Source organism: Arachis ipaensis, chromosome B10 (genome assembly GCF_059453495.1).
Source record: "Arachis ipaensis isolate K30076 ecotype BB chromosome B10, ASM5945349v1, whole genome shotgun sequence".
Lineage (NCBI taxonomy): Eukaryota > Viridiplantae > Streptophyta > Magnoliopsida > Fabales > Fabaceae > Arachis > Arachis ipaensis.
In genome coordinates, this window is record NC_142435.1 from 77,252,161 (window position 1) to 77,315,708 (window position 63,548).

At 38.0% G+C, this 63,548-nt stretch overlaps 1 protein-coding gene and 1 non-coding gene across 2 annotated transcripts; one reads left to right on the forward strand and one right to left on the reverse strand.

Annotated features, from left to right (window-relative positions):
- The first annotated feature begins 3,355 nt into the window (after positions 1–3,355).
- LOC148580507 (small nucleolar RNA R71) lies at positions 3,356–3,463 on the forward strand. Its single transcript, XR_015896172.1, has one exon. It is a non-coding gene; the product is annotated as a small nucleolar RNA R71 (small nucleolar RNA).
- A 34,816-nt stretch (positions 3,464–38,279) lies between these two features.
- LOC148580508 (uncharacterized) lies at positions 38,280–57,278 on the reverse strand. The gene is made up of 3 exons (XM_088492253.1): positions 57,077–57,278; positions 38,517–39,604; positions 38,280–38,396 (listed from the first exon to the last, which is right to left on the reverse strand). Exons 1-3 carry the CDS (start codon positions 57,276–57,278, stop codon positions 38,280–38,282), a joined length of 1,407 nt encoding a protein of 468 aa, XP_088348379.1.
- Between the last annotated feature and the right edge of the window lie 6,270 nt (positions 57,279–63,548).

Sequence of the window (63,548 nt, forward strand, 5' to 3'; positions counted from 1 at the left end):
ATTTCTAAATCAAATTCTTGTAACAGCAGTATCCAACGTATAAGTCTTGGTTTGGATTCCTTTTTAGCTAATAAATATTTTAGAGCTGCATGGTCCGAATACACTACCACTCTAGTACCAAGTAAATAAGCTCGGAATTTATCCAGAGCGAAAACAATAGCAAGTAGCTCTTTCTCAGTAGTAGTATAATTGGATTGGGCAGTGTCTAAAGTCTTAGACGCATAGGCAATAACAAAAGGATCCTTACCTTCACGCTGAGCCAGCGCTGCTCCTACTGCATGGTTGGAAGCGTCGCACATGATTTCAAACGGCTGGCTCCAGTCGGGTCCTCTCACAATTGGGGCTTGAGTTAGAGCAGTCTTCAGCTTATCAAATGCTTGTTTGCAATCTTCACTGAACTCGAACTCAATGTCCTTCTGCAGTAATCTGGATAAGGGAAGTGCCACCTTACTAAAGTCCTTAATAAATCTCCTGTAGAAACCTGCATGGCTAAGGAACGAACGGACTTCCCTCACAGAAGAGGGGTAAGGTAAACTAGAAATAACATTCACCTTTGCTGAGTCTACAGAAATGCCATTATTAGATACCACATGTCCCAATACAATCCCTTGCTTTACTATAAAGTGGCATTTTTCGAAATTCAATACAAGGTTTGTATTAATACATCTATATAATACTCTAGATAATCCATCTAAGCAAAGGTTAAAAGAATCACCATAAACGCTAAAATCGTCCATAAAAACTTCCATACAGTCCTCAATAAGATCAGAGAAAAGGCTCATCATGCACCCTTGGAAAGTAGCTGGTGCATTGCACAAGCCAAAGGGCATTCTCTTATAAGCATAGGTCCCAAAAGGACATGTAAAAGTAGTCTTTTCCTGATCCTCAGGAGCTATATGAATTTGGAAATAACCTGTGTAACCATCTAAAAAGCAATAATGTGATTTACCTGACAGGCGATCCAGCATTTGATCAATGAATGGAAGTGGGTAGTGATCCTTACGGGTAGCTTGGTTGAGACGCCTGTAATCAATGCAGACTCTCCAAGCATTCTGAACTCTAGTTGCTATGAGCTCTCCATGCTCATTCTTCACGGTAGTGACTCCGGACTTCTTGGGCACCACTTGTACTGGGCTTACCCATTCACTGTCTGAAATGGGATATATGATACCGGCTTCAAATAATCTGGTTACTTCCTTTTTGATAACTTCCAAGATGGTGGGATTCAATCTTCTCTGGGGTTGACGGACAGGTCTTGCTCCCTCTTCTAAAAATATTCTGTGCTCGCATACTTGAGGGACGATTCCCACTATGTCTGCCAAACTCCACCCAATTGCTTTCTTATGCTTCCTCAGCACATCAAGTAACTGCTCTTCTTGTTGAGAAGTCAGTTCTCTTGCAATAATAACCGGAAGCTTCTGCTCATCCTCAAGGTAAGTATATTTGAGATGTGGAGGTAGAGGTTTCAATTCTAACTTTTGATCATGGGTAGGCTCTGGATTATCTGGGGCTTGCGAAAATGGCGAAGTGTCCTCATTGTCAGTTAAGAGGGTCCCCACACTTGGATCTTGTCTAGTGTGCCTCTCTTCAAACTCTTCTTTTTGAACTTCAGCCACACTCTCGTCTATGACATCACACTGGAAGATAGAACGATCTTCTGGGGGGTTGTCAATGACTCCATTCAGATTGAAGATCACTATGCGGCCATCTATTTCAAAGGAGTATGTTCCTGAAAAAGCATCCAATTTGAATTTTGATGTCTTCAGGAATGGTCTTCCAAGTAGGATTGATGATGGCTTATCTGAATCATTATGGGGCATCTCCAAGATATAAAAATCAGTGGGAAATGTGAGCCCTTTAATGTTCACCAAAACATCTTCAGCAACTCCAGCCACTGTAATAATGCTTTTATCTGCTAACACAAAACGAGCTGCCGACCTTTTTAAGGGAGGGAGCCTTAAAACATCATATATATACAAAGGCATTATACTGACACATGCTCCTAAATCACACATGCAATTATAAGTTACTACACCACCAATAGTACAACTAACTATGCAAGGACCTAGATCACTACATTTTTCAGGTAATCCTCCCATTAAAGCAGATATAGAATTACCTAAAGGAATAGTTTCTAATTCATTAATTTTGTCTTTATGGATACATAAGTCTTTTAGAAACTTTGCATATTTAGGTACCTGCTGAATAACATCAAAAAGGGGAACAGTTACCTCAACCTTTTTGAATATTTCTACCATTTTAGGATCAGGTTCCAGCTGCTTCCTGAGCTTCCTTGCAAGTTGTGGAAATGGAATGAGGGTAGTGTTTTCTGTGGTGCCTGTGCCTTTTGGTGCTTCTTCCTGTGGTTGAGCTATCTCTTCTTCATCCATGTCCTGTATACCCTCTTCCTCTTCGACATCTTCGATTTCCACCACTTCTTCAGCTGAGGCGTATTCTGGTGAGCTTAGTTCCTCCTGATTTCTCTCCTGCAGTGTGGTTCCGGACCTCAGGGTAATGGCATTAATGCCTCCCTTCTGATTGGGTAATGGTTGAGAGGGGATTCCAGTGGTGACAATAAAGCTTGTAGAATAGAGGTGACAGCATTCAGACTGGCGTTAATATTGTTCACGATGGTATTTTCCATGGCCAGTTGTCTTTTCTCAAAAGCTTGTAATAAATCTTCATTAGAAGATACAGAAGAATGAGTAAACTGAGAGGTTTGCTGCGGATTGTTCGGTGGTCCTTGGTTTTGCCTCAGGTGAGGTGCTCGGTAAGGTTGATTTTGCTGCCTGTTGTTGTTATTATTCCACCTCTGATTTCCCTGATTATCTCTGCCTCCCCTATTATTGTTGTCCCTCCAATTCTGGTTTGAATTGTCCTGCCATCCATGGTTATTATTTCCACTTTAATTGTACCCTTGGTTGGGGCGGTCATAGAAGTTGTGAGTGGATGCCACCATGTTGTCTTCTTGTTGGAGCTGCAGGCATTCATCAGTGTAGTGGCTGTAATCAGCACAAATTCCGCAAATTCTTTGTGGAACTAGTTGTTGGTTTTGCTGCGGTTGAGTTTGCTGAGCTTGTTGACTCAACTGCATTTGCTTCAGTAGGTTGGTCATCTCACAGATGCTTCGATTTAGAGCAGCAGTCTCTATGCCAGAAGATACTTCTGCAACGGCTTTTGAACGACCTTGTTTCTGTCTGTGGTTCTGAGTAGATTCAGCTAAATCACTGATCAATTGCCAAGCTTCATCAGTGGTCTTGTACTTCTTCATAGACCCATTGCTGGCACTTTCCAACGTGGTCTTATCTTGGGGCCTCATACCTTGTGTGATATAGCTGAGTAGCACGATCTTGTCAATCATGTGGTGGGGGCATACTTCCAAAAGATTATTGAAGCGCTCCCAGTATTCAAAGAGAGTCTCATTGTCATCCTGAACAATTGTAGAGATATCCTTCCTCAGTTTATCAGTAACTTCGGATGGAAAGAATTTCTCCAGAAACTCCTTTCTGAGTGTATCCCAGTTGGATACATTTGCTAGAGGTTGAGTGTAGTACCACTCTCTTGCTTTTCCCTCAAGAGAGAATGGAAAAGCTTTCAGCAGAATTGAAGTTTCATCAGTGCCATCACGCCTGACAGTAGAATAGGCTGCCTGAAAATCTCTCAAGTGCTTGATAGGCTCTTGAGCAGGTAGGCCATGAAACTTGGGCATCAAATTCAGCAGTGCGGTCATTATTTCAAAATCGGTAGCTACCGCTGGATGATGCGCTTGAAACGGTTGCATTGTAAAATCAGGAGCTGCTTCCTCCTGAATGGTAACTCTTCTAGCTGCCATGTTTTCTGCGCGTAAAACAACCGAATCAGTAGAACGGGGGTAGGTTTCTTCCTCAAATTCACTTTCAGATCCGCCCTCAGAGTGGGCTAACCTACGCTGTTCTCGCCTTATTCGTGAAATAGTCCTTTCAATTTCAGGATCGAATATTAGCAAGCGCGGATCAGGAAGTGAACGCGTCATTTGACGGAAGAAACATGCAGCTCATAGTAGCAAAATTAAATAAAATGCAAATAAATAAATTCTAATTAATAAAATTAGCACTCTATTGCAACTCCCCGGCAACGACGCCAAAAATTCAAAATCGCCCCCATCGAATTCTGCAGATTATGCAGACCGTACATGTCACGCGATCGCGTCGCTTGCGCTTTTTCCTCTCCACGCGTTCGCGTCGTCGACGCTACCGCGTCGCTTGCGCTTTCCAATCCGCGCGGTCGTGCAAGCCATGCGGCCACGTCGCTGCGATTTGCACTCCTTCACGCGGTCACGTGAGCCATGCGACCGCGTCACTTCTCGCTGGTTATCTCCTCAAATTCTTGTTTTCCTTCCATTTTTGCTAGCTTCCTCTCTAATTTCCATCTCATTCATGCCCTATAAGGCCTGAAACACTTGACACACAGATCACGGCATCGAATGGAATAAAGGAGAATTAAAAGTAAATAATTAAAGTCTCTAGGAAGCAATTTTCAAACATGTACTGAATTTAGGAAGGAAATCTAAATGCATGCTAAATTGATGAATAAGTGGGCAAGGATCATGACAAAACCACACAATTAAACACAATATAAACCATAAAATAGTGGTTTATCAAGCCCCCACAATCAAACTTTAAGTTTGGTGTTGGGAGGCCTCAGCCAAACTCTAAGTTTGGTCTTGAATCCCCACATCCAAACTCTAAGTTTGGTGTTGGGAGTCTACAACATTGACCTAATCACCTGTGTGGCTCCGTGAGAGCCCACTGTCAAGCTATTGACATTAAAGAAGCGCTTGTTGGGAGGCAACCCAATTTTTATTTATTTAATTTTATTTTTATTTTTATTGTTCTTTCATGTTTTATTAGGTTCATGATCATGTGGAGTCACAAAATAAATAAAAAAAATAAAAAACAAAATCAAAAATAGCAGAAGAAAAATCACACCCTGGAGGAAGGACTCACTGGCGTTTAAACGCCAGTAAGGAGCATCTGGCTGGCGTTCAACGCCAGAACAAAGCATGGAGCTGGCGCTGAACGCCAGAAACAAGTATAGAGCTAGCGTTCAACGCCAGAAATATGCTGCATATGGGCGTTGAACGCCCAGAACAAGCATCACTTCGGCGTCTAAACGCCAGAAATGCATGCAAAGGCATTTTACATGCCTAATTGGTGCAGGGATGTAAATCCTTGACACCTCAGAATCTGTGGACCCCACATGATCCCCACCTAACCCTATTCTCTCCTTTTCACACCTTTTCATAGCTCTCTTCCCCAAATGCCCTTCACCAATCACTTCAATCACTCTTTCCGATCACCCCTCACCACTCACATCCATCTTCTCTTCCCCATAAACACCACCTACCTTCAAATTCAAAATATTTTCCCTCCCAAACCCAACCCTAAATGGCCGAACCCTAAACCCCTCCCCACTTCTATATAAACCCCTCATTCCTTCTTCTATTTCACACAACACAACCCTCTCTTCTTCCACTTGGCCGAAACCTACTCTCTCTCCCTCTCATCCATTTCTCTTCTTCTTCTACTTATTTCTTTCTTCTTTTGCTTGGGGATGAGCAAACATTCTAAGTTTGGTGTGGTAAAAGCATAGCTTTTTGTTTTTCCATAACCATTAATGGCACATAAGGCCAGAGAAACCTCAAGAAAGAGGAAAGAGAAGGCAATTGCTTTCACCTCTGAGTCATGAGAGATGGAGAGATTCATCTCAAAAGCTCATCACTAAGAAAAGAATAGAGCAAATAAGAGATCATGGACCTCAACAAGAGCATGAGGAAATCCCCCATCATGAAATCCCTGAAATGCCTCAAGGGATGCACCTTCCTCCACAAAACTATTGGGAGCAAATCAACACCTCCCTAGGAGAATTAAGTTCCAATATGGGACAACTAAGGATGGAGCACCAAGAGCACTCCATCATCCTCCATGAGATTAGAGAAGATCAAAGAGCAATGAGGGAGGAGCAACAAAGACAAGGAAGAGACATAGAAGAGCTCAAGGACATCATTGGTTCCTCAAGGAGGAAACGCCACCATCACTAAGGTGGACTCATTCCCTGTTCTTAAATTTTCTATTTTTCGTTTTCTTATGTTAAATGTTTATCTATGTTTGTGTCTTTATTACATGATCATTAGTGTCTAAGTATCTATGCCTTAAAGTAGTGAATATGAATCCATCACCTCTCTTAAATGAAAAATATTTTAAAAACAAAAGAACAAGAAGTACATGGTTTCGAATTCATCCTTGAAACTAGTTTAATTATCTTGATGTGGTGACAATACTTTTTGTTTTTTGAATGAATGCTTGAACCGTGCATATGTCTTTTGAAGTTGTTGTTTATGAATGTTAAATATGTTGGCTCTTGAAAGAATGATGACAAGAAGAAATGTTATTTGATAATCTGAAAAATCATAAAAATGGTTCTTGAAGCAAGAAAAAGCAGTGAATACAAAACTTGCAGAAAAAAAATAGCGAAAAAAAAAGAAAAAGAAAAAGAAAAAGCAAGCAGAAAAAGCCAAAAGCTCTTTAAACCAAAAGGCAAGAGAAAAAAGCCAATAGCCCTTAAAACCAAAAGGCAAGGGTAAATAAAAAGGATCCCAAGGCTTTGAGCATCAGTGGATAGGAGGGCCTAAAGGAATAAAATCCTGGCCTAAGCGGCTAAACCAAGCTGTCCCTAACCATGTGCTTGTGGCGTGAAGGTGTCAAGTGAAAACTTGAGACTGAGCGGTTAAAGTCAAGGTCCAAAGCAAAAACAAGAGTGTGCTTAAGAACCCTGGACACCTCTAATTGGGGACTTTAGCAAAGCTGAGTCACAATCTGAAAAGGTTCACCCAGTTATGTGTCTGTGGCATTTATATATCCGGTGGTAATAATGGAAAACAAAGTGCTTAGGGCCACGGCCAAGACTCATAAAGTAGCTGTGTTCAAGAATCAACATACTGAACTAGGAGAATCAATAACACTATCTGAACTCTGAGTTCCTATAGATGTCAATCATTCTGAACTTCAATGGATAAAGTGAGATGCCAAAACTATTCAAGAGGCAAAAAGCTACTAGTCCCGCTCATCTGATTGGAGCTAAGTTTCATTGATATTTTGGAATTCATAGTATATTCTCTTCTTTTTATCCTATTTTATTTTTAGTTGCTTCGGGACAAGCAACAATTTAAGTTTGGTGTTGTTATGAGCGGATAATTTATACGCTTTTTTGCATTGTTTTTAGTATGTTTTTAGTAGGATCTAGTTACTTTTAGGGATGTTTTTATTAGTTTTTATGTTAAATTCACATTTCTGGACTTTACTATGAGTTTGTGTGTTTTTCTATGATTTCAGGTATTTTCTGGCTGAAATTGAGGGACTTGAGCAAAAATCAGATTCAGAGGTTGAAGAAGGACTGCTGATGCTGTTGAATTCTGACATTCCTGCACTCAAAGTGGATTTTCTGGAGCTACAGAACTCCAAATGGCGCGCTCTCAACGGCGTTAGAAAATGTCGACATCCAGGGCTTTCCAGAAATATATAATAGTCCATACTTTGCCCAAGTTTAGACGACCCAAAAGGGCGTTGAATGCCAGTTCTACGCTGCAGTCTGGAGTTAAACGCCAGAAACACGTCACAAACCAGAGTTGAATGCCAAAAACACGTTACAACTTGGCGTTCAACTACAAAAGAAGCCTCTGCACGTGTAAACTTCAAGCTCAGCCCAAGCACACACCAAGTGGGCCCCGGAAGTGGATTTATGCATCAATTACTTACTTTTGTAAACCCTAGTAGCTAGTCTAGTATATATAGAACTTTTTATCATTGTATTCATGGTCTTGGTTACTCCGGTTCCCCTCTGGGGCCGAGACCAATGAACTCCATTATCACTTATGTATTTTCAATGGTAGAGTTTCTGCACTCCATAGATTATGGTGTGGAGCTCTGCTGTTCCTCATGATTTAATGCAAAGTACTACTATTTTTCTATTCAATTCAAATTATTCCACTTCTAAGATGTCCATTCGCACCGAAGAACATGATGAATGTGATGATTATGTGACGCTCATCATCATTCTCACTTATGAACGCGTGCCTGACAAACACTTCCGTTCTACATGCAAACAAGCTAGAATGAGTATCTCTTAGATATCTAATACAGAGGACCGAGTCCGAGATATTAGAATCTTCGTGGTATAAGTTAGAACCCATGGATGGCTATTCCTGAGATTCGGAAAGTCTAAACCTTGTCTGTGGCATTCAGAGTAGGATCTGGGAAGGGATGGCTGTGACGAACTTCAAACTCGCGAGTGCTGGGCGTAGTGACAGACGCAAAAGGAGGGTGAATCCTATTCCAGTATGATCGATAACCTCCAGATGATTAGCCGTGCAATGACAGCGCATTGGACCATTTTCACAGAGAGGATGGGATGTAGGCATTGACAACGGTGATGCCCTACATAAAGCTTGCCATGGAAAGGAGTAGGAATGGTTGGATGAAGACAGCAGGAAAGCAGAGGTTAAGAGGAACGAAAGCATCTCTATACGCTTATCTGAAATTCTCACTAATGAATTACATAAGTATCTCTATCCTAGTTTATGTTTTATTTATCTTTTAATTATTAAAACTCTATAACCTTTTGAATCCGCCTGATTGAGATTTACAAGATGACCATAGCTTGCTTCAAGCCGACAATCTCCGTGGGATCGACCCTTACTCACGTAAGGTTTATTACTTGGACGACCCAGTGCACTTGCTGGTTAGTTGTGCGAAGTTGTGACAAAGAACTAAGATCATGAACGTGCGTATAAAGTTTTCAGCGCCATTACCAAGGAATGAAACAATCACGATTTCTGCGCACTAGTACCATTCTGGGCGTTTAACGCCATACTTGCAGCGTCCTGGGCGTTCAGGAAAAATGCCCAGTGAGAAAGGAATTCTGGCATTTAACGCTAGCCAGAAGCAGCAGCTGGGCGTTAAATGCCCAAAAGAAGCTACAGAGGGGTGTTAAACGCCCAAAACATGCAGCAGTTGGGCGTTTAACGCCAGGATTGTGGAGGGGAGGAAGTTTTTGTTCCCTACTTGGATTTTTTTCAAAATTTCATGTCCATCCATTTTTCTTGCATAAACATTTTCCCATATTTTCATTTCTCAAACTTTTTTCCAAAAAAAAAAAATTTAATATCTTAATCCTAAAATTAAATCTTTCTCAATTTTTCTTCAACCTCTTCTCTATTTTTTTCAAAACAAATCTATCTTTTTCAAAAAATTTTCCAAACTCATTAATATCTTTTTCAAATCTTCACAATTTTTTTAGAACAAATCTATCTTTTTAAAATATCTTTCATATCTTTTCAATTTTAAATTACATCTATTCCTATCATACTTATCTTTTCCAAATCACATCTTCTATCATATCTTTTTCAAAAATTTCGAAAACCCACCCCCCTTCCCTTTAAATCCTCGTTCGGCCTCCCCCTCTCTTCCACAATTTGAACTTGGCTCTCCCTCTATCCCTCTCCTTTCTTTTCTTTTGCTTGAGGACAAGCAAACCTCTAAGTTTGGTGTGTTTATCCGTGATCACTAAGCCAATACCCACCAAGATCATGGCTCCTAAGGAAAAATAAACCAACTCAAGAGGCAAGAAAGAGAATATTCCAAAACCACTTTGGAATCAAGGGAAGTTCTTAACCAAAGAACATTTAGACCATTACTACAAAATAATGGGTCTAAGGTTAGTGATCCCGGAAGTTAAATTTGATCTGAAAGAAAGGTGGGAAGAAACATGGTTCAGGAATTCTACTCTAATCTGTGGCAAACAGACAGGCAGAGAATAGCTGGAACCGCATTCTTTGACTATCGAACTCTGGTCAGAGGAAAGATTGTTCACACTCACCCTGACAAAATAAGGGAGATCTTCAAGCTGCCTCAATTACAAGATGACCCAGACTCCTTTAATAGGAGAATGATGAGACCAAATCAAAGCTTGGACAAAATCCTAGAGGACATATGCCTCCCTGGAGCCAAATGGACAACCAACACAAAGGGTGTCCCAAACTAACTCAAAAGATGAGATCTCAAACCAGTTGCCAGAGGCTGGCTGGACTTTATTGGGCGCTCTATACTGCCCACTAGCAACTGCTCTGAAGTCACCATCAAAAGAGCAGTGATGATTCATTGCATTATGCTGGAAAAAGAAGTGGAAGTTCATCAGCTGATTTCTTGTGAGCTTTACAAAATTGCAAACAAGAACTCCAAAGATGCCAAATTGGCTTACCCAAGCTTGATCTCTCTGTTATGTAATAATGCTGGGGTAAAAATGGGAGTAGATGAGTATATCTCAGTTGAGCAACCAATCACCAAAAAGTCAATGGAAGGACAAGTGCAGGACGACCCCATCAAGAGGGGAGCACAGGAGTTTCTCCCGGAAATTCCTCAATTTGAATACTGGGGGCGCCTAAAAGCATCTATCACCAAGTTGCAAGAAGTTATGGATCAACTGAAGGAAGAACAGCAAAATCAAAACAGCATGCTCGAAAAATTGCTTAGGGAACAAGAAGAGCAAGGGCGTGAACTGAAAGAACTGAAGCGCCAGAAGCTATCTCTTGAAGGGCCAAGCACCCCACAAACAAAAGAGGCATCTACCTCCCAAAGCAAAGGTTGTTGAATCCTAACTCTGTGATAAATTTTTATCTATTAGTATATGAGTATTAAAATTAGAGTCAATTGTCTTTATGTCTTTAGTTTCTTTTCGTTTATTGCTAAGTGTCTGCTTTTATGCCTAATTTATATTAATTCCATTAAATAATAAATAAAGATTAGAGTCTATGCCTTAAAGTATGAACATCCTATGAATCCATCACCTCTCTTAAATGAAAAATGTTTTAATTACAAAAGAACAAGAAGTACATGGTTTCGAATTCATCCTTGAAACTAGTTTAATTATTTTGATGTGGTGACAATACTTTTTGTTTTCTGAATGAATGCTTGAACAGTGCATATGTATTTTGATATTGTGGTTTATGAATGTTAAATATATTGGCTCTTGAAGAATAAGGAAAAAGGAGAAATGTTATTTGATGATCTGAAAAATTATAAAAATGATTCTTGAAGCAAGAAAAAGCAGCGAATACAAAAGAAAGATGGCAAAAAAAAAGGGAAAAAGAAAAAGAAAAAGCAAGCAGAAAAAGCCAAAAGCTCTTTAAACCAAAAGGCAAGAGCAAAAAGCCAATAACCCTTAAAACCAAAAGGCAAGGGTAAAAAGGACCCAAGGATTTGAGCATCAGTGGATAGGAGGGCCTAAAGGAATAAAATCCTGGCCTAAGCGACTAAACCAAGCTGTCCCTAACCATGTGCTTGTGGCGTGAAGGTGTCAAGTGAAAACTTGAGACTGAGCGGTTAAAGTCAAGGTCCAAAGCAAAAAAAAAGAGTGTGCTTAAGAACACTGGACACCTCTAATTGGGGACTTTAGCAAAGCTGAGTCACAATCTGAAAAGGTTCACCCAGTTATGTGTCTGTGGCATGTATGTATCCGGTGGTAATGCTGAAAAACAGAGTGCTTAGGGCCGCGGCCAAAACTCATAAAGTAGCTGTGTTCATGAATCAATATACTAAACTAGGAGAATCAATAACACTATCTAAAATCTAAGTTCCTATAGATGCCAATCATTCTGAACTTCAATGGATAAAGTGAGATGCCAAAACTATTCAAGAGGTAAAAAGCTACTAGTCCCGCTCATCTTATTGGAGCTAAGTTTCATTGATATTTTGGAATTTATAGTATATTCTCTTCTTTTTATCCTATTTGATTTTCAGTTGCTTGGGGATAAGCAACAATTTAAGTTTGGTGTTGTGATGAGCGGATAATTTATATGCTTTTTGGCATTGTTTTTACATAGTTTTTAGTTTGATTTAGTTAGTTTTTACTATGTTTTGATTAGTTTTTATGAAAAATTCACATTTCTGGACTTTACTATGAGTTTGTGTGTTTTTCTATGATTTCAGGTATTTTCTGGCTGAAATTAAGGGACCTGAGCAAAATCTGATTCAGAAGCTGAAAAAGAACTGCAGATGCTGTTGGATTCTGACCTCCCTGAACTCGAAATGGATTTTCTGGAGCTACAAGAGTCTAAATGGCGCGTTCTCAATTGCGTTGGAAAGTAGACATCCAGGGCTTTCCAGAAATATATAATAGTCCATACTTTGTCCGAGTTTAGATGACGCAAACTGGCGTTCAACGCTAGCTCCCTGCCCTATTCTGGCGTTAAACGCCAGAAACAGGTTACAAGTTGGAGTTAAACGCCCAAAATAGGTTACAATCTGGCGTTTAACTCCAGCAACAGCCTAGGCACGTGTAAAGCTTATGTTTCAGCCCCAGCACATACCAAGTGGGCTCCGGAAGTGGATTTCTGCACTATCTATCATAGTTTACTCATTTTCTGTAAACCTAGGTTACTAGTTTTGTATTTAAACAACTTTTAGAGATTTATTTTGTATCTCATGACATTTTAGATATAAACTTTGTACTCTTTGATGGCATGAGTCTCTAAACTCCATTGTTGGGGATGACGAGCTCTGCTGTGTCCCGATGAATTAATGCAATTATTTCTGTTTTCTATTCAAACACGCTTGTTTCTATCTAAGATGTTCATTCGCACTTCAATATGATGGATGGGATGATCTGTGACATTCATCACCATTCCCAAACTATGAATGCATGACTGACAACTACCTCCGTTCTACCTTCGATTGAATGAGTATCTCTTGGATTTCTTAATCGGAATCTTCGTGGTATAAGCTAGAATCCATTGGCAGCATTCTTGAGAATCCGGAAAGTCTAAACCTTGTCTGTGGTATTCCGAGTAGGATTCAGGGATTGGATGACTGTGACGAGCTTCAAACTCACAAGGGTTGGGCGTAGTGACAGACGCAAAAGGATCAATGGATCCTATTCCAGCATGAGTGAGAACCGACAGATGATTAGCCGTGCTGTGACAGCACACCTGGACCATTTTCACTGAGAGGACGGATGGTAGCCATTGACAACGGTGATCCACCAACACACAGCTTGCCATAGGAGGAACCTTGCGTGCGTGAAGAAGAAGACAGGGGGAAAGCAGAGATTTGGAAGACAAAGCATCTCCAAAACTCCAACATATTCTCCATTACTACATAACAAGTATTTAATTCATGCTCTTTTATTTTTCGCAATCCAAACTAATAATTATAATTGATTTCCTGACTAAGAAATACAAAATAACCATAGCTTGCTTCAAACCGACAATCTCTGTGGGATCGACCCTTACTCACGTAAGGTATTACTTGGACGACCCAGTGCACTTGCTGGTTAGTGGTACGAGTTGTGAAAAGTGTAATTTACAATTCGTGCACCATGCACCCAACCAAAGAAAACAACAAATTTGTATGCAATTCAATTTACTAACCATAGAATAACTAAATTTGCAGTACAGTTCACCTTACTTATCAATCCTTAGTATGAAAAACTATAATACCTGAAGATGATGACGCAGCAAACAGTACAATATTGTTTATGCTTGAGGAGAGGGCTCAAAACATGGAAATTCTGAACCAACTGAAAATGACATTTTCTGAGAAACACCAACTACTACACCAGCATTTGGAAGAAATCCTAGAAGGTGTACTTCACAATCAAACTCAAGCTCTGGATCCAACTAAAATAATGAGTCCCAAATCAGCAAATTTAACTGATTCCAGAATAAAGGAACGGTTGAATTTTTTCAATGGCTAAAAGTATTGTTTATCTTTATAGTAAATATATCTAGCAAATATATTTAAGTTGATGAAAGAATCTTTTAATAAACATAAGCAGAAAGAAACAGAACAACACAACTTCCTAACCAAGTGAATAGCAGCGATCAGAATAGCAGTGAAGATAAAGTAAATTAAAATCAAGAACAAAAACAATAGCAGGAGCAGGAGCAATCAGCCAGCCACATTATATTGTCAGCTTCGATATCCATTGCTTTATTCTCCTCGATCATTCGTGGAGGAATACACTTTTCTCCTCCTCCCATTACTCTCTACTAAACAAACAACAAGAAGGTGAAATAAAATGTTGTTCAGCAATAATCAGTAACAAATCAGAAGTTCAGACCACAGAACAATAATTAGAAATATTATAACAACAATAATCTGAAAAATCAACAATAATCACATCAACTGAAATAAGAACAAATCAGATGAAAATAAGAGGAGAAACCTTATAATAACAATAATCAAAACAACAAATTCACCTTATAATAAAAAGTTCAGAACAAACAACCAGAAGAATAATCAGTTTACTGGTAATCAGAATTCAAAACAATAATCAATTTACTAATAATCAGAACAATTATCTGAAATTCAAAATAATAATGGAAACAATAAACAAAACTTTGGTCCCAAGCTCAACCCAAATAATCATTAATTTAGAACATCAATCAGAAGTTCAGAATCAACCTTAATTAATTTCTTTTTTAAAATGAAAAAAGAAAACATTGGTTAACCTGAGTTTGAGAACAGAGGAAGGGGCGGTCAAGCAGAGGTGATGGCTGACTGAGCTTCACAGGGGTTTCTAGTGGTGGCTGGGTTAACCTATGCTTGATTGGTGGTGGCAGCGAGGAAGAAGGGGGCAGCGCCGGTGCATTGACCATCGCACCTTGCAGCCACTGTTGGTGGCATCGTCATTGAGGGTCACTGGGGAGCAGTGCAGCGCGTAAAAGCAATGCAGTGCCTAGAAGCATCTTTGACGCAGAGAAGAAGATTCTACCCATTATTTGACGCAAAAAAAAAAAATTTTGAGGAGCTTTGATGCGATGAAGACTCTGAGGCTGGAAGCACAATGGAGTGAGTGAGAGAATGCTGAGATAAGATAAGAGACGATTGAGACTCTTGAGAGAGGGCAAGGGCGTGAGTTGAGAGATTGAAATTTAGGGCACGATTTTAAGCTTTTAGCCCTTGCCCTAAATTATAAGGATGTTTATTTTGTAACTCAATAGTCCATCGTATACATTGTATAATCTTATATTAAAATAAAAAAATTAAAATAATTTGTATTACTCTTTTAATTTAAGAATATTTTTATATTTTATAATTTATGTTTTCATGACTAAAATCTTACAAATTAGTTTAATTTAAATATATATTATTAGATATTTTGTATATAATAAAAAATTTTTAAAATATAATTTATAGAACAATATATATCATATAAACAAATAGTAAGCAAGTATTCGACATTTGAATCTCATTTCATGTATGCAACAATCATTGACTAGTGACAAATTGTTAAACAAACTGTTAAATAGTAAGCAAGTATTAGGCTTGCATTTTTACGAGGAAGACGACAGAACACACTAGATGGCGAGATGATGGAGATGATGGGGCTGGTAACGGAGATACGATAGCACGTCAGTGGCTACGAAGACGAAACACTACAGGGACGTCACGACTTCAACGACGTATATGCAAGGTCACACGAACAGCATGGCTTCAACGATGGCAAACCAAAAACCAGAGACGAAAGCCCAGATGGCTGGAGTATGATGGCAATTCAGTTGTCGGAGATAGAAGGTGCAAGAAGAAGGGCTCGCTTAGTTGCTCTCTGTGCGTGACAGCAGTGGCAGCAGTGCTGCTTGTGGCAACAGTGGCGTTGTGTGCATGCAACACTCTGAGTGAGAAAATGATTGTGAGTGAGTGAGTGAGGGAACGATTGTGAGAGCGAAGAGGGTGATATGTGTCATTTGTGAGTGCGGCATTGTGTGTGTGTGTTAATGATGTGTTAGGGTTAGGTTTAGTTAGGGAAAAGGTATTTTTTGGAATTTTGTTGGTTCGGTTCCTCAGTTTGTAAGTTATTAGTTATTAAAAACTAGCTATCTAATTGTTAGTCACAACTTTGGGACTTTAATTATTTCCTCGTTTAAAATAACTTTAGATTAGTGACAAAATTGTGACAAATTACATTAGAGTGTTTGGTAAATTTGCTTCAAACTTTTCAAGAATTTTCCAAGGATTTATATAGAGGTTAGGGATTAGTAGAAATATGAAATGAGGATAGAAGAAGGACGACTAACGTGTTTCCTCACAAATTAGTAGTAACATGAAATAAGTGAGGAAAGTCTATCAGTTGTTAAGCGGTCGCTAATTCCTCACTAAATAAGCTTTTGATTAGTAACTCAATTGTGACCAGTTACTTCCAACATTTTCTCAGTTAGCTTTGGATTTGTTATAACTCTGCAACAGATTCTAACGAAATTAGCGGGTAATTTGCTACAAAATAGGTAGGATATGGCTTTTCCTTTGTGACAATATTGCAGTTGCCAAGTCGCTCGCTAAATTAAACTTGTGACAACTTAGCGACAATTATATTTTGCCTGCTAATCAGCGACTTGAAATCAGCGAACGAAGTGTGTCAGTTGTTAAACGGTCACAAATTTCTCGCTACTTAGGTCCTAGGCGCTCAATATTTGTATTTCCACTTTAGCGACTAATTAGCAATGAACACTTTCCTAGCTGAATGATTTATCCATTGCGATGAGTTAGCGACGAATATTTTCTGTCGCTACCCTAATTTTAAATTTTACAATATTATGTGACAAATTAGCTAGGAAATTGTCCATCACAAAATGCATTTCAAGTCTTTGTGGCGGATTAGCTAGTAACATTATTCCTCGCTAATTAGCCTTTTCACACAAGTTTTTTTTAGCGACGAACTAGTGTGTGAATTGTTTCTCGCTAATTGTATATCAAACACTTGCGACAGAATAGTGACAATAATATCCCTCGCTACTTTACTTTTATTGGATTGAACCCCTAAGTGACTGATTTGCTAGAACATTGTCACTCGCTAATTAATTTGTGACAAATTAGTGAGAAAATTTTTCCCGCTCTTTTTTTAGCTATAAAAGTCAATTTCCGAGAAACAAACTTTCTCGTGGATCTCTCGCTAATTAGTCGCTTTTCTCAAGTTCGGATATTTTGTGATCGCTCATTAATTTTGTCGTCAGTGTGTCACTAATTCCTCGCAAGTTAGTGACAGATTAGTGACAAAAAATATTTCTCGCAAAAGTTCGTCACTAATTCGTCAAATTCTTGTAGTAAATGTTATTGATAATCTGAAAAATCATAAAATTGATTCTTGAAGCAAGAGAAAACAATGAAAAGCTTGTAGGAAAAGAAAGAGACAGAAAAGAAAAAAAGTGGCGAAAAAAAAAGAAAAGAAAAAGAGAGAAAAAGAAAGAGCAAGCAAAAAAATCCAATAACCCTTTAAACGAAAAGGCAAGGGTAAAAAAAGGATCCAAGGCTTTGAGCATTAATGGATAGGAGGGCCCAAGGGAATAAAATCCTGGCCTAAGCGGCTAAACCAAGCTGTCCCTAACCATGTGCTTGTGGCGTGAAGGTGTCAAGTGAAAAGCTTGAGACTGAGCGGTGAAAGTCATGGTCCAAAGCAAAAAGAGTGTGCTTAAGAGCTCTGGGAACCTCTAACTGGGGACTCTAGCAAAGCTAAGTCACAATCTGAAAAGGTTCACCCAGTTATGTGTCTGTGGCATTTATGTATCCGGTGGTAATACTAGAAAATAAAATGCTTAAGGTCACGGCCAAGACTCATAAAATAGTTGTGTTCAAGAATCAACACACTGAACTAGGAGAATCAATAACACTATCTGAATTCTGAGTTCCTATGGAAGCCAATCATTCTGAACTTCAAAGGATAAAGTGAGATGCCAAAACTGTTCAGAAGCAAAAAGCTACTAGCTCCGCTCATCTAATTAAGACTAATCTTCATTTATAATTTTGAAATTTATTGTATATTCTCCTCTTTTTATCCTATTTTTTTAGTTGCTTGGGAACAAGCAACAATTTAAGTTTGGTGTTGTGATGAGCGGATAATTTATACCCTTTTTGGCATTGTTTTTACATAGTTTTTAGTATGATTTAATTACTTTTTATTATATTTTTATTAGTTTTTATTCAAAAATTATATTTCTGGACTTTACTATGAGTTTGTGTATTTTTCTGTGATTTCAGGTATTTTCTTGCTGAAATTGAGAGACCTGAGCAAAAATCTGATTCAGAGGCTGAAAAAGGACTGCAGATGCTGTTGGACTCTGACCCTCCTGAACTCAAAGTAGATTTTCTGGAGCTACAAAAGCCCAATTGGCACGCTCTTAAGTGCGTTGGAAAGTAGACATCTTGGGCTTTCCAAAAATATATAATAGTCCATACTTTTCTCGAGATTTGATGGCCCAAACTGACGTTCAAAGCCAGCCTAAAACTTTCTGGCGTAAAACGCCAGAACTAGCTTAATTCTTGGCGTTAAACGCCCATTTTGGCACCCAGGGTGGCGTTTGACTCCAACTTGAGGCATATGCACGTGAAAGCTTGAAAGCTCAGCCCAAACACTCACCAAGTAGGTCCCAGAAGTGGATTTCTGCACTTAGTTACTCATTTTCTGTAAACCTAAGTTAGTAGTCTAGTATAAAAACTACTTTTAGAGATTCATTTTGCACCCTATGACATTTTACACTTCATATTGTATCTTCTACAGCATGAGTTTCTAAATCCCATAGGTAGGGGTGAGGAGCTCTGCTGTGTTTCAATGGATTAATGCAATTACTACTGTTTTCTATTCAATCACGCTTGATTCTATTCTAAGATACTCACTCGTACTTCACTATAGAGAATATGATGATCCGTGACAGTCATCATTATCCTCAACCTATGAACGTGTTCCTGACAACCACTCGCGTGCTTGACAGCTTGAGTGCGTATCTCTTGGGTTGTTAATCTACGGACCGAGTCCGGGGGTTAGAACCTTCGTGGTATAGGCTAGAATCATTGGCAGCATTCCTGGAATCCGGAAAGTCTAAACCTTGTCTGTGGTATTCCGAGTAGGATTCGGGAGAGGATGAATGTGACGAGCCTCAAACTTGTGAATGTTGGGCGCAGTGACAGTGTGCAAAAGGACAAGGGTCCTATTCCGATGCTAGCGGGAACCGACAGATGATTAGCCGTGCGGTAGCTATACTTGGTATTTGTCATCCGAGACAAGAAATCCGACAGTTGATTAGCCGTGCAGACATCGTACCTGGTATTTTATTCATCCGAGAGGATCATACAGCTTGCCATTGAAGGAAGCCATGCGTGTTTGGAGAAGAAGACAGTAGGAAAGCAGAGATTCAGGCGACAGAGCATCTCCAGAACCTCCACCTGTTCCTCATTACTGAATCACAAGTACCTTTTAATTTATGTTATTTACTTTTCATAACAAAATCATTTTTATCATTAATCTCCTGACTAAGATTTACAAGATAACCATAGCTTGCTTCAAGCCGTCAATCTCCGTGAGATCGACCCTTACTCACGTAAGGTATTACTTGGAGGACCCAGTGTACTTGTTGGTTAGTTGTGCGAAGTTGCAAAGGTGTGATTGCAATTTCGTGCACCACATACCCTAAGAGAATATTGACACAGTAAGGAAAAGCCATCTCAATATCAACACATAAATGGAATAATGATATAAAGAACTCCTAAACTCTAGCACTACTCATGAAAACATCAGCAATATAAAATGCTTTAAGATTTTAAAGCCACTTATGAGAATCAAATTCATTCAATGCCCTCCAGACACCCACCAAGTTGATCAAAATGGCATATATGATAAATCAAGTTATAGACGGCATAAATGCAAGCTTATGATGATCCAAAGTTCATCAAAACATATTAAAATATGAATCTTCAAGGGAACATGAGAATCAAGATAATCACAGTAGTAGTAATGAACCTATAGTCAACCTCTCATCCTAAATTGTGAAAGTAAACACACCACCTATTTCCCAACAACTATTGACAGATAGCAAGAAGCAATCACATTAGAACATCACAAATGTTATTGAAAGAAATTGGGGTGGTTACCGTAACAGAGAGGGCAGGCCTAACAGCAGTCCCGAACCGACGACTACCAAAATAATAGAGAGAGCGACGTGACCGGCAGTTTATGGAACCTGAAAATCAAGGATACAGATGAGCAGTTCTCTTTGTCGACAACAAAGACAGGCCAGATTAGTGAGCTAGGGCTTCGTGGGTTATAAAGTGTATAAGGAGCGAGGAGAAGAGGTAGGGCGCAGCAGCTGGGGTTTTTGAAATTGGGTAGAAACAGATCCACTATTTGTTATAACGAGTAAATATTGCCCAAAAAAAAGAAAAAATTAAGTGAGACGCAGGAATGATTATAGCAAGAGGAAACTGAAACACTAAAAATATTGTAGAATCTAAATTTGTTACTGATTCTTTAATTTTGAAATAATAATAATAATAATAATAATAATAATAATAATAATAATAATAATAATAATAATAATAATAATAATAATTTTTTATCATTAAATTTTGCTTTCTAAAATATCCTTTAATAAATTATTCTTTTATTGATTAAATTATATTTTTAAAATAATTTAATAATTATATAATTTTTTTAAAATACGCTTCAATAATTTTTTAATTTTGGCAAATTATAATTTTATCAAAATTTCCGTTAACAGTGATAAGATTTTTTTATTTAATATTAAAATAATATATATTGATATCAAAAAATTAATAGAAAAAAATAAAAATAATTGTTAACAATAAAAATAGTAAGCACATCGGACACTTTTCATTCAAAACTGAAACATCTTATCATATTAAAGTTCATATATATCTTATTTCATATTATAGTTATTCTATTAAAGTTCATATATATCTTATTTCAACATTTTGGTATGGACTTATTGTCCATTTCAGGATCTATCCCATAATTTATGCCATCCCTATTGTCTTGGTTCTTGATCCAAATTTCTTCCCACCCGATTGGAAACCTATCCTAAAGAACTGGACTGCTGCTCAAGCAGAAAGACTCAATGATGGGAATTGCTTGTGTTCCTTACATAATCTATTAAAATGCATACTTACCAGGAAGAGGCTGTTGTTTGGACTGGTTTTGGCAGCAATTTTCTCCTTATTTACTGGTTTATCCTGTTATTTATATGGATGAGAATTCTTACATGAGGCCACTACGATACCACCATACTAGAACAGACCCAAGGCACAGCTTCTCTATCTATTTCTATCACATCTATCTTCACTATGGTTATGATATTTCACTGGTGGAGAAGCTTTTCTCATTTTTGCCCAAGTTCATGGTGCAGCTGGTTCTTATTTTTCTGTTTTGTAAAGGATTTGCCATTCTGTCTATTTGCTCAGACTGTTGCATTTGTAGCATTCAACAAGGTTTGCACTTAATATTTCCACTAGTTATTATTCCCATTTAATTGTTTGCAAGGACTTTGCACTTAAACATAAGCATTCAACACCGTGAACTTGAAATAGTGACAATTTCATGGCACTTGAAACCTTGATTTTTGTGTGTATCTTGAATGATACAAATGCAGCAAAGATATTATGCAGTGCCTGGAAAATCAAATTGGGCTTGTTGATCATTTGGCATAATTTTATTGCCAATAACAATGTACTTGAATTTGACATAATTTCAGGGTTGTATATTCTATGTGGAACAGAGAGCAGGAATCATAGCAAAACAGGTCACTTATTGTCCCAAAAAATTTATATTAATCAGCATCTTGAAGTAGTCAAAATAAAAAAATACAGAAATAGGTAAAACAGTAGACTAATGGCCTTCAATGCAACATACTAACAATCCCTAAAAATAATATGAAGAGTTATAAAGTCATGACAACTTCAAAACACAAGTCTTGGGCATCCTATAAATCTGAAACCAAATTCTTCAATTATACTATTGCAATATCCTCAAGGGTTTAGGTATCATGTCGCCCACATAGCTAGGTGCCAGGCATTCTTCTTATCAGGAGACATTCCACTATATGGATATTCATTCTCATCCGGCATTTTATTGAGGTTATATAATAGCATCGAGGCCTTTTGTCCAGCAGAATCAGCCTCTTCAGAGCTATCGGAGGAAACAACGGCCTCTTTCTCCACTGAATCCGGAACCACCCCCCCCCCCCCCGTTCATAGCCAAATATAGGCGTAGAATATCAAGAATTACTTCATGAACAAAATCATATTAATTCAACAACCAAAAAGTTGATAATGTTACGTTCCCATAGTCGTTCAAGTCCATGTTCTATGAGTTTGAATTCCTCTTGTGCTGCAATATCCAGTTCAACAACAAGAGTATTTTCATAGCGTACCTGCACAACATACCACCAAAATAATGTAGAAAAACTTTTTGTAAAAACCTGAGACAATGTAATCCCTTACAATATATGATGTATAAAATTATTCAAATCATTCCGAACCTAAAAATTAGAATACTGGTGACTCGCTAGTTCATTACTATACATTTTTTTTAAATAGCAAACAGATTAAATCGCAAGAAGACTATGGCATCAAAGAAAGAGAACATAAGTAACAGCAGCAAAATACCAAATCTTTGGGGTTGCTCCTTCTACTCAAGTCAAAATAAAAAAATTAGCATCATGCACACAGTTGAGTTTATGACGTAAAATTAAAAGAGAATCCACCTTCAGCAATATTCGTTAATGATACATACATACATACATACATACATACATACATACATACATACATACATACATACATACATATATATATATATATATATACATACATACATACATACATACATACATACATACATACATACATACATACATATATATATATATATATATATATATATATATATCTTCCCATATAAAGAAGCATGCGTTAATCCCAGGCATTACCCTTCTAGAAGAATCAACCATTTGTACTTTATAAGGAAAATTACTATTAAAATAGGATAAGGATAATAAGCCTAAGTAATCCCAGAGGTCAGATTCATAACAGGGTTGAGAATTTCGCATTATATATATATAACAGTTATCATCATGACTTTATCTTCATGTAGTTTCAGAATTTCCTTTAATTTATTACACCCGCATAGATTAGAAAAGGTTTTTGGGTGCAGTTTGACAATTTCTTAAGAAAAAAGACTTAAAAGAATGTAATATCATAACCATCTAGCTAAATATAGCTTCTCCTGTAACATGGCATTTTGAAACCACAAGAGGGCCTATATTATATGATTGAGTACGACAATAGGGTCTCTATTATATGCTATTAAGTTTCTTCTAGCAAACATATCTCATCAAGTTTATCTTGCAATACAAAATACAATTAAACTACCCAACCTTAAAAGTGATTCGGCTTAATGAACCAAATTTATTAATTTTAGAAAGTAAATATCATGGTTTAGTTTTATATACCTTAGATAAATAGCAAGGAAAAACACCACTATTTTACCTCCGCCTCGTCAAGTATTTCCTGTGAGCACCATGTTTCGGTACTTGTTATAAACTCAAACCCAAATTTAGCCCGGTACTTTTGGTCCCAATGAAGCAATTTCTAAAATTTAAACATAACCATGTGAATATGGGTTTCATTCACGAATAAGAAAAGGATTTACAAAATTAAATTGGGTAGCAGCAAACAAACCCTCATCATTGAAGCCAAGGCATAACGAATGGCTCGATAGAGGTGACTATGTCCAGAGAAGGCATCCAACCATGATTGTATACGGGACTCTTTGAACCACAACTGCCTTGCAAATGAGGTTGCATCCTCCAACGAAGAGAAAGGAGACGCATCTATCATCTTCTTTGCGAACCAACGGCTTCTGGAAATGAGAAAGAAGTCTCTGCTCTCCAATTTCCCTAAAAGTCAATGGAGATAGAAAGTCAATGGCCCAAAACATCTTGTCGGATGCCTCTCCCCGATGTGGTATTGATAAACCAATATTTTATAGTTTATATTGTGTTCAATTGTGTGGTTTTGTCATGATCCTTACCCACTTATTCATCAATTTAGCATGCATTTAGATTTCCTTCCTAAATTCAGTACATGTTTGAAAATTGCTTCCTAGAAATTTTAATTATTTAATTTTAATTCTCCTTTATTCCATTCGATGCCGTGATCTGTGTGTCAAGTGTTTCAGGCTTTATAGGGCATGAATGAGATGGAGATTGGAGAGGAAGCTAGCAAAAAATGGAAGGAACACAAGAATTTGAGGAGATAACCAGCGAGAAGTGACGTGGTCGCATGGCTCACGCGACCGCGCGAAGGAGCGCAAATCGCAGTGACGTGGCTGCATGGCTTGCGCGGCCGCACGGATTGGAAAGCACAAGCGACGCGGTAGCGTGGACGACGCGAACGCGTGGAGAGGAAAAAGCGCAAGCGACGCGTCCGCATGGACGACGCGATCGCGTGACATGTGCGATCTGCATAATCTGCAGAATTCGCTGGGAGTGATTTTTGGACCTTATTTCGGCCCAATTTTTGGCCCGGAACAGCAGACTAGAGTCAGAGAATATGCAGAAACAACACACACATTCATTCAGTAGTTTTAGATCTAGTTTTTCACTCTCTTAGGTTTTTCTCTCTAGTTTTTAGAATTTTAATTTTCAATTGGTCTTAGCATTGGAACATTGAGAAGAGTTATTTCCTCATCAAGACTTCATCATTCTAGTTTGTTTTCTTAACTTGGTTTTATTCTTCCATATTCTTTGTTTTGTTCAATTTTATTATTCAGATACTTTTATGATTATTTAATGCAAGGATTATTTCTTTTTAATTCAATTTCAATTCCAATAATCATGTCTTCTTATAATTCCCTTTTTCTGTGTTATGGGTTTATTATTTACAATGCGTGAGTAGTTTCATTACTTGATGGGGAATTGATTGAAAAGGAACTCTTGAGTTGGAAGGATTGAAAGAAAATTTGTAATTGGGTTAATTGTTGAATTGCTATCCTGCCACCAACGTCAATCCCTTGAACTAAGTGGGTTGTAACTCGTGAACGGATCTAGTAATCCAACTTGTTTGACTTTCCCTTACCTAGTAAAGGATAACTAAACAGAGTAACCGTTAATTATAAATCCATCTAAAAAATCATTCCATCAATGATAAAGATTCTAACTAATCAATTCCCAGTCAAGGTTTTTTTTATTCATATCATTTAATTTTCCTCAGTTTACATTCCAATTTACTTACCTCAACTTCTTCGAACCTCTGATTAATAAGATAGCACCCTTCTCTGCAACTTGTTGGGAGACGACCTGGGACTTAAAACTCCCAGTAATTTTGATTTAAACTCTTTGTGACACATTTCTAAATTGATAGGCAGATTTTTGGTGAATTAAGAACTATACTTGCAACGTATCAAATTTAATAATTTTTTAATTCATCAGCTTCTGCTTTCCATCAATTTTTGGCGCCGTTGCCGAGGAGTTGCAATAGAGTGCTAATTTTATTAATTAGAATTTATTTATTTGCATTTTATTTAATTTTGCTACTATGAGCTGCATGTTTCTTCTGTCAAATGACGCGTTCACTTCCTGATCCGCACTTGCTAATATTCGATCCTGAAATTGAAAGGACTATTTCACGAATAAGGCGAGAACAGCGTAGTTAGCCCACTCTGAGGGTGGATCTGAAAGTGAATCTGAGGAAGAAACTAGCCCCCGTTCTACTGATTCGGTTGTTTTACGTGCAGAAAACATGGCAGCTAGAAGAGTTACCATTCAGGAGGAAGGAGCTCCTGATTTTACAATGCAACCGTTTCAAGCGCATCATCCAGCGGTAGCTACAGATTTTGAAATAAAGACCGCACTGTTAAATTTGATGCCCAAGTTTCATGGCCTACCTGCTCAAGAGCCTATCAAGCACTTGAGAGATTTCCAGGTAGCATGTTCTACTGTCAGGCATGACGGCACTGATGAAACTTCAATTCTGCTGAAAGCTTTTCCGTTTTCTCTTGAGGGAAAAGCAAGAGAGTGGTACTACACTCAACCTCTAGCAAATGTATCCAACTGGGATACACTCAAAAAGGAGTTTCTGGAGAAATTCTTTCCATCTGAAGTTACTGATAAACTGAGAAAGGATATATCTACGATTGTTCAGGATGACAATGAGACTCTCTTCGAATACTCGGAGCGCTTCAATAATCTTTTGGAAGCATGCCCCCACCACATGATTGACAAGATCGTGCTACTCAGCTATATCACACAAGGTATGAGGCCCCAAGATAAGACCACATTGGAAAGTGCTAGCAATGGGTCTATGAAGAAGTACAAGACCACTGATGAAGCTTGGCAATTGATCAGTGATTTAGCTGAATCTACTCGGAACCACAGACAGAAGCAAGGCCGTTCAAAAGCCATTGCAAAAGTATCTTCTGGCAGAGAGACTGCTGCTCTAACTCAAAGCATCTGTGAGATGACCAACCTGTTGAAGCAAATGCAGTTGAATCAACAAGCTCAGCAAACTCAACCGCAGCAAAACCAACAACTAGTCCCACAAAGAATTTGCAGAATTTGTGCTGATTACAGCCATTACACTGATGAATACCCGCAGCTCCAACAAGAAGACAACATGGTGGCATCCACTCACAACTTCTATGACCGCCCCAACCAAGGGTACAATCAAAGTGGAAATAATAACCATGGATGGCAGGACAATTCAAACCAGAATTGGAGGGACAACAATAACAGGGGAGGTAGAGATAATCAGGAAAATCAGAGGTGGAATAATAACAACAACAGGTAGTAAAATCAACCCTACCGAGCACCTCACCTGAGGCAAAACCAAGGACCACCGAACAATCAGCAGCAAACCTCTCAATTTACTCATTCTTCTATATCTTCTAATGAAGATTTATTACAAGCTTTTGAGAAAAGACAACTAGCCATGGAAAGTACCATCGTGAACAGTATTAACGCCAGTCTGAATGGTCTCACCTCTACTCTGCAAGCTTTTATGACACAGCTTGGTTCAGCACAAAATTCCAGTAACCAACCTTCAAGCACCACTGGAATCCCCTCTCAACCATTACCCAATCCAAAGAGAGGCATTAATGCCATCACCCTGAGGTCTGGAACTACACTACAGGAGAGGAATCAGGAGGAACCAAGCTCACCAGAATACGCCTCAGCTGAAGAGGTGGTTGAAATCGAAGATGTTGAAGAGGAAGAGGATATACAGGACATAGCTGAAGAAGAGATAGCTCAACCACAAGGAGAAGCACCAAAAGGCGCAGGCACCACGGAAACCACTGTTCCCACTCTATTTCCACAGCTTGCAAGGAAGCCCAGGAAGCAGCTGGAACCTGATCCTAAAATGGTAGAGATATTCAAAAAGGTCGAGGTAACTGTCCCCCTTTTTGATGTTATTCAGCAGGTACCTAAATATGCAAAGTTTCTAAAAGACTTATGTATCCATAAAGACAAGATTAATGAATTAGAAACTATTCCTTTAGGTAGTTCTATATCTGCTTTAATGGGAGGATTACCTGAAAAATGTAGTGATCCATGTCCTTGCATAGTTAGTTGTACTATTGGTGGTGTAGTAATTTATGATTGCATGTGTGATTTAGGAGCATGTGTCAGTATAATGCCTTTGTCCATATATGATGTTTTGAGGCTCCCTCCCTTAAAAAGGTCGGCAGCTCGTTTTGTGTTAGCAGATAAAAGCATTATTACAGTGGCTGGAGTTGCTGAAGATGTTTTGGTGAACATTAAAGGGCTCACATTTCCCACTGATTTTTATATCTTGGAGATGCCCCATAATGATTCAGATAAGCCATCATCGATCCTACTTGGAAGACCATTCCTGAAGACATCAAAATTCAAATTGGATACTTTTTCAGGAACATACTCCTTTGAAATAGATGGCCGCATAGTGATCTTCAATCTGAATGGAGTCATTAACAACCCCTCAGAAGATCGTTCTATCTTACAGTGTGATGTCATAGATGAAAGTGTGGCTGAAGTTCAAAAAGAAGAGTTTGAAGAGAGACACACTGGACAAGGTCCGAGTGTGGGGACCCTCTTAACTGACAGTGAGGGCACTTCGCCATTTTCACGAGCTCCAGATAATCCAGAGCCTGCCCATGATCAAAAGTTAGAATTGAAACCTCTTCCTCCATATCTCAAATATGCTTATCTTGAGGATGAGCAAAAGCTTCCGGTTATTATTGCAAGAGAACTGACTCCTCAACAAGAAGAGCAGCTACTTGATGTGCTAAGGAAGCATAAGAAGGCAATTGGGTGGAGCTTGGCAGACATAGTGGGAATCAACCCTCAAGTATGTGAGCACAGAATATTTTTAGAAGAGGGAGCAAGACCTGTCCGTCAACCCCAGAGAAGATTGAATCCCACCATCTTGGAAGTTGTCAAGAAGGAGGTGACCAGACTATTGGAGGCCGGTATAATATATCCCATTTCAGACAGTGAATGGGTAAGCCCAGTACAAGTGGTGCCCAAGAAGTCTGGAGTCACTACAGTGAAGAATGAGCATGGAGAGCTCATAGCAACTAGAGTTCAGAATGCTTGGAGAGTCTGCATTGATTACAGGCGTCTCAACCAAGCTACTCGTAAGGATCACTACCCATTTCCATTCATTGATCAAATGTTGGATCGCCTGTTAGGTAAATCACATTATTGCTTTCTAGATGGTTACTCAGGTTATTTCCAAATTCATATAGCTCCTGAGGATCAGGAAAAGACTACTTTTACATGTCCTTTTGGGACTTATGCTTATAAGAGAATGCCCTTTGGCTTATGCAATACACCAGCTACTTTCCAAAGGTGCATGATGAGTTTTTTCTCTAATCTTACTGAGGACTGTATGGAAGTTTTTATGGACGATTTTAGCGTTTATGGTGATTCTTTTTACCCTTTGCTTAGAGGGATTATCTAGAGTATTAGATAGATGTATTAATACAAACCTTGTATTGAATTTCGAAAAATGCCACTTTATGGTAAAACAAGGGATTGTATTAGGACATGTGGTATCTAATAATGGCATTTCTGTAGACCCAGCAAAGGTGAATGTTATTTCTAGTTTACCTTACCCCTCTTCTGTGAGGGAAGTCCGTTCGTTCCTTGGCCATGCAGGTTTCTACAGGAGATTTATTAAAGACTTTAGTAAGGTGGCACTTCCCTTATCCAGATTACTGCAGAAGGACATTGAGTTCGAGTTCAGTGAAGATTGCAAACAAGCATTTGATAAGCTGAAGACTGCTCTAACTCAAGCCCCAATTATGAGAGGACCCGACTGGAGCCAGCCGTTTGAAATCATGTGCGATGCTTCCAACCATGCAGTAGGAGCAGCGCTGGCTCAGCGTGAAGGTAAGGATCCTTTTGTTATTGCCTATGCGTCTAAGACTTTAGACACTGCCAGTCCAATTATACTACTACTGAGAAAGAACTTCTTGCTATTGTTTTTGCTCTGGATAAATTTCGGGCCTATTTACTTGGTACCAAAGTAGTAGTGTATTCGGACCACGCAGCTCTAAAGTATCTATTAGCTAAAAAGGAGTCCAAACCAAGGCTTATACGTTGGATACTGCTGCTATAAGAATTTAATTTAGAAATAAAGGATAGGAGTGGTAATCAGAATTTAGTAGCAGACCACTTGAGTCGCCTTGAACATATTAAGGATGATTCTACTCCTATAGATGATAATTTTCCTTTTGATAACCTACAAGCAGTATCTGAGGTAGTCCCTTAGTATGCACCTGTTGCTAATTATTTAGTTAGCCGCACATTTCCTCCACATTTTTCTAAACATCAAAGAGACAAGCTAAAAAGTTAGTCTAAATATTATATATGGGATGACCCATATTTATGGAGATGTGGCGCTGACCAGATAATTAGCGTTGTGTGCCTCAATCAGAATTCCAGTCCATTTTAGAGGCCTGTCACTCATCTGAGAGTGGAGTACATTTTGGCTCTCAACGAACAGCTAGAAAGATCTTAGACTGTGGATTCTGGTGGCCTACTCTTTTTAGACACGCTGCTGAGTTTTGCAAATCTTGTATCCCATGCCAGAAATTTGATAATATATCCAGGAGGGATGAGATGCCTCAACACTATATGCTTTTCTGTGAAATTTTTTATGTATGGGGCATTGACTTCATAGGTCCATTTCCAAATTCTAGTGGATATTTTTATATATTGTTAGCTGTGGATTATGTTTCCAAATGGGTGGAAGCAATCCCTACCCGCACTGACGATGCTAACACTGTTGTTTCCTTTGTGAGAAACCACATTATATGCCGTTTTGGATCACCACGAGCGATCGTGAGCGATCAAGACACCCATTTTTGTAACAGGAGACTAACAGGATTGATGAAGAAGCATGGGATAATCCATAAAGTTGCAACAGCTTACCATCCCCAAACTAATGGGCAAGCCGAGGTGTCGAATAGAGAAATTAAGCGTATCTTGCAAAAGATAGTGAATGCTTATCGAAAAGACTGGAGCACCAGGCTACAAGATGCACTGTGGGCATATAGAACAGCATACAAGACACCCATTGGGATGAGTCCCTTTCGCTTAGTTTATGGAAAAGCTTGCCATCTCCCAGTTGAAATCGAACACAGAGCCTTCTGGGCAGTTAAAGAGTGCAACATGGAAATTGAGAAGGCCGAAGCTGAAAGGAAGTTGCAACTGCAGGAACTGGAGAACCTTCGCCTAGAAGCTTATGAGAATTCCAGAATTTGCAAGGAAAGGATGAAAGCTGTGCATGATCAAAACATCAAGAAGAAAGAATTTCAACTTGGAGATTTCGTCCCCCTTTACAAATCTCGACTAAGGCTAATGCCCGGTAAGTTAAGATCAAAATGGGAAGGTCCATACAGAGTAGAGAAGGCTGAACCGTACGGAGTTTATCACCTAAGCCATCCTTCAAGCTCTGAACTTATTAAGGTTAATGGATACCGCCTAAAGCTGTACTATAGTGAGAAAGTGTAGAAAAGCAAGGAGCTTGAGATCCTCCACTTGGAAGATCCCCACAGAGCAGCAGATTGAGCTAGTGGAGCGTCCAACTTACGGACGTTAAAGCAAAGTGCTTGATGGGAGACAACCTACCACGGTATGATCGTTCTTTTCTTCACTTTTAGTTTTTTAGTTTTTTTTTTAAAAAAAAAAAAATTTCGCCGCGCGACCTGCAATCGCGTCGGCGTGGCAGGGGGAATAAAGAAAAATAAAAATAAACAAAAAGTTACGCAGGAGCAACGCTGGAGTCGTGCCAATGGCACAAATTACCCCACGCGACCGCGTCGCTGACGCGACCGCGTCGCATGGAAATCATGGCCTCCCATGCAACCGCGTGCCCCACGCAGCCGCGTGCCCTGAGTTTTCGACGTAAAAGGGTGCACAGTCGCACTCTGTGCGAGAGTGATGCTGGATTGGTGCTGGAAGCACAATCCTTGTCACGCGACCGCGTCGCTGATGCGGCCGCGTCGCTGACGCGGCCGCGTCACCCATTTTATAACGCACACTCATGCGATCGCGTGACCCACGCGATTGCGTCACCCAATTTTGGCAATTAAAATAATCGAACAGAGAGTTGTGCTGGAGCAAGGCTGCACTCGCGCCAGCAGCGCAACATAGGTCACGCGACCGCATGACCGACGCGATCGCGTCATCTTCCCTGGAGCGCAACCACGCGAACGCGTGCCTTCCGCGGCCACATCGCATGCGCTCCACAGCTCAACCTCAGTTGCCAAATTATCTTATCTTTCTTTCCTCAAAATCCTAATTTTTCTTTTCCCTCCTTCTTTCTTCTTTCTCCCTTCCCCTTTCTATCTCACCTTTCATTCTCTATCTTTCTCACCCCCATTAACAAGGTTTTTTCTTTTCTTCTTTCTCACTTTTCTACTATTCTTCTTATTTTCATATGTTATCTTCTTATCTTTTCTTCATTGTTCTTATTTTCTTTTCTTTTCTTTTCCTTTTTACTTGGTGTTATCTATTTATGTGAGTCATTATTTATCTTTATATGCTTATGGTTTGTTATAAATTTGTTTGACAATCATATATATTACTTTTTAAGGGATTGCTTGTATATTCAAATTCATACTTTCAAGAGCTTATTCTACATGCATGCTATGTGTTTGTGAAAAAGCCCATATGGCATTATGCACTTCAAATTATTTTACTCTAATATGCAATGCTTGCTTTTCACAAATTCCCTTTCATATTTTATTAATTAAATTTAATTGTCAATACAAACGTGATGGCTAGTTTGTTACAAATGGTAATCTAAATTGGACATTGAATGTTTGATATATGCTACTCATGCCTTTGCCTGCATGCCAATAAACCTCTTGCATTCCATTGTCCTACATGCACTTGCTATATTTCCATTGATGAGCTTTTCACATGTAATCCGGACCATGTGTTAATGCCATTTATCTTTATTGTGCATTGACTATCACTTACAATACCCTCTTCCTTGCTCTATCTCTTTGAATTTAATTTTCTTTCTCTTCCCTTCTTTCAGGATGGCCACCAAGAAAGGAAAAGAGAAAGCTACTTCCAAACCACCAGCAATAAGAGGAACTAAAAGAGCATTAGTGGTAGACCCTTCTTCAACCACAGTCAAGCCCTCAACAAAAAGAGTTAAGAGGATAATAAAGGTTGACGACAAGGAGAAAGCCTTTCCAGCAAAGGACACTGCACGATTTCCCAATCGCTACTGTGAGCAGATGTTCCCTATCCTAGCAGAAAGGAACTATAACAATGAATACCTTCTTATCCTCCTATCCAATATTGCCTCCTTTGTTGAGCCACAAATTGAACGAAGACAATGGGGTTTCTTACGGAGACAGCCGAGGCAGGTCAATCTCTCTTAGGTAGTTGAGTTCTACTCCAACTTCTACATACCGACCCTGCAGTCTGTTTATGTCCGGCAGCAACAAGTCCCCATCACAGAAGAGGCCATTCAGCACGTTCTGAGTCTTCCCCCTATTCCAGCAGGAATGGACGCTTTTCAAGAAGCCACCCTTCAGCGCCAGAGATACCAATTTGACTGGGACTCCGTTCTCGGAGTCATCGCATTACCTGGCAGCCGTTGGATCTACGGATACCACCGTACCCGCCCTAAGGGAATCTTGGCTTCCACACTTACCTTGGAGGCTCGCGTATGGGCACAGATCATGTCCCATTACATCTTTCCGAGCACTCATGAGTCCTCCTTCACTGCAGACATGGCTGTTCTACTATGGTGCATCCTTACAGACCAACCTTTGAATCTCTCAAGACACATCCAGAATGCCATGGAGCACGTACAAATCGCGGGCAACCTACCTTTTCCCGCCCTGGTCTCAGATCTTGTCTCAGCAGCCGGAGTCTCCTACAGAGCTGGGGACACCAAAGCCATGCTTCCACGGGATGATCAATATGTCCCTAACGGGAAATACCTCAGACTTTCAGCAGCCACTACAAGCCAGCCTACTGAGCCAGTTGAAGATATTCCTTCTTCAACACCACAAGCATCTACAACTGAGAAATTGCTCCAGCAGATACTTGAAAAATTGGATCGGCATGAACTGAAAGCTAAGATGAGAGAGCGCCGTAACAAGCGCTGATTCACATACCTCAAGGAGCTGATCATGGGCAAATTCAAGGACTCAGACACTCCGGACTCCACTTCTTTTACCAGCACCGGGGGCCATGATATTCCCGACTGTGGAGATACTGCTACCAGCCCACCCCTGTTCCTGACAGATGGCACCGAGGACGGTGCAAAGCCTTAAGTGTAGGGAGGTCGGTCAGTACCTGACATCCGGAGGTAATTTCTCTTCTCTGTACACCAATAATTAGGATATTTTAGTTAGATTTTCTCCCCTTTATAGAATAAAATAAATTGCATAGGTTAGAATAGTTGCATGCATGTTCTACTTGATTAAAAAGACAATAAGTTTCTTTTAAAAATCTATCCTTGGAATAAAATTTCACTAATTTTTCAAAATTTTTATGATAAATATGCTTGAGTTGTATTTGGAACATGATGTTTGAGCTAAAGAACACACAACCTGTGAAAGATTTGAGCCATTATGTATGGTTACATTATTTAACCATAATTATTTTATTCTTGTGTGTTTACTTCTCTATGATTGTAATCTATATTTTGTTTTATCTTATATGTCCAATATTTATTATATTTACATGCTTGCACATGATTGAGGCTATTATTTGTTTAAACTCACTTATCCAAATCAAGCCTACCCTTTTCAATTACCTTTGTTAACCACTTTGAGCCTTTTAAAACCCCATTTGTTCTATATTTTACCACATTACTAACCTCAAGCTGAAAAACAATTGCATATCTCAAATTAAATCTTTGGTTAGCTTAAGATAGAATTATGTGTGCTAGTTAAGTATGGGAAATTGTGGGAACAAAAGTTGTTAAGGGAATGTGTCATGAAAATTTAAAGGGAATTTGGATACCTATTCATGTGAAACTATAAGAATCAAAAATCTATGTGCGTTGATAAGCTTTATTTATTTCAATTCAAAAAAAAATGATAAACAAATAAATAAGGGGATAAAATTACCCCAATGTTAAATTCAGAATTCAAAGATCAATGCACATATGATAGAATTAAAATACAAAGTTGAAATATGAGTATGTGTTGAAAAAGGGAATTATGGGTAGCTAGGCATGAATTTAAAAGTATATAGAATATATGTATATTAGGTGAGAGCTTAGGTTAATTAAAGATTCAATTTATAAAGCTCACTTAGCCATATGTATACCCTTACCTGCACCTTGGCCCCATTACAACCCTGAAAAGACCTCATGATATTTGCATTGGTATATTAACTGTTGTTGATTGGTTAGGAGAAAAACAAAAGTTAGAAAACATGACTAGAGAAGAATAGAGTGATTACCCTATACACTAGAGATTAGAGCGTACATACATTATCAGTGAGGGTTCAATGCTTGAATTTTCATGTTTCCTGCTTTCATAAGCTATCTTCTTGCACTTTTATCGGTTTTATTGTATAATGATAGAATTAGTGGAATTCAATTTGTAATTGTTTTGAAGGGCTTATTTACTTTTGATCATGTGGACAATAATCATATAGTTGCATTTATTTATATATGTAGGATTGCATTGCATTTCATGAGTTTCTACATGTTCATACTTATTTCCTTGTCTCCTTCAATTTAGCATGAGGACATGCTAATGTTTAAGTGTGGGGAGGTTGATAAACCACTATTTTATAGTTTATATTGTATTTAATTGTGTGGTTTTGTCATGATCCTTACCCACTTATTCATCAATTTAGCATGCATTTAGATTTCCTTCCTAAATTCAGTACATGTTTGAAAATTGCTTCCTAGAGACTTTAATTATTTAATTTTAATTCTCCTTTATTCCATTCGATGTCGTGATCTGTGTGTCAAGTGTTTCAGGCTTTATAGGGCATGAATGAGATGGAGATTGGAGAGGAAGCTAGCAAAAAATAGAAGGAACACAAGAATTTGAGGAGATAACCAACGAGAAGTGACGCGGTCGCATGGCTCACGCGACCGCGCGAAGGAGCGCAAATTGCAGTGACGCGGCCGCATGGACGTGACGTGGACGACGCGAACGCGTGGAGAGGAAAAAGCGCAAGCGACGCGTCCGCATGGACGACGCGATCGCGTGACATGTGCGATTTGCATAATCTGCAGAATTCGCTAGGGGCGATTTTTGGACCTTATTTCGGCCTAGTTTTCGGCCCGGAACAGCAGACTAGAGTCAGAGAATATGCAGAAACAACACACACATTCATTCAGTAGTTTTAGATCCAGTTTTTCACTCTCTTAGGTTTTTCTCTCTAGTTTTTAGAATTTTAATTTTCAATTGGTCTTAGCATTGGATCATTGAAAAGAGTTATTTCCTCATCAAGACTTCATCATTCTAGTTTGGTTTCTTAACTTGGTTTTATTCTTCCATATTCTTTGTTTTGTTCAATTTTATTATTCAGATACTTTTATGATTATTTAATGCAAGGATTATTTCTTTTTAATTCAATTTCAATTCCAATAATCATGTCTTCTTATAATTCCCTTTTATGTGTTATGGGTTTATTATTTACAATGCGTGAGTAGTTTCATTACTTGATGGGGAATTGATTGAAAAGGAACTCTTGAGTTGGAAGGATTGAAAGAAAATCTGTAATTGGGTTAATTGTTGAATTGCTATCCTGCCACCAACATCAATCCCTTGAACTAAGTGGGTTGTAACTCGTGAACGGATCTAGTAATCCAACTTGTTTGACTTTCCCTTACCTAGTAAAGGATAACTAAACAGAGTAACTGTTAATTATAAATCCATCTAAAAAATCATTCCATCAATGATAAAGATTCTAACTAATCAATTCCCAGTCAAGGTTTTTTTTATTCATATCATTTAATTTTCCTCAATTTACATTCCAATTTACTTACCTTAACTTCTTCGAACCTCTGATTAATAAGATAGCACCCTTCTCTGCAACTCGTTGGGAGACGACCTGGGACTTAAAACTCTCAGTAATTTTGATTTAAACTCTTTGTGACACATTTCTAAATTGATAGGCAGATTTTCGGTGAATTAAGAACTATACTTGCAACGTATCAAATTTAATAATTTTTTAATTCATCAGCTTCTGCTTCCCATCAGGTATCTGCCCAAAGACACTTGAACAAGACTACAGTGAATTGACCACTGTAATTTAGCTCGATGATGTCTACTAATCTCCCGTAATACGAGACACCGCTAACAGCAACATTGGCATCCCGTTTACTTGCATAACTTCTAGTATCCGAAGTGACATAAACCCCACTATTCTGTGTTTTCATCCCTTCCTCCCTCGACATGGTCCTAAATTTAAATCCATTGACGTTGTACGCCTAATAGCGTTTAGCCAGAGAAATCAGACCGCAGGCGAGCCACTGCAGCTCGTTCGAATGATTGGTGCTTCCAAATGGGACCTGGCATTGAACCATTAGAGGCAAGAAAGCATCAAAGGGTAGTAGGATCCTCGGATATTAAAGATTACCTCATGCCTGAGCCAGTTCAAAAATTTTCTGTGCACAACACTATCTATGTGAGACTGTGACTTTGTTTTACTTCGCAGTTTTCTCTTTGTGATGGCTCTGTACTCACTGTGCACACAAAAAGATACTTCAAGTTCAGTACTATCAAAACCAAATTGTCTCATTGTATAATTTTAGAACTCAGGCTCTATACGTACTCCAAGAATTTCTCTACAGCAATACAGTTGACCAGTACATGACGATGTGCTTGAAGCTTTTCGGTTGGTGTTAGTGTGAAAAATGAAGCTTCCCCGACTGCCTTTCCAACCTCTGGGAACATGTTGGCAATCTCGCTCGGCGGAGCATCGCTCGGCCGGTCGTCAACGTGCGTCGGTCGGTTGATCCTAGTCTCGACGTTATCTAGGTATCTTGAACAGAATGTGAGAATCTCCTCGGATAGGTAGCCCTCTGCAATCGATCCTTCCGGTTGTGCCCTGTTACGCATGTACTGCTTGAGATGACATAGGTACCTTCGAGAACATAACATATAAATTACTAGGTGACAGCTATCCTAATAAAACAGGCTGAGAAAGCTTAAGTAGATCTTTATCTCTCGATTGGGTACATCCACCAGTAGTGCACTGGGCCACCGAGACGTACCTCCTCGACCAAATGCACCGCTAGATGAACCATAACTGTGAAGAAGGAAGGTGAAAATATCATCTCCATGTGGCACAGAGTATGGACCACACGATCCTGAAGGAGAGGAAGTTGTTGAGGATCTATGGATTTACTGCATATTAGTCAGAAAAAGGCTGATAAATCAACCAAGACGGCGGACACTGGGGTGGGCAATACGTGTTTTGACGCAATTGGCAATAGATGTTCCATCAAAACATGGCAGTCATGACTCTTCAAACCAAATAACTTGCGCTGTTTTAAGTCAACACAGCAAGAGATGTTGCTAGAGTACCCGTCTGGAATGACCACATTCTTGATGGTCCTAAGAAAGACATCCTTTTGTGGGTTCGACATGGTAAAGACTGCAGTGGGATACTTTCCACCTTCAAGTGGCCACATATCGTGCCTGATTCCCATCAACTGGAGATCTTTACGAGCTTTTAGGTGGTCTTTGGATTTACCGCTCTCGTTCAACATGGTGAATACAATGTTGTCGCACATTCTTCTCTATGTGCATGACGTCTACGTTATGACGTAATTCGTTGTTCTCCCAATATGGCAGATCAAAGAATACACTCCTCTTCTTCTAGGGTGACTCGTCTTACAACACGGTCTGCTGTCCGCGTCTTCTTTTACCGCCCACCGCTTGCACCTTTCCCTGTGAGATGGGCACACCCTCCAATTATCTCAGGACATCCCTGCCAGTCCAATTATCAACGCCGCATGCATCTTGAATGTTTTCTTCTCACTGGCATCGTAGGTATCAACACCGGCCCACAACTGCTTCAACTCATCAATCAGGGACTATAGGTATACATCTATGTCATTGCCAGGCATTTTAGGACCGGGAATAATCATAGAGAGTATAAAGTTGGTTTCTTTCATGCAAATTCATGCGGGTAAGTTATATGGAATAAGAATCACTGGCCATATTGAGTACTTTGAACTGAGGTTTCCATAAGGATTAAAGCCATCACTGGCCAAGGCTAAGCGAACACTGCGCGGATCACTAGAAAAGTCAGTATATCTCATGTCAAATACTTTCCAACCATCGCCGTCTCTGGGATGCCTCAAGAAACTGTCAGAGTTGGTGCCTCTCTTGTGCCACAACATGTCCACAGCTGTCTTGCTGGACATGAATAATCGTTGCAACCGTGGAATCAGAGGAAAAAAACGAAAAACTTTTGCCGCCTGAGGTTTACCATTCTTCTTGACAACGTCGTTGATCCTTACTAAAGAATTCTTCCTGGTCTTTTGCTTCCACCTGGATGCTCCACACCGTTTGCATATAGAAAGGTCGTGGTCGGAACCCTGGTATAGCATGCAGTCATTCGGACATGCATCTATCTTCTTGTACTCAATACCTAGCTTCCTTATGATCCTCTTGGCATCGTGCAAGGTCTTCAGAATCTGTGCATGCTCAAAGGCATCCCCCAATAGCTCTAGAATCAGTCCAAAAGACTTGTTGCTCAGTCCGCACATGCACTTTATATGGTACAGCCTCACCAGGAAAGACAGCTTCGAGAATCTAGAACATCCCGGATATAATTCCTGCTCGCCGTCCTTAAGCAAGTCTTGAAAGGCACGAGCCTCGTGGCTAGGTTCATCAGATAAGTACGGTAACCCATCCGCAACATCTCCAGCATGCCCATCCATAGAATCTTCATCCTCACTCTGCAGTCCCAGAAAATTGAATGCGTCGTGGATCATGTCACGTATTTGATCTCCTGAATTTATAGTGGGATCTAGTTCTTCCCTACCGCTGAGCCTCTCATCTACGATCTTCTCACCGTGATGTAACCAAAAGGTATAATAAGGGGGAAATGGTTTCATCAGAAGATGATCGTATGCAGCTTCTCTAGTTTGGAAAAACCGAAACCCACACAGTGGGCATGGACAATGTATCATCCCATCGGATGATGCATTGTCAAATGCAAAGTCAAGGAATCTATTTTGTCTATCCTTATATTCTACACTATCCCGTGGCTTTGTAATCCAGCTCTTATCAATGTCTAAATAAATGAATTAGCACATACAAATAGATAATTAGTAAAAAAAGACATGGAACTAAAAAAAATGGGGTGTGTGTTAGGAGAACCAATAACAGTCTATCACAATTATGATATGAGAGAGTACCATACGTAATAAAATCGACAATATATTACAAGCAAAACTATGTAGGGAACGACGGAATAACTCAAAATGAAAACAGAAACAAAGTTACTTGCATCCCGGATAACATGAAGCACACGAAAAGTATTGGGAAGGAGGCTTACTCATTGCAAAATTCTGTGCTTTCTTAAAAGATTACTGGTAGAAAGAATTGCTGGTTCCAAGTCCAAAAAATGAAAAGACAAAGAAAAGCTTCCTTAAAAATTGAAAAAGAAAACAAGATTAAATGTTAAATTTTAAAAATAAATAAGTCAATGAATATGACTAAAAAATCATAATGTACAGTGAATAAAATCTTCAAAATATCTTAGAAATGGAAGACATAACAGGATTGAAAGTTAGAATTAAAAGACAATTAAAAAAAAGCTAGGTTAACAATTATAACAGATAGAGGATATGATCTTAAAATTGTAGATATATTATGCCTTGTATGCTTATAAGAAAGTCATATTATAGTTCCCCTGTCCTGTCTTCGACCGTGTAAATAGAATAAATTAGTTCAGTAAAAAAAATAAATTATTAACCCCTCATTTAAGAATATTGTCTGAAAAGTGATATGGATAATATTTTCTAAAAAACAAAGAATCCATGATTAAAGCATTGAAAACATTATTCGGTTAAATACATTTAAATCTGCTTCTCATGGACCATCATTAGTTCATTACTCTTTTATCACTAAACAAAGCGGCATCTTCATGAAAGAAAATTCACAGTATACAACAAAACCCAACAAATGATATAAATCATAAAAGAAAAGAAAATGCCAATAGTATTCAGTAATGATTTTATATGATAAGAATTATAACTATTTTATCACTGATTATGTTGCATAAAAATAATTTAAAAATTAGAAGTTTAGTTTATGTTATAATATGAAACCATTCTAGCAATTTCAATTTTTTTTTCAATTTTTTCTCCCTATTCTAAGAAAATGAATGAATACACAAGCTTCTCATCAAGATGCTTTGTTTAGAACCATGCCTGATCCATCATTCAAGAATTAATTAATGGAGACTTCAAGCACAAAAAGTTTGTCTATGAATTTGCTTCGAATCCAGTTGCAATTATTGATCTTACAATATAAGAGCATGACCAAATCCAATTATCCAAACAAATTTGTGATGGACCAGCATGAAAGTATTATGTAAATAAAGCCACTTTATTCAATAACTCTATTGCTTTCTGTTACGCCAGCAAGATTCAATGCTTAATTTCCTTTTAATTTGATCTTTGTGTTACTTTCAAATTGATACTGTCACCTTATTTAAGAGATATTATTCTCAATATAAAATGCATTTACGATTAGATCTTATCAACTTGAGATGTGACCGTTTGAAAAGATCAAATTGAAAGTATCATTCCTTCTAGTTAGCCATAGTCAATGCAATCAGGAAATTATTATCGACAAGGTCCAAAAACTTGCATCCTAATAATTAAAACTAGATTAGTCCAGATATTATTATCGTTAATGTCCCAGAACTTGCATACTAATTAAAACTAGATTAGTTTAGGATTCCATATAAGATTATTTAATTAATAATACAATAAAAACAAGAGTAAATACTAAATAATCAATCCAACCATGACCATATACTTGTTATATAATGAATGCTAACAAAGTTAAATCAATAGACTCTGCCCTCTGTAACCAGCAAGTATATTGAATTAGATATGTAGAGCTACATCAGGACTGTGTTATGACTATTGCTCAAAGCAAATGAATCAACAGGAGTTTAAGAAAATGGTGCATTAAAAGAAGTGAATTACAGAAAGGGAGCTATTAACTATTTAAATCAACTTCTCTACTACTATATAAAGGTGTTGGCTACGTGCAGAGTTTAACTGCCATGCCTTGCCATTGCACTGAAAGGGAGCTATTAACCAGCAAGTATCTTGCATTTTCTACGAATGTTTCTTTTTCTCTTTAACAGCACCTATTGGCACTTGTTAGGAATCTAATAGAAAATTTATATAACATGAGAATATAATTATAAAATTTTACACTACAGAGATTTTGTATTAAAATTTTGATAATACTGTACGAACATATAACTTAATTAAATCTTAGAATAAATTTCCAATTACTTGATTGAAAGATCACTTCAAATCAAACTTTAGAACGAAAAAAGTATTTGTCATGTAATAAATTTCTCTCTCTATCTCTCCCACTTCACACTTCTCATAATTAATATGGATTACTCATTACACATGACACATATACTTTTTGCTGGAATTCGTTGAAGTGTCTCCAACTTTTTTACTTTAACATCATGGATCTATATTTATATTGTTAATTTCAATCTTTCTTTAATGACTTTGTTATTAGCTATGTTCTTCTGTTAATGCAGAGGTTCTTCAGGAGATTAAACATCAACTGAAAATCTCTATTGCAAATTCGTACATATACATGCAGCAAACATCTCTCACTTTTCTTGTTTTCTTACCACTTTTGATTCTTCAAAATGAAAATAAAAATACACACATGATCAAACAACAACACGGTTTCTCATCATCATCCACTTCTTCACTTTTGCCATTGAAGATCGATTGTAAGAAAAAGGGGAGGTAATGAGCGGATAATTTATACCCTTTTTGACATTGTTTTTACATTGTTTTTAGCATGTTTTAATTACTTTTTATTATATTTTTATTAGTTTTTATACAAAAATCACATTTCTGGACTTTACTATGAGTTTTTGTATTTTTTCTATGATTTCAGGTATTTTCTGGCTGAAATTGAGGGACCTGAGCAAAAATCTAATTCAGAGGCTGAAAAAGGACTGTAGATGCTGTTGGATTCTGACCTCCTTGCACTCGAAGTGGATTTTCTGGAGCTACAGAAGCCTAATTGGCGCACTCTCAATTGCGTTGGAAAGTAGAAATCCTAGGCTTTTCAGCAATACATAATAGTCCATACTTTGCTCAAGATTTGATGGCCCAAACTGGTGTTTAAAGTCAGCCTAAAATATCTTGGCGTAAAACGCCCAAACTGGCACCAAAGCTGGCGTTTAACTCCAGGAACAGCCTAAGCACGAAAAAGCTTCAATGCTCAGCCCAAGCACACACCAAGTGTTCCCCGGAAGTGGATTTCTACACTATCTGCACTTAGTTACTCATTTTCTGTAAACCTAGGTTACTAGTTTCACTACAAGAAAATGGAACATTTGTAACAAAAATTTTGTAACAAATTTAAAATTGTTACAAAAAAAAATTTTTTGTAACAAAAATTAGTAATTGTTACATAATAATAATATTTTGTAACAACAAAATAATTTGTTACAAAATATTTTGTTATTTTGTAACGATTTAATTTTGTTGTTACAAATTATATTGGTTTTTGTAACAAACCGGTGTTTTGTTGCAAAATTTTATAATATTTTGTAACAAAAGATGAAGTTGTTGTAAAAATTTAAAATATTTTGTAACAAAATATCCATTTGTTTCAAAAACTCTAATTATTTTGAAACAAAAAATTAATCTGTCACAAAATTCAATATTGTTTGTAACAAATTATTTATTTGTCACAAAATACATGAATTTTTCTAACTAAAAATTATTTTAAAATATTAAATCTTTAAAATAATTTTTTTATTTTAAAAATTTAATTTTTAGAATATTATTTGTATTAATTAATTATTTTTATAAAAAATTAAAGATTAAATGATCAATCTTTAAAAATGGTATATATTATTTTATATTTTTTTATAAAACTAATATATAATTTTTACTAATAATCAAGTCTTAAATGTTGACTAAAAATTAATTTTTTTAAATTAAAAGAATTAATTGTTAAACATAAATAAAAATAGTTAAAATTGAAAAATACAAACAAATGTAAAAAGTAAAAATCTTAATTCTAACCCCTCACTTTCACTCTCCATTCTACTGTTCGCTGTCCTCGTCCACTCTCACTATCTTCACAGCTCCACTTCTCGCACTCAAGGTCACACTGTCTTATTGCAGAAGGTAAAATTGTTCACTAGATCACCCTCCTTCTCTTACTTAAAATAAATTTATAATAAATATTATTTTTTGTTTCATTACCACTCTAAACTTTAACATATTTTATATTTAAATAAATTTTTAAAAAACTTCCTTAAAAACAAAATATAGAGTTCTAATTTTTTCTTTTTCTTTACTAAAATCTTAAACCCACCATAACCTAACACTCATTATTAAGCTTGTAAAATTTCTGATTGTTAAAAAATAAATAATAAATTATTTGTGATTTATTATAATTATTCACAATTTTATTTTTAAAAATTATTTATCAAAAAGTAATTAAATCAAAGTGATGAAATTTTGAATTTAAAATTAATTAAAATTTATATAATTTTCATAAATATTTAATACTCTATATCCTAATTTAATTAAAATCAATTCTCAATTTATTTAAAAATCACTAATTTTATATTTTTCTCCAAAACAAATCCTAATTTTCAAATTAAAAAATTTAACCCCAATTTTATCCTAACCCTACCCACACTCACTTACTCACCCTCACTCATCCTAACCCTAAACCCTCCCAGCCGCACACCCCTTTCCTCAAATACAAAACGCACACACACAACACAAAAATGCACACACACAACAAGAGAAAGGGAAGAATGGAGAGGGAAAGAAAGGAAAAGAAAGGGGAAAGCTGAAATCAAAGAGCAAGAGAAGGAGAGGGGGAAGAGGGAGGATGGCGCCAGCGGGCATCACTGTCGCCGTGCCGTCATGTCGCCGTCAGGAAGGGGGAGACGTTGAGCGAGAGGAAGAGCTGAGCGAGGAAGGAGCATCGCTGTGCCTCCATCATCGCCGTCAGTTCATGTTCTGCTGTCACCGAGGGAAGCCGCTGCCGTCGTCGTCTTCATCGCGAGCGGGCCATTGCCAGCTTCCACCGCGTCGCATCTTCCATCACGGACGATGCTGAGGACGCGCAGGAGAGACAGACGCATGGAGGGAGGAAGACCAAGGAAGAAGGAGGAGTCGCTGTTCGCGCTGCTGCGCCCAGTCTCCGTTCGTGGAGTCACCGTCGTCGCTGCTGTTAAGGGTTGTGTCATTGAGCCCCTGTCTCCGGATAGTGCTGCCTCACCGGGATCCACTGCCAGTAAGGGCGTTCTCCCCTCTAATTTTAATTTTCTTTAATTTCTGGGAATATTGTTGTCATTGATTTCCTTTTAATTTGTTTTATAACTAGCTAACTATAAATATTTGTTATGAGGTGATTATGTTTTTAGCTGTCAGTGGCAGGGTAGCTTTATGGAGCTTCCATAAAATTTGAAGTTGGTTTCGTTTTTAGCTACTGAGTTGTATAGAATTAGGAGTGTGTTTTGTGTTGGTACTGGAATACTAGATTATTAGATTTGGAATTATCACTTCAAGTTAACTGCAGTTGGTTGTATTGTATCTTCCATCCTGGGGTTGGAATATTTACTATTGTATTATCTCTCCAGTTTGTTGTATTGTATCTTCCCTTCCTTTCCCATTTTAATTTCAAGTTTCTCTTGCCATTGGTTATTGCTGTAATTTATCTCTCTAGATCATTGAAGTATACCGGCAACTATGTGATGCATCAAACACTGTCCACTTACTATTAGTCTATTACCTTATGAAGCCTTCTTTGGCTCCCAAGTAAACTCATACTTTGTGCTAGTTAAGCTCCATCTGGCTATCGATCCGTAGCTTATCCTGTGTTGGTGTGTAAGACTGCACATTATTATATGCTATAAGATATTGGCTGCTCAATTTATTATCTTTTTCTTTTCATGGAAATTTATTATATTTTTTAAGTTAGCTTGAAGTTTCAATAAGAAAGATCATGTTAATTAGTAAATGACTGCTTGTGTAAAACTAGATTATATTTTAAAATTTAAATCCCTTTCGATGCTGACTTACCAGACTGAATTGTACTGTAATGTTGCTGAAAAAGTTAATTGAAACAATTGTCAAATAGATGAGAAAACAGTGAAGCAATAAGTTCTTTTAGTTGATCAATTTGCATGATATTAGTTATATATAAGGATAATGGTATTTGATAATATCATGCCTTCCTTTTCTTTCCTTTCCTTGTAAATTATTTGTTATCTTGTTTCCTTGAAGTTGAAACTTCTCTTTTTGTTTCTGTGCTTTTGTCTTTTTAATATCTGCGGCTACTGTGTGATACAGCAAAGTCATGGATGTCTTCATAAAGGCTGCTGAATATATGGAAATTCCAGTTCGTAGGACCGATGACGAACCTCTTCAAAAGCTCTTTATGTTAGTGAGGAGTGAGTTGAACCTTGACCTCAAGAACATTAAGGCACCTTATAGTAATAATGCGTTGTGCTCAGATTCTCAAGGCCCATTATGTTCAGAGTTTCTCTTTTTCTTCTGTCCTAATTCTGAAGATAGATGATCTTAAACTTCAAATTTATTATTAAGTTACTGGATAAGTAATCAGTATATATTATATATTGTTATAATTGTGAGATGATCGATTTTGTTGTGATCACAAGTCAAATCTGTCTTATGAAACTTTATAGTATGATTATGTTTCTTTATGAAGTAAAAATATGAGAAGAATCAAATTTTGTGGTTTGTCTTATTCTTATTCCCATTCTCATTTATGTTTCTGTCAACCATTCCCTTGGCTGCTTTGCACCAAGTGATAAAAAGCTTTTGTTTAAGGGAGGGGGATAATTTACATTATTTGTTTACTTGAAAGGACTTTGATATTGCAAACATGTTGACTTATGTGTTTCTTAGCTTTCTTTTCCTTTATTAAGTGTGCACTGTGAAGCTTTGCATCTTTTTCCTATATTATGCTGCTTTAAATTTGGATTAAATTTGGTTTCTTTTGGTTGTTCTACATATTCTTGTTCTTGTGTTTTGACCTGAATCTCAATTTTCTTGTATGAAAATTTGTGCGCGTAAAAGCATGAAAAATAGGTCAAGTATATTTGTGATTGAACGATTATTAATTAGCCCCCATTTTATATATTGAATTGTCAATTCTTGATAATTTGTATCCTTGATTAGTTGGTTTTAAACTTTGAGAATAGATTCTCAAATAATTAGTTAATTTTAACTTCTATTTTAATTTTCACTTGAACGAAGATAGGGTTATGTGTTGTTTTTAATTTTGGTTTTTGTTGTTTATGTTGCAGGGGTACAAAATTGACGGCAACATGCTAGGCTTTATATTGACGGAAACATGTTAGAAGAGTCAAGGATTATAAATTTTCATTTTTGTATCAAAATAATTTGTTATAAAATATTACTTTGTATGGTAACAGTTTCATTTTTTTTTTACAAAAACTTTTTGTAACGGGACATACTGCAACAGGCCTTTTTTTTGTTACAAATTTCTTTTGTTTCAAAATTCTAGTCTTTTGTAACAATTTTTTTTGTTACAAATATTGCTTTTTCTTGTAGTGTTTAGTATAAAAACTACTTTTAGATATTTATTTTAGAGTCTTTGATCTTTGAACCATCTTTTGATCTTTGGAACGTTTAGTCCTTAGACAATGGAGGCTGGCCTCACAGCCATGCCTAGACCTTTTACTTATGTATTTTCTACGGTAGAGTTTCTACACCCCATAGATTAAGGTGTGGAGCTTTGTTGTTCTTCATGAATTAATGAAATTACTACTGTTTTTCTATCCAATTCACGCCTACTTCTTCTCCAAGATATACTTTTGTACTTAATTCAGTTAAGTCAGAATGAAGGGGTGACCTGTGACAATCACCCAATCTTCGTTACTCGCTTAGCCAAAGTCGCTTGCCTAACAACCACAAAGCGATCTACATGATGTTCAACGTAGTCATTAGACGACAGCTGGAGTATATTCTTTTAGGTTTCTAATCTAAGATTAGAACCTTCGTGGTATAGGCTAGAATAAAGGCAGCATTCCTGGGATCCGAAAAGTCTAAACCTTGTCTGTGGTACTCCGAGTAGGATCCAGGATCTGAAAAGTCTAACCTTGTCTGTGGTATTCCGAGTAGGATCTGAGAAGTAATGATTGTGACGAGCTTCAAACCTACGAATGTGGGGCACAAGTGACAGTGTGCAAAAGGACAATGGTCCTATTTCGACGCTAGCGGGAACCGACAGATGATTAGCCATGCGGTGACAGCGCAGATGGATTTGTTTTCATCCGAGAGGATCATACAGCTTGACATGGAAGGAGGTAACGCATGGTTGGAAGAAGGCAATAGGAAAGCAGAGGTTCTGAAGCAACAAAGCATCTCTAGACGCTTATCTGAAATTCCTACCTATGAATTACATAAGTATTTCTATCCTATTTTATATTTTATTTAGCTTTTAATTATCAAAACCTTATAACCATTTGAATCTGCCTGATTGAGATTTATGAGGATGACCATAGCTTGCTTCAAGCCGACAATCTCCGTGGGATCGACCCTTACTCACGTAAGGTTTATTACTTGGACGACCCAGTGCACTTGCTGGTATGTTGTGCGGAGTTGTGAAAAAGAGTTGAGATTAGGATCGTGCGTACCAAGTTGTTGGCGCAGTTAAGATCACAATTTTGTGCACCAAGTTTTTGGCGCCGTTGCCGGAGATTGTTCGAGTTTGGACAACTGACGGTTCATCTTGTTGCTCAGATTAGGTAATTTTATTTTAATTTTAAGCTTTTTATTTTCGAAAAATTCAAAAAGAAAAAAATTAATAATAATAAAAATATATGTTCTTCAGAATTTTTAAAGATGAATTCTAGAGTTTCATGAGATATGTTGAATCCTGACTAGGTGTTAAGCCATGTCTAATCTTTTGGACCGAGGTTTCACTTATCCTTAGAAGAGCTTCTTTGTCTTTCTCATCAATTTAGCTGTTGTATGTAATGTCCTACTGAAGCTTGGCTAGCCATGTCTAATCTTTTTAGACTGAAGCTTTAGACTCACATTGCATGATTCCTAGAATTCCTATTAAATATTTTGAATTTATTTATTTTCTCTTTTTCCAATTAATTTTCAAAAAATACAAAAAAAATTTCATAAAATAAAAAAAAACCAAAAATTTTGTGTTTCTTGTTTGAGTCTAGTGTCAAATTTTAAGTTTGGTGTCAATTGCATTTTTCTTATTTTCGAAAAATTCATGCATTGAGTTTTGTTCTTCATGATCTTCAAGTTGTTCTTGATGAATTTCTTTGTTTGATCTTTATATTTTCTTATTTGGTGTCTTTTCTTGTTTTTCATATGCATTTTTGAATTGTTAGTGTTTAAGGTTTAAAAGTTTTTAAGTTTGGTGTCTTGCATGTTTTTCTTTTCTTAAAACTTTTCAAAAATATGTTCTTGATATTCATCATGATCTTCAAAGTGTTCTTGGTGTTCATCTTGACATTCAAAGTGTTCTTGCATGCATTATTAATTTCAATCTTAAATTCTTGTGTTTCGTGTCATTTTTATGTTTTTCTCTTTCCTCATTAAAAATTCAAAAATCAAAAAAATATCTTTCCCTTATTTCACTCATAAATTTCGAAAATTTGAATTGATTTAGTCATAAAATTTTAAAATTTAGTTATTTCTTACTAGTCAAGTCAAAATTTCAAATTAAAAATTCTATCTTTCTCAAATCTTTTTCAAAAACAAAATCTTTTTCATTTTTTCAATATTTTCGAAAATTCTAAAAATTTGATTTTCAAAATCTTTTTCTTATTTTTATTTCATATTTTCAAAATTAATGCTAACATTTAATGTTTTGATTTAAAAATTTTCAAGTTGTTACTTGCCTATTAAGAAAGGTTCAAACTTTAAATTCTAGAATCATATCTTTTAGTTTCTTGTTAGTCAAGTAATCAACTTTAATTTTCAAAATCAAATCTTTTTAATTTCCAATTCAAATCTTTTTCAAAATGATTTTCAATCATATCCTTCAATCATATCTTTTTCAAAATTTAATTTCAAAATCTTTTCTAACTTCTTATCTTTTCAAAATTGATTTTCAAATCCTTTTCAATTAACTACTTGACTTTTTGTTTGATTTTAAAAGTTTTCTATTTCAATCATATCTTTTATCTGAAATTTGAAAACTAAATAAATTAATTACTATTTCTTATCTTTTTCAAATTTTATTTTAATTCTTCCCTTAATTTTCGAATACTAACCAATATTTAAAATAAAAACAAAAATATTTTTCTTTTATTTTAATTTAAAATTCGAATTCTCTCTCCCTCATCTCTTTCTATTTATTTATTTACTAACACTTCTCTTCTTCTTATAATTCAAACCCTCTCTCCCTCTATGTGTTCGAATTCTTCATCTTCTCTCTTCTTCATTCTACTCTTCTATTCTTCTACTCACATAAAGGAATCTCTATACTGTGACATAGAGGATTCCTATTCTTTTCTGTTCTCTTCTTTTTCATATGAGCAGGAACAAGGATACGGACATTCTTGTTGAAGCTAATCCGGAACCTAAAACCCAATAACAATGGTGGAGATGCAAGGAAGATGCTTGGTGACTTTATTTCACCCTCTTCTGGCTTCTGTGGAAGGAGCATCTCAATTCCTGAAATTGGAGCAAACAACTTTGAGCTTAAGCCTCAATTAGTTTCTCTGATGCAGCAGAATTGCAAGTTTCATGGATTTCTATTAGAAGATCATCATCAGTTTTTAGCTTAATTCTTGCAAATCTGTGACACTGTTAAGACCAATGGGGTTAATCCTGAGGTCTAGAGACTTATGCTTTTTCCGTTTGCTGTAAGAGACAGAGCTAGGACATGGTTGGACTCACAACCTAAAGATAGCCTGAACTCTTGGAAAAAGTTGGTCAATGCTTTCTTGGCCAAATTCTTTCCACCTCAAAAATTGAGCAAGCTTAGAGTGGAAGTCCAAACCTTCAGACAGAAGGAAGGTGAATCCCTCTATGAAGCTTAGGAAAGATACAAGCAATTGATCAGAAGGTGTCCTTCTGACATGTTTTCAGAATGGAGCATCATATGTATATTCTATGATGGTCTGTCTGAATTATCCAAGATGTCATTGGATCACTCTGCTGGTAGATCTCTTCATCTGAAGAAGACGACTGCAGAAGCCCAGGAACTCATTGAAATGGTTGCAAATAACCAGTTCGTGTACACTTCTGAAAGGAACCCTGTGAATAATGGGACAACTCTGAATGCAATATTGGCTCAGAATAAAATATTGACTCAGCAAGTTAATATGATTTCTCAGAGTCTGACTGGAATACAAGCTGCATTAGGCAGTACTAAGGAAGCTTCCTCTGAAGAAGAAGCTTATGATCCTGAGAATCCTGGAATGGAAGAGGTGAATTACATGGGAGAATCCTATGGAAACACCTACAATCCTTCATGGAGGAATCATCCTAATCTCTCATGGAATGATCAACAGAAGCCTAATCAAGGCTTCAGTAATAATAATGGTGGGAGAGCACGGTTTGGCAATAACAAACCTTTTCCATCATCTTCTCAGCAACAGACAGAGAATTCTAATCAGAGCCACTCTGACTTAGCAACTGCAGTCTCTAATCTATCTAGGACCACTCTCAGTTTCATGACTGAAGCAAGGTCCTCCATTAGAAATTTGGAGGCACAAGTGGTCAGCTGAGTAAAAGAGTTACTGAACTCCCTCCTAGTACTCTCCCAAGAAATACAGAAGAGAATCCAAAAAGAGAGTGCAAGGCCATAAATATAACCAACATAGCCGAATGCAAGGAGGAAGAAAAGGCAGAGATTTCCAGTGAGGAAGACCTCAATGGACGTCCACTGGCCTCCAAGTAGTTCCCTAATAAGGAACCAAAGGAATCTGAGGCTCATATAGAGACCATAGAGATTCCACTGAACCTACTGTTGCCATTCATAAGCTCTGATGAGTATTCTTCATCTGAAGAGGATGAAGACATTGTTGAAGAGTAAGTTGCTCAGTATCTAGGAGCAATCATGAAGCTGAATGCCAAGTTATTTGGTAATGAGACTTGGGAAGATGAACCCCATTGCTCATCAATGAACTAAAAGATCTGGTTCAACTGAAATTACCTCAGAAGAAACAGGATCCTGGAAAGTTCTTAATACTTTGTACCATAGGCACCATGACCTTTAAGAAGGCTCTGTGTGACCTGGGGTCAAGTACAAACCTCATGCCCCTCCATGTAATGGAGAAACTAGGGATCATTGAGGTGCAAGCTACAAGAATCTCACTAGAGATGGCAAACAATTCAAGGAAACGGGCTTATGGACTTGTAGAGGATGTCTTAGTGAAGGTTGAAGACCTTTACATCCCTGCTGATTTCATAATCCTAGACATTGGAAAGGATGAAGATGAATCCATCATCCTTGGAAGACCCTTCCTAGCCACAGCAACAGCTGTGATTGATGCGGACAGAGGAAAGCTAGTCCTTCAATTGAATGAGGACCACCTTGTGTTTAAGGCTCAAGGATCTTCTTCTGTAACCATGGAGAGGAAGCATGAAAGCTTCTCTCAATACAGAGTCAAATAGAGCCCCCACACTCAACTTCTAAGTTTGGTGTTGGGAGGCCAACATCAAGCTCTGAGCCTCTGTGAAGCTCTCGAGGAGCTTCACTGTCAAGCTATTGAAATTAAAGAAGCGCTTGTTGGGAGGCAACCCAATGTTATTTAATCATATTTATTTATTTTCCATTGTTATTTTATGTTTTCTTTAGGTTGATGATCATGTGAAGTCACAAAAACAACTGAAAAATAAAAAATAGAATAAAAAACAGCATTAAAAATAGCTAACCCTGGAGGACAGGCTTACTGGCGTTGAAACGCCAGTAAGGATAGCAGAATGGGCGTTTAACGCCAAAAAGGGCTGTCTGGCATCTGGCTGGTGTTAAACGCCAGAAATGGGCATCTGGCTGGCGTTTAACGCCAGAAATGGGCAGCAGAGTGGCGTTTAACGCCAGGAAAGGTAGCAGAGCTGGCGTTAAACGCTAGAATTGGCACAAAATGGGCGTTTGAACGCCAGATTGGTGCAGGGACTCAATTTCCTTGAAACCTCAGGATCTGTGGACCCCACAGGATCCCCACCTACCCCACTTCTTCTTCTCTCCTCTTCACACTTTTCCATAACACTCTTCCCCATACACCCTTGACCAATCACCTCAATACCTCTTCCCCAAACACCATTCACCTATCAAATCTTACCCTCTTCTCGATACTCTCTTCACTACTCACATCCATCTATCATAAAATCCCACCTACCTCACCATTCAAATTCAAACCATTTTCCTCCCAAACCCTCCCCTTCATGACCGAAACCCTCTCTCCCTTACCCTATAAATACCCCTCCTTACCACCTTCAATTTCACACAACATACATACTTCTTCTCCCCTTGGCCGAACCACTCACCTCCATCCATCTCCTCCATTTCTTCTTCTTCTACTCTTTTCTTTCTTCTTTTGCTCGAGGACGAGCAAATCTTCTAAGTTTGGTGTGGAAAAATCTAAAGCTTTTTGTTTTCCGTAACTACTAATGGCACCTAAGGCCGAAGAAACCTCTAAAAAAAGGAAAGGGAAGACAATTGCTTCCACCTCTGAGTCATGGGAGATGGAGAGATTCATCTCAAAGGTCCATCAAGACCACTTCTATGAAGTTGTGGCCAAGAAAAAGGTGATCCTCGAGGTCCCTTTTAAGCTCAAAAAGAGTGAATATCCGAAGATCCGACATGAGATTCGAAGAAGAGGTTCGGAAATTCTCACCAACCCCATTCAACAAGTCGGGATCTTAATGGTTCAAGAGTTCTATGCTAATGTATGGATCACTAGAAACCATGACCATGGTGTGAACCCGAACCCAAAAAATTGGCTCACAATGGTTCGGAGGAACTACTTGGATTTTAGTCCAGAAAATGTGAGGTTAGCATTCAACTTGCCAATGATGCAAGGAGATCCTCACCCTTTCACTAGAAGGGTCAAGTTTGATCAAAGGTTGGACCAAGTCCTCTTGGACATTTGTGTGGAAGGCGCTCAATGGAAGAGAGATACAAGAGGCAAGCCGGTTCAACTAAGAAGGCTTGACCTCAAGCCCGTGGCTAGTGGATGGTTGGAGTTTATCCAACGCTCTATAATTTCTACTAGCAACCGGTCTGAAGTTGATGTAGACCGGGCCATCATGATCCATAGTATCATGAATAGAGAGGAAGTAGAAGTTCATGAGATCATATCCCTAGAACTCTACAAGGTGGCGGACAAGTCTTCTACTTTGGCAAGGTTAGCCTTCCCTTATCTCATTTGTCACCTATACAATTCAGCTGGAGTTGTCATAGAGGAAGATATCCTCATTGAAGAGGACAAGCCCATCACTAAGAAGAGGACGGAGCAAACAAGAGAGCCCACTCATGGACCTCAACAAGAGCATGAGGAAATTCCTCATCATGAAATCCCTGAGATGCCTCAAGGGATGCACTTTCCTCCACAAAACTATTGGGAGCAAATCAACACCTCCCTAGGAGAATTAAGTTCCAACATGGGACAACTAAGGGTAGAGCACCAAGAGCACTCCATCCTCCTCCATGAAATTAGAGAAGACCAAAGAGCCATGAGGGAGGAGCAACAAAGGCAAGGAAGAGATATTGAGGAGCTCAAGCACTCCATAAGATCTTCAAGAGGAAGAACTAGCCGATATCACTAAGGTGGACCCGTTCTTTAATTTCCTTGTTCTTTATTTTTCTGTTTTTCAAAAATGTTGCTTTATGTCTTATCTATGTTTGTGTCTTTATTACATGATCATTAGTGTCTAGTGTCTATGTCTTAAAGCTATGAATGTCCTATGAATCCATCACCTTTTTTAAATGAAAATTATTTTAATTGCAAAAGAATAAGAAGTACATGGTTTCGAATTCTATCATGAAATTAGTTTAATTATTTTGATGTGGTGGCAATACTTTTTGTTTTCTGAATGAATGCATGAACAGTGCATATTTTTGAATTTGTTGTTTATGAATGTTAAAATTGTTGGCTCTTGAAAGAATAATGAAAAAGGAGAAATATTATTTGATAATCTGAAAAATCATAAAATTGATTCTTGAAGCAAGAAAAAGCAGTGAATAACAAAAGCTTGCAGAAAAAAATGGCGAAAAAAAAAAGAGAAAGAAAAAGAAAAAGCAAGCAGAAAAAGCCAATAGCCCTTTAAACCAAAAGGCATGGGTAGAATAAAAAGAATCCAAGGCTTTGAGCATTAATGGATAGGAGGGCCCAAAGGAATAAAATCCTGGCCTAAGCGGCTAAACCAAGCTGTCCCTAACCATGTGCTTGTGGCGTGAAGGTGTCAAGTGAAAGCTTGAGACTGAGCGGTTAAAATCGTGGTCCAAAGAAAAAAAAGTGTGCTTAAGAGCTCTGGACACCTCTAACTGGGGACTCTATCAAAGCTGAGTCACAATCTGAAAAGGTTCACCCAGTTATGTGTCTGTGGCATTTATGTATCCGGTGATAATACTGGAAAATAAAATGCTTAGGGTCACGGCCAAGACTCATAAAGTAACTGTGTTCAAGAATCAACATACTGAACTAGGAGAATCAATAACACTATCTGAATTCTGAGTTCCTATAGATGCCAATCATTCTAAACTTCAAAGGATAAAGTGAGATGCCAAAACTGTTCAAAAGCAAAAAGGCTACAAGTCCCGCTCATCTAATTGAAGCTAATCTTCATTGATAAGTTTGGAATTCATTGTATATTCTCTTCTTTTTATCCTATTTTGTTTTCAGTTGCTTGGAGAGAAGCAACAATTTAAGTTTGGTGTTGTGATGAGCGGATAATTTATACCCTTTTTGGCATTATTTTTACATAGTTTTTAGCATATTTTAATTACTTTTTATTATATTTTTATTAGTTTTTATTCAAAAATCACATTTCTGGACTTTACTATGAGTTTGTGTGTTTTTCTATGATTTCAGGAATTTTCTAGCTGAAATTGAGGGACTTGAGCAAAAATCTGATTCAGAGGCTAAAAAAGGACTGCAGATGTTGTTGGATTCTGACCTCCCTTCACTTGAAGTAGATTTTCTGGAGAAGAAAAAGCCCAATTGGTGCGCTCTCAATTGCGTTGGAAAGTAGACATCCTGGGCTTTCCAGCAATATATAATAGTCTATACTTTGCCCGCGATTTGATGGCCCAAACTGGCGTTCAAAGTCAGCCTAAAATATCTTGGCGTAAAACGCCCAAACTAGCACCAGAATTGGAGTTAAACGCCCAAACTGGCACCAAAGCTGGCATTTAACTCTAAGAACAGCCTAAGAACGAAAAAGCTTCAATGCTCAGCCCAAGCACACACCAAGTGGGCCCCGGAAGTGGATTTTTGCACTATCTGCACTTAGTTACTCATTTTCTGTAAACCTAGGTTACTAGTTTAGTATAAAAACTACTTTTAGAGATTTATTTTAGAGTCTTTGATCTTTGAACCATCTTTTGATCTTTGGAATGTTTAGTCCTTAGACAATGGAGGCTGGCCTCACGGCCATGCCTAGACCTTTCACTTATGTATTTTCTACGGTGGAGTTTCTACACCCCATAGATTAAGGTGTGGAGCTCTGTTGTTCTTCATGAATTAATGCAATTACTACTATTTTTCTATCCAATTCACGCCTACTTCTTCTCCAAGATATACTCCCGTACTTAATTCAGTTAAGTCAAAATAAAGGGGTGACCCGTGACAATCACCCAATCTTCGTTACTCGCTTAGCCAAAGTCGCGTGCCTGACAACCACAAAGCGATCTACATGATGTTCAACGTAGTCATTGGACGATAGCTGGAGTATATTCTCTTGGGTTTCTAATCTAAGATTAGAACCTTCATGGTATAAGCTAGAATAAAGGCAGTATTCCTGGGATCCGGAAAGTCTAAACCTTGTCCGTGGTATTCCGAGTAGGATATAGGAAGGGATGACTGTGACGAGCTTCAAACCTGCGAATGTGGGGCACAAGTGACAGTGTGCAAAAGGACAATGGTCCTATTCCAACGCTAGCGGGAACCGACAGTGTGCAAAAGGACAATGTGGGGCACAAGTGACAGTGTGCAAAAGGACAAGAGCTCTACCTATTCCAGTCGTAGGTGTCACTCTTAAGAAGATATGGTCATCTTCGTTAAATTCTAAGGGCCTACGCCTATTATCTGCATAGCTCTTTTGTCAACTTTGGGCAGTTTGAATCTTCTCTCGAATGTGCTTAATCCGTTCGGTAGTTTCTTGTACCAAGTCTGGCCCCAAAATCCTGCCTTCCTCCTTGTCATACCAGCATAATGGTGATTAACACTTTCTTCCATAGAGGGCCTCGATCTTTAAAGGATCTACAGTTATTCCATCTCGTGTGATCACATGTCCCAAGAATGCCACTTCTGTCGCCTAAAACTCACATTTCGACAACTTCGCATATAGCTTCCGTGCTCTTAATATTTGCAACACAATCCTCAAATGCTCTCCATGTTCTTCTTCTGTCTTGGAATAGATGAGGATATCATCTATAAAGACTACCACAAACTGATCTAGATACGGACGAAAAATGCGATTCATATAATCCATGAATACAGCAGGAGCATTAGTCAGTCCAAAGGACATAACCGTATACTCATAGTGACCGTACCTAGTTCGAAAGGCAGTCTTAGGTATATCTGATTCCTTCACCCGGATTTGATGGTAACCTGACCGCAAATCAATCTTCGAGAATACTGTTGCACCTCTCAGCTAGTCCATCAGATCATCTATCATTGGGAGTGGATGCTTGTTCTTGATTGTGATCTTGTTCAATTGCCGATAATCCACACATAACCTCATTCCACCATCCTTCTTCTTTACTAGTAACACTGGAGCTCCCCATGGTGATACACTTGGACGAATAAACTTCTTCCCCAGCAATTCATTCAACTGCTTCTTTAACTCTGCTAATTCCAATGGTGACATCCGATACGGTGCTATAGAAATTGGTCTGGCTCCAGGAACCAGATCAATACTAAACTCTATCTCTCTCTGAGGTGGAAACTCAGGTATATCATCCAGAAAAACATCAGGAAACTCCTTCACCACTCGGATTTGCTCCAAGTCTTGTTCATTAGTTTCTGAGCTAGCCGATAGTAGAACGTAACCCTCTAACCCACTATTACTAGAAATAACTCTTAGGGAATTCAAATAGAAAGTACAAGACTCAACTGGTTCAGTGTGCATTTCAGATGATGGAAATGTAGCAATTCGTTTAAAACAATCAAGAAAAACATGATGCTTGGACAACCAATCTAGACCTAAGATAATATCTAAACCACACAAAGGCAAACAAACCAGGTCATGTATAAAAGTCCTAGCCTCAATAACAAAAGGCACCTGTTGACATACTTGACTAGTCAAGGCATTTTGAGATGTGGGTGTACGAACAATTAGATTATAATCTAACATGGTGAAATCTAATCCCAACTCATGCGCAACAGTCTCAGAAATAAATGAATGTGATGCACCAGAGTCATATAGTACAGTTAAGAGTCGAGATTTGACATAACACTGACCTTGAATTAGGGAGTCTGATTTCATTGCGTCATCAGCAGTCATAGCAAACACACGTCCTTGCTGTCGCGGCCTATCTATTCCTTGTACTGGCTTCTTCGGACAGTCCTTAGCCATATGTCCAGGCTGACCACAAGAAAAACAGATAACGCCTGTAAGCTGACAAGGTCTACCTCCATGCTCCTTTCCGCACTGCCTACATACTGGTCGCATCTGCGCCTGCTGAGGTCGCTTACCCATATCTTGTCTCATTCTTCCTCCATTCCCTCCTGTAGGACGTGCATGAACATTTCTATTCTGATTGTACCTTCGTGAAGGCATTGTTCCCTGCTTAAAATTCCTTCCCTGAGGAGCTGTATACCGATTATAATTCTGAAAAGAAGATCCTGGGCGATTCATCCAAGCTGCAGCTATCTTCTTAGCACAGTCCTCTACTAGCTGACTCTTATTAACCAACTCCGCAAAATTCCGTATTTCCAATGGAACCACTGAGTTCAACAAATCTTCACGGAGTCCCCCTTCAAATTTCAAACATTTCCACTCTTTGAAATCTGCTGGATTCCCTTGACAAACCTTGGAAAAACGACATAAATCTTCAAACTTCCTTGTATACTCAGCAACAGACATACTTCCCTGTTTCAACTGCATCAACTCCATCTCCTTTGCCTCACGAGTAGCTCTAAGAAAGTACTTCTTATAGAACTCTTCTTTGAAAACATCCCACAAAATATTACCCTCATCTTGCTGCAGTAAACATTGAATGCTCTGCCACCAGTGCTGAGCATCCCCTTCCAACATATAAGTAGCAAATTCTACATACTGTTCTTCCGGGACATGCTGTGCCCTCAAGGACCTTTCTATGCCTCGGAACCAATTATCAGCTTCAGTTGCTACAGTCGTACCCTTGAACTTCGGTGGATTAACTTTCAAGAAAGCAGCTAATGTCATAGGCCTATCATGATTCATGTTATCTCCATCACCGTTCCCACCATTCTCACCATTACGGTCATTGTTACGCTCTCAATTACGTTCCCCCAGACGGTTAACTGCTCGGGTAGTAGCAGTTGCCGTTTCACGCACAGCCTCAGCCATAGCGTGAATCGCAGCAAACAGATTATCATTGTTTCGTGGCGGATTATTAACAGTAGACCCTTCCCGATTGCTACGTCTCCGTGGAGGCATCCTGATTCTGTTCATACCGAACAATCAATACCAAGGTGATTAGTCTTAATACCTCAAGTTGGGCGTGAACATTATCAGAATGAAAGCACAAAGACATTCATGCAACACATATCACATAGATACCCTATAAGCATGAGACACACCACAGAGCATGCAATAAAGCATGATTCAGTCCATTCCCCAGGCTCTAACAGGAAGAACCGCTCTGATACCAAATTGTAACGACCCAACTTCTAGCATGTCTAGATCATACTAGAAATCGAATGTTACCAACTTGTTTTTCCTTTTTGTATTATTAATTAATAATTATAAGCCTGTACGTTGTTAAAACCCCGCAAATTTTACAAGTAAAATTTTTTTAACAAGAATAATTTAAAGTCGCATACCTTCCATATATCAAGGGATAATTAAACGTTCACATACATAAGACAAAAGATAACAGAATATGGAACAACACACTATAATATACATCATGTTACAGAAGTGGCTCAGTTATATAAGCATAGAGCTATGGTACAGCACCCCTAAGTCAGTGACTCATATAGTATATACATATATGTACATAAGACGCCCCAGGGCCTGGCCTAACCAAAAGCCCCTAAGCTGGCACCCAGGCTAGCCTAACTCTATGATATGCCTATTCCCTCTAATCATGCTAACAAAAGTGAGGGAGACACTCTAATGTACTGAAGTTAGACTAGGCGTCTCAAAAAGTCTGCTCAATCCTGGTCTAGAGTACCTCACGGAAAATCACCGGGCGAATGGTGATGCTCGCCTGCTGGCGCCTCGCCTAGCTCATCGTCATCGCTGTCAGAGGAGATAACTATGAAGTTAGGATCTTCCTCTGGATCTTCTTCTTCCTCGTCCTCTTCTTCTGCTGGAGTGATAGCAGAGGAACCACTGCTGGCCACAGGAACCATAAAAGGATAGCTACCAAACAAAATACAGTCTGGAGAAGGAAGTGGCGCCTCCATGATCTGATCATACTCATGTCCCTGCTGCTCATCAAAGACAAGAGGCTCGATCGGCTCAGGTAAAGGATCAAGCTCGGGTGGCAACACAGGAACACCCCACTCATCAAGGACAAAAGGTGCAGGAGGTGCCTCATGGATAAGCTGGGCAGGTATAGGCTCATCATGTAGAGAAGGTTCAGGTGGAGGAGGATAGTCAGGTGGAGGTGGCATCTGCTCCTCAGGATGAGGTATCCCAGGTCCGCCGGGGTGTAACCAAGATAAAGGAAAGTCATAGGGTGCATCAAGATTAAAGTATGCTGTCCTAATAGGGTACTGGAAAGGTCTACTACGAACTACATAATTACGGATACGAGGTACCACATAGTAGATGTAATACTCGCCACGCACCGGGTCCTCGTGGATGTATGGTGGATCAATCTCGTAGAATAGGACTCCCGTGTCCATCTGTAGAGGTGTAAGGGGTAAGAACTGGGGAGTTCTTAGTAAGGCTGGGGTTTACAGTTAAGTTCGTTTATAATGTCCGTGGTCATAGAAGTATAAATAAATATAGAGTAATATGTACATAACAGCAACATAAACTAACACATGAACAAGAGAGAAAATAAGAAGTAAATGCACATTCACACATTAATATGCAATCACACAGTTATGCTCAAACAAACAAGGAATAGAACAAGAACACAAGGAGATTAGCAATAAATAATGCACAAACAAGTATGATGCATGTCTGTCCCTACTGCAGGTAATGAGCTCATTTGTCGGTTTCGACCCGCACCCGACGCAATCCGACCCTCCAAGTCAGATAAGGCCTTCCCAGAACTTAATCCCAGATTAAGTACCGCATACTCTCTACCAAGTGCTCTCGACTTGCAGGGCTGGTATTTGCTCAGGTCTCAACATACCACAGGTGTGCGAGTCAGGCCTCTACCAAGCATTCAGCTTGCAGGGCTGGTACTACTCTACCGTAGCCTGTCTGGGAAGCAACATCACAATACGGGCGTCCCCGCACAACATTCACAAGCATTGCCCGAAGGCTCATAATTCACATATAACCATACTTTCCATCATTTAGCAATCATCATAAATCAAGCATTACAACATCACAGAAAGCTCATTTTACAATTCTCTGGTTACTCTATAAGGTCAGGTACATAGCTATATCACTTTTAACTCCTTTTCTTTTTAACTTAAACACAGGTTTTAAAATCTTGTTTCTTTACCTCATATACCTCTATATCTTCTCTTATACCTCTTCTTAGGTGTTTAGTAAAGGAAATTAGAGAATTCTGGACTCAAATATGCCTTCCTGAGGCTTTCAGGGAAAACTGTCTTTTTATCAATATTTTATTATTATTAATAAAATAATATTATTATTAAAGTAATATTATTAATAAAATAATATATTAATATTTTATTATTAAAATAATAATATTTTATTTAACTTTCAAAAATTGCATTTTGACCCCGGACTTCTTAGAAATTACACTTTGACCCCTATAACTTTTAATATTTGCACTTTAGCCCCTCAACTTATGATTAATTAATTTTCAACCCCAAACTTTTTAATAATTGCATTTTGACCCCAAAACTCCTTGAATACACGTTTTCATGTTCTTCCAAAAACCAAAAACATTTTTTTTCAAAAGTTCATCAGATTTCTGCTTGATTTTCAGCTAGTTTTTCAATCTTTTCGGAAACCGATTTGAACCTGATTTTTATCAAACCAAAGAGAAACTTTTCAGCCATCAAATACACATCAAATAAGCATCAAAAATCATGATTTTCATGGCTGGAATGTCACGTTTTCCAGCAGCACCAACACCCACTTCAAAACCATCATAAACATGATTTTCAAGCATTAAACAACAAGTTTCCATGATCAAACCCTCACACATACACCCAAAATCAAATCTCAAGCAACAAGATCTGGTTTAACACTTCAAGAACATAGCCAATCATTGATTAATTTACCAAACCTTACCTCCTTTGCTGCTGTCCGAGATTGCACCAAAAACAAGCTTCCAGAAGCACTTTTACGCCTATTTTAACATCAAAAACAACTTTAGAATCTTATGAAACATGAAGGCTGAAGATTCATGATGATGAAAAGAAGGTTTTCCTCACCTTAAGGTAACTAGAAATCACGTTTTCTTGGAGCTTTTGGTGATTGAATAAGAGATCCTAAGAAAGAACATGAAGAAAACATCATTAACTTAAGGAACCACCATGGCCGAATCTTCAAGGAGGAGGAGCAGCCTTCATACCTTGATTTACTCCATGAAAAGTGACATAGAAATGAAGAGGAGGAAGAGGTGAACACTTTGGTAAGATTAGATTTTTGATAGGGGTTTCGGTTTGAGAAAGAACGGAGAAAGTAGCTCAGGTGTTCATGGAAACTTCATGGTTTTCTTTCATGGTGTTCTAACCTTTTCCAAGAACAAAAATGATAGCCAAGCTGTCCAAGGGAGGCCGTGGCTTTTGGATGATGATTATCCAAAAGTTACTTGTCAAAATATCTCAGAAAAGGATAATTACTAAAGCTAGATGTATTAGAACTTAAGTAACTACACTACTAATGGATAAACATTAAGTTACTTAGTGTAAATGACACTAGTAACTGAATAATCATAAGAATAAAAGATATATGATGAAGCATTAGCAGTGCTAAGTTCATCTAAGAATGCCGGTATTATCTGTTACCGGTAGATTTCAAGCTCAGTTATCATATTACTAAACATAGATCAACATTAATCACAGTAGAGAAGATAATAATATAATATTCTGAATAAAATAATAATATATAAATATTATATTAATATAATTTTTCTCTCGAAATTCGTGACCGGCTCGTCACATAGAGTCTAACCACGGAAATCATAATTTTGAAATTCGGGCCCGAGGTGGCTCAAAAACGCAACTCTTCGCGACGTGCCTACTTAGATTAGGAAAGGTGTCCTGTGCAATCAAGCTGCTGACTCAGCAGCTTGATGACGTAGCACCTGTGCAGTGGAGGTGCTTATATGCATAGAAATTCCTAAAAATTCTGTAAAAATTCCGTTTGATCCCGAAAAAGCGCCGTTTCTTCGGGGCTAGGCCGTTACAGCGGTGATAGCACAGATGGATTTGTTTTCATCTGAGAGGATCATACAGCTTGCCATGGAAGGAGGTAACGCATGGTTGG

Bases quoted from the DNA above. Each gene is read 5' to 3' on its own strand.
- LOC148580508 (XM_088492253.1), bottom strand. From the start codon at position 57,278: ATGTCCTTTGGACTGACTAATGCTCCTGCTGTATTCATGGATTATATG. The intron at 39,605-57,076 runs GTGAGTTTTAGG...TCATTTATTTAG, and splicing joins ATATGCGAAGTTGTCGAAAT to ACATTGATAAGAGCTGGATT. The intron at 38,397-38,516 runs GTGATTCTTATT...GTATACCTATAG, and splicing joins CAAAGTACTCAATATGGCCA to TCCCTGATTGATGAGTTGAA.